This window comes from Astyanax mexicanus, chromosome 25, assembly GCF_023375975.1.
Source record: "Astyanax mexicanus isolate ESR-SI-001 chromosome 25, AstMex3_surface, whole genome shotgun sequence".
Classification (NCBI taxonomy): Eukaryota; Metazoa; Chordata; class Actinopteri; order Characiformes; family Acestrorhamphidae; genus Astyanax; species Astyanax mexicanus.
This window is the reverse complement of record NC_064432.1, coordinates 13,284,201-13,345,148: the sequence shown is the minus strand read 5'-3', so window position 1 is coordinate 13,345,148 and position 60,948 is coordinate 13,284,201. Positions and strand designations below refer to the sequence as shown.

Sequence of the window (60,948 nt, the reverse complement as noted above, 5' to 3'; positions counted from 1 at the left end):
TGAGTAATGAGTAATGAGTTGCTATGAGTAGTGCTATGTGCTAATAGACGTGATAAAGATAAATATGATGAGACGTTTTTGTTGTTGGGGATAAGACGGTTGGAATGCAGAAACAATAGAGCTGCTAACAATGCCTTCTACCTGAAGCAAGGAACAAAGGACAAAACGACAAGACAGAGACTGACTAACAGTAATGATGTCCCGGTACAGGGCGGGGAAATATGCAAAGAATATGCATTCTTCATCACTTCATCACTTCATCAGGGCGTATAAATAAACCCACACACTCACACATCCCTCCACACAGCAGAGTCGTGGGACTATTACACTAACCTGGTCTGAGACACCATGAACTGACAGCATCATAAATCATCATAAATCATCATACACCAGATCTCCATACAGACTCTTCACAGTAAACCACACAGAGAAATACGGTAAGTTTAATATTTCTATTTTACAGTAGACAAAACTACTACTTCTAATCAAGTAGATTTTGCCCGCAGGTGAAAGTGGGTGACATTATAAAATGAGCAATTTAAGACTTTATGATTAAATTATAAATTCCCTACATTAATTAAATTTTTTTATTTCTAAATTTTTTGCACTTTTCTAATAAGTATAAATTCAAAAATAGTATCAAACAGATTTTAAACTGAATGTTTATATATGTTTTTGATTTAACACTGGTAAATATGTTTTTTACATGAATAACACACATTACGCCTAATCAGATATTTTTCTACTCTTAAGGAATGCCATCCTGCTTAAGTGTCTCTTAGATCAGTACATGCTCATTCACAGAATGTAAATGATATTTAGATATGTAATTTACCTTCAAATCACTTTGATGTGACATAAGTTAAAATTGCCAAATAAAATTACTATTATATGTATGCAACATACAACAAAATAAACAAATATCTCACAGGTTTACATTACAGTTCTGACAGTAAAATAATTATATAAATATAATATATGTATAACAAATTTGGCAGTCAATTGTGAACACAGGCACATGCCCAAACATTTTCCACTGTAACAATGTGGAAATTTTCCACTGTAAATCCCATAAATGGTATTTATTCCAGTGAGAGGAAGAGTGTGTAAAGAGTGCTGTTTTACAAATATAATAATGCCGTGTGGCGCAACAGGTTTAAAACATCAGGCTTATATGTTCCAATCACTGGTCATTAATACAATTTATTGCAGATGTCACAATTTGTCCGTCTTTGACATTTTTGTTAAGTTTTTATATATTGATGAAAAGTATAATAAAATTAATTCTAGTTCTTGTTTTCAAGTATTATTTTTTATTTAGTTCTAGTTTCCTTTTCATCATGAAAAATAGGTTGTCAATGAGTACTTTTCTATATAGTTTTCGTTAACACTGCAACATTAAATATCTACTATTTCAATACAAAGAATTCTATTGCAGTGAAAAAAATCATATGAAATGGTAAAAACAAAAACTAATGCTTACAAAGAGCTATATCATTTAACACTTTTAGCTACTGCTCAACCAAAATTATGGGCAGTTTGTATTCTCGTCAAATAGAAGCTAACAGTGCTAGGAACAGCATGGCAGTTCATTCATGTGTTATTTGTGTGAATAACACATCAGTGTTATATGCTTTACCCAGTAATTCCGAGCTAAGGAACAAATGTTTAGAATTAGTCTATGGAGGAACACCAGCAGCTAAGTACAACTGAGATAGGTAGGTGTGTGTTTAGAACAGTTCTGTTTACACTAGTTAAAAGTAAAAATCCACCCTGTGGTAACTACCCACCTCTGTGTAACTATAGGATTTACATAGGCTCTCCGGTGGATTTGGTGTTTTATAGATACTCTAAGACTAGGTCAGTGGCTGAACTGCACTTAGCAGGGCTTTATTACACATGTTGTTAAGTAACATATGACATTGCGAAGACTTATATTAGTGTAAAAATGTCTTTATTTTAAAACGTTTCTAATTTTTGTTTGTCTCACTGTCTCACAGTGCTGTTAGCCAATCAGAGGCAATATATTTGCATGTACAAATATTTATGACCTACTGGCTGTTTTATTAATTGCTTTAATTTCAACATAAAGAAATAAACACTAAAATAACTGTTGCGCTTGCAGCCCTATAACGTGTATAATAATATTTCTTAGGTGTTATCTGACAAATAAGCAAGATGAAAGAAAAAGCCTTGGCTGGATTATGTATATTACTGGGTAAGTCAAATTCAAATAAACATATTATGTTTACCACCACATTTATTCACTTAAAGTTAAAGAATAAAATGAATTAGAAATGCTTTTAAATGTTCTTCTGTTTTAACAGTCTCAGTAACAGGTATTTACATGCAAACAACCACTGAACAAACTACAGACTTTACAACAGATGCCACCATGGAATCAGGGACAACTGCATCTGTTCAATCAACAACAGCTTTGACAGCTGAGTCCACAGTAGTTTCCAGTGTGGAACCAAGTACAAGTCCAACATTTGAACAAACTACAGACTTGACAACAGATGCCACCATGGAGTCAGGTACAACTGCAGCTGATGAATCAACTACAGCTTTGACAGCTGAGTCTACAGTAGTTTCCAGTGTGGAACCAAGTACAAGTCCAACATTTGAACAAACTATAGACTTTACAACAGATGCCACCACGGAGTCAGGTACAACTGCAGCTGATGAATCAACTAAAGCTTTGACAGCTGAGTCTACAGTAGTTTCCAGTGTGGAACCAAGTACAAGTCCAACATTTGAACAAACTACAGACTTGACAACAGATGCCACCATGGAATCAGGTACAACTGCAGCTGATGAAACAACTACAGCTTTGACAGCTGAGTCTACAGTAGTTTCCAGCATAGAACCAAGTACAAGTCCAACATTTGAACAAACTACAGACTTTACAACAGATGCCACCATGGAGTCAGGTACAACTGCAGCTGATGAATCAACTACAGCTTTGACAGCTGAGTCTACAGTAGTTTCCAGTGTGGAACCAAGTACAAGTCCAACATTTGAACAAACTACAGACTTTACAACAGATGCCACCATGGAGTCAGGTACAACTGCAGCTGATGAATCAACTACAGCTTTGACAGCTGAGTCTACAGTAGTTTCCAGTGTGGAACCAAGTACAAGTCCAACATTTGAACAAACTACAGACTTGACAACAGATGCCACCATGGAATCAGGTACAACTGCAGCTGATGAATCAACTACAGCTTTGACAGCTGAGTCTACTGTAGTTTCCAGCATAGAACCAAGTACAAGTCCAACATTTGAACAAACTACAGACTTGACAACAGATGCCACCATGGAATCAGGTACAACTGCAGCTGATGAATCAACTACAGCTTTGACAGCTGAGTCTACAGTAGTTTCCAGTGTGGAACCAAGTACAAGTCCAACATTTGAACAAACTACAGACTTGACAACAGATGCCACCATGGAATCAGGTACAACTGCAGCTGATGAATCAACTACAGCTTTGACAGCTGAGTCTACAGTAGTTTCCAGCATAGAACCAAGTACAAGTCCAACATTTGAACAAACTACAGACTTTACAACAGATGCCACCATGGAATCAGGTACAACTGCAGCTGATGAATCAACTACAGCTTTGACAGCTGAGTCTACAGTAGTTTCCAGCATAGAACCAAGCACAAGTCCAACATTTGAACAAACTACAGACTTTACAACAGATGCCACCATGGAGTCAGGTACAACTGCAGCTGATGAATCAACTACAGCTTTGACAGCTGAGTCTACAGTAGTTTCCAGTGTGGAACCAAGTACAAGTCCAACATTTGAACAAACTACAGACTTTACAACAGATGCCACCATGGAGTCAGGTACAACTGCAGCTGATGAATCAACTACAGCTTTGACAGCTGAGTCTACAGTAGTTTCCAGTGTGGAACCAAGTACGAGTCCAACATTTGAACAAACTACAGACTTTACAACAGATGCCACCATGGAATCAGGTACAACTGCAGCTGATGAATCAACTACAGCTTTGACAGCTGAGTCTACAGTAGTTTCCAGCATAGAACCAAGTACGAGTCCAACATTTGAACAAACTACAGACTTTACAACAGATGCCACCATGGAATCAGGTACAACTGCAGCTGATGAATCAACTACAGCTTTGACAGCTGAGTCTACAATAGTTTCCAGTGTGGAACTAAGTACAAGTCCAACTTTTGAACAAACTACAGATTTTACAACAGATGTCACCATGGAATCAGGTACAACTGCAGCTGATGAATCAACTACAGCTTTGACAGCTGAGTCTACAGTAGTTTCGAGTGTGGAACCAAATACAAGTCCAACATTTGAACAAACTACAGACTTGACAAAAGATGCCACCATGGAATCAGGTACAACTGCAGCTGATGAATCAACTACAGCTTTGACAGCTGAGTCTACAGTAGTTTCCAGTGTGGAACCAAGTACAAGTCCAACATTTGAACAAACTACAGGCTTGACAACAGATGCCACCATGGAATCAGGTACAACTGCAGCTGATGAGTCAACTACAGCTTTGACAGCTGAGTCTACAGTAGTTTCCAGTGAAGAACCAAGTACAAGTCCAACATTTGAACAAACTACAGTCTCTGCAAAAGAAACTACTTTGGAATCAGGAACAACTTCATCTGATGAATCAACTACAGCTTTGACAGCTGAGTCTACAATAGTTTCCAGTGAGGAACCAAGTACAAGTCCAACATTTGAACAAACTACAGACTTGACAAAAGATGCCACCATGGAATCAGGTACAACTGCAGCTGATGAATCAACTACAGCTTTGACAGCTGAGTCTACATTAGTTTCCAGCGTAGAACCAAGTACAAGTCCAACATTTGAACAAACTACAGATTTTACAACAGATGCCACCATGGATTCAGGTATAACTGCAGCTGATGAATCAACAACAGCTTTGACGGCTGAGTCTACAATAGTTTCCAGCGTAGAACCAAGTACAAGTCCAACATTTGAACAAACTACAGGCTTGACAACAGATGCCACCATGGAATCAGGTACAACTGCAGCTGATGAATCAACTACAGCTTTGACAGCTGAGTCTACATTAGTTTCCAGCGTAGAACCAAGTACAAGTCCAACATTTGAACAAACTACAGATTTTACAACAGATGCCACCATGGATTCAGGTATAACTGCAGCTGATGAATCAACAACAGCTTTGACGGCTGAGTCTACAATAGTTTCCAGCGTAGAACCAAGTACAAGTCCAACATTTGAACAAACTACAGGCTTGACAACAGATGCCACCATGGAATCAGGTACAACTGCAGCTGATGAATCAACTACAGCTTTGACAGCTGAGTCTACAGTAGTTTCCAGTGAAGAACCAAGTACAAGTCCAACATTTGAACAAACTAGAGTCTTTGCAACAGAAACTACTATGGAATCAGGTACAACTTCAACTGATGAAACAACTACAGCTTTGAAAGCTGAGTCTACAATAGTTTCCAGTGTGGAACCAAGTACAAGTCCAACATTTGAACAAACTACAGTCTTTGCAACAGAAACTACTATGGAATCAGGTACAACTTCAACTCATGAATCAACTACAGCTTTGACAGCTGACACTACAACAGTTTCCAGTGTGGAACCAAATACAAGTCCAACATTTAAACAAACTACAGTCTCTGCAACAGAAACTACCATGGAATCAGAAACAACTTCAACTGTTGAATCAACTACAGCTTTGACAACTGACTCTACAGTAGTTTCCAGTGTTCAACCAAGTACAAGTCCAACATTTGAACAAACTACAGTCTCTGCAACAGAAACTACCATGAAATCAGGAGCAACTTCAACTGTTGAATCAACTACAGCTTTGACAACTGAGTCTACAGTAGTTTCCAGTGTGGAAACAAGTACAAGTCCAACATTTAAACAAACTTCAGACTTTACAACAGAAACTACAACAGGTTCTACCATGGAGTCAAGTACCGTTACAAGCATCAAACCATCAACAAAATCACCAACAAGTGTTGCAAAAGTAGCTTCAAATGGCGGATTGGAAACAACTCAACCCAACACCCCTACAGGTGAACAGGAATTCTGGATCATTTGAGTATTTTCATAAACATTCTGTAAACATTGTCAGTTATTTCATGATGAAACTGGTGTGATCTTCCTCTACAGCCTCTACAGAAGCAGCAGTTGTCACAAAGCAAATCAGCTTTACCACCTCTGAAACGTTTAACGCTGACCTATTAGTCTCAACTTCATCTACCTTCATCAACAGAGCAGCAAGTGTGAAATCAGAGGTCTGTCTTATGTTCTTTATTATTAATGTATTCCTACATAAAATATAAAACTGTCACAAAAAATGAGTCTCAAATGTAATATTTAATGTTGTTTTTTATATAGTTTGAACCTGTATTTAAGCAAGCATTCAGTACCTTCATCAGGCTAAATGTCCTTGGTTTTAAGTGAGTATCAAGCATGCAGAAGCTTCTTACCATCATTATACACCTTTTTCTGCTGTTTGTTTACTGTGTGTTAAAATATCCAGCGCAGCAATAGATCATCGATATAGATTACACCCACAGAGATAATAAATATACAGAACGAGTAGTATAATATATATAATATATATTAGAGATGGGATGATAGATCGACACTGTATCGGTATCTATCCGATTCAGGAGTTTAGGGTTAAGCAGTTAAGCACTGTTGTTTGTGGATGACTGGAGAAAGTGTGCTTCACGAACACACAGTAAATGAACTGAGCATGCCCAAAACCGCCGCTGACTGACCCTACTCCGTATTTACAGAGCAGGAAAATAAATGAAACTGTGTCTTCAGTGTGACACAAAAAAAATCACTTAATCTAACTCACACAGTCTCAGTCAGTCACTCACCTCATCCACAGTGTCTGCCTCTTTATAAAAAGCTAAACATCTAACTAGCTAGCTCATCATTGAACAATTTGTCTATAATAGGTTTAAAAATAAAGAAAACTTAAGAAAACTTTAAAAAATTAAATAAAATAAAACTAAAAAAATAACCCTGAAAAACTAAAAAAAACCCAAAAACTTAGAAAAACAGTTCCAGTTAGTATAACATTTAACAACATGGCAAAAAACTATTTAACTATTTGCAACAGAACTAAACTAAAAAGCAACAGAAGTTGTTCATTTGTTAGAGTTCATTTGTAATAATTCTAACATATTTAGGGTGTTTTTTATTAACTTCAATGTTAATCCTTTACAGATTCAAAACATGTATTATGCAAATTAAGCAATTGCGTCATTTAGCGTCATCTAGTGACTTTTAGGACAGCCAATAGCTACTTTCCTTCCTGAGGAGTTGGCAACACTATTCTCTACCCACTCAGTGCTACAGCCCAGCCACGAGCTACAGGCTCGGCTCAGTCAGTCTGGAGAGTTTTTACAGTTTCTGCAGTTCATATGTGTAGGACCAATCACACTCAAAGTGAAAAGAAAAAGGTTTTAACCCCACTAACCAGATAATACAACTCTCTACAGTTCATCTTTTAGCATAGTCAGTGAGTCACGGAACTAGTTAGCTCACAAGCTAACAACAGCAGAGGACTATAGTGTTTTTAAAGCTGGATATGCATAAGTTTCCCCTCCTCACTGCAGTTTCTGTGTGCGCACTCCAGCTCCTCCACTCCGTACCAGTTTATACTGGACGCCCTGTGAAAGCCGCAGCTCTGCTCAGATAAAATGAAAGGCATGTTGCAGCTTGCGCGCTGTTCACCTCAGAATGTTTATAACTACCCAGTTTAGTGAACACGGCTGCCAGGTAATTAGGTAAAGACTATTAAAGGCTATTAGAGGTTATTGAAAGGCTTATTAGGGAAAGAAATCACAGGCTGGTTAGATAAGTGATTCACCTCCTCACTGCGGAGAATACAGAATGCTGTCACAGTTTGTAAAAGAAAAAAAAGTCTTCTTCCGTGTTGTACTGTTTATTAAGATCATTAAAACAGATTTCGCTCATTCCAACTATTTGGAAATTTAGTTAAAAGCTCTGTTTTATTGCTGTAATGTTACTTACCAAAATGTGGAGTTAGTAACAGTAATAACAGTTTAGGAGGGCAGGCAGAGTCAGGCTGGATTTTTTGCCCAATCTAAACTCTAGCTGGAGCGATGGATTACGGTTGTTCTAATTAAAATAACATATTATTAGTTTTATATTAACTTTAAATATGAGATATTTTAAGCAGTAAGCTGACTCCAAAAAACAGTCTGTAAGGCGGCTGATGTTGGGACACATTCCTGCGGTATTGGCATATAAATATAAAAATTCTAGTGTCTTATGAATATTTACACATAACTTATGTCTCTCCTGAAAAGTGTTTTTTTGGTCAGTAACACTCTTCTGTTTATTTACTATCAGCGTAAATTACCAGTGTTTGCTTTAGGCGTGGATGTAATATATATATATATATATATATATATATATATATATATATATATATATATATATATATATATATATATATATATATATATATACTCATTAAGTTACAGGGTGTCACAGTAATTTTAAAAAGAGGAGAATCTATTTGATGTACAACCACATATGTTCTTTAGTTTCCACAGAACACTGCAACAGACATGTGACTCGATACTAGTGCCCTATTCTATTCCTTTACTAAATACATGCATTTATATATACACAAATATAAACACAAACACTTCCTTTGTATTCTAAATAAATCTTGTCTGTGCAGGGCTGGATCAATCATCACTAATCTGAATTTGGAGTTCAGTGCTAGTCTACCCAGTGACAACAACATCGTTGACACTGTGCTCAATGCAAAAACAAGTTTTGCTATTACACAGGCTTCAGGTAAATACAAAACACCACACTGCTACTCAACAAGCAACCTCACTAACGCCTGGCCGACATTACAGCATAAAACAGGCCAAGTTTGAGGTGCATTTGCTCGTCCCAACAACCCCAAAGAATCTCCTGATAATCTTCCCAGATGATCCTGTAGTAGGCAGAGTCTATAATATAATATTGAGCCCTCCTTATCTTTTCACAGAGCCGTTCCAGAGCCAATCCTCTGGTGCGATCTCTTACAGATACAATGCTGATAAATCACTGTGTTAATTCACACCTTCACACCTGCTATTTGAAACGAGTGGGTTTTGAGTGAGCAGTATATATATATATATATATATATATATATATATATATATATATATATATACATACATACTGCACATGACTCCTTCTTTTCCGCTATGCTTTCATTCACATCCTTTTCTTTTTCTTGCCTTTTTTCCTGAGGAGACATTGAGCATCTCTGAGTATCACAACTAGCATAGCAATAGAAACTCCCATCTGCTGTTGTGATGTAACATTTCATAAGAAGATTTTATCTGGGGTGTACAATCTGAAAGTGGACGGGGTTTTATTCAGGGATTTATGTGTGGGCTCTCACATTTTTTAAACATAAATTAAGGCTTTAAATATTCTGTATTGTGGGCCAGGCATAAGGTAGAACCAGAAAACAAACCAGATAAAAAATAGAACAAGTAATTTTCATAATTATGTTCATTTAAACAATTTAAAATAAAGTGTGCATGTTTATCAAAAGACTGTAATGTTTGTTAATTTAATTAATATTTTTCTTCACATTCCAGTGACTACAGCTGCTACAGCAACTCCAACACCAGAAACAACTACAACAACTACGACAACAACTACACCCCCTCCTACAACTACAACCACTTCTACTACTACTACTACTACTACTACTACACCCCCTCCTACAACTACTACTACACCCTCTACTACAACAACGGCTACGACTACACCTACACCAACACGTCCCCCACCAGCTGTTGCTCTAACAATTGTCATTAATCAAGTGTACGAAGTGGCACTGAGTGACACAAACAGCAATCAGTTCAAAGTCCTGGCTACTATAGTGCAAGCAGCAGTGAGTGATAATAAACCCTTACATTCTCCTTTCTCTGCTGTAAAATATCTGAATCTGAACACTGAATTTGACACAATATGCCATCTATAACACAATAATCCTTATTCATCAGTTTCTTCTCACATTTGTTTTCAGTTGCTAAAACACAATATGTTGTAAACTAGGCTGGTTTATTTAAAATACTTTACACAATTCACAAAACCACCCACAAACTGCCAAACTGCACAATATATCCTCATATATCCTGCAGAATAAAGAACAGCAACCAAAACTTCATACAGCATTATCAGAATTATACTTTTACACCAAATACTTTCAAATGCTTTATTTATATTAACAGATTTATATCTAACCAACTGTAACACACTGCTGGATATTATGAAAAGCTCTCATCTTTGATAAGTGTTACCATAATACTAAAATAGTTCAAACTGTAGAAGCTTAGCTCCTGATTGAAGTGGTACCAATCAGTCACTAAGGTGTTCGTGGCCAGGTAACACATATATTGGTCGATTAGCTGATGCTGTGATTTTGAATGTCAGTGTTTTGATAGGGAAACGTGACTTTATATCAGACGTTGTGTATTATGAAAAGAACAGAGTTCAGTGTATATAAAGCAGAAATGTGTTTACAGGGCTGGAGACTTGAGAAGAAGTTATAGAATTATATATATATATTGAGCTACACATCTCATTTCAGTCTGTTAGCAACTGGAAAAAACTGTTAAAACCCCAAAATACACCAGTTTATTATTCTTTGTAATACGTTCAGTTTTCAAGAACAATCTTCTTGTTAGGACTTTTATTGTGAAAACAAATGTTAGAGAATTCTGGGGAAAACGTTGGTAAATAAGGAGCACTAAACATGTTTGTGAAAAGAGCTATAAAATAACTATTAACTGGTAATCTGAGAACCTGTAAAAGTGTAACAGTTGAATAATTGTAATGCAAATCTCTTTTTAGATGGACCTGGTTTACAAAGCCCAGTACGGAGCTCTGTTCATCATGACTAAAGTTAAAGGATTTAGGTAAGAGTCTCGGCTCAGAACTCCAGACTTTCCTTTAAACGTTTACAGCAGAGCACTGCCACACGGTTCGGCCACGGCTCAACTGAAGCTAACTGAGTTATTTCCTTCCAGACCAGGAGCTACTCGCGCAACAGACATAGAAACAGACCTGGAGCTGATATTCAATGAGAACTCCACAAAGCCTCTTCCATCCTCCACCGACGTGGTGAGCACCCTAAAAGAGGCTATATCAAACCCAAGCTCAGGCTTCAACTTGGCGGTGGACCCTGCCAAGATTGTTGTTGTCAGTGAGTAAATTTCCTCCTACTGAAGAGAAAATGTTTTATTATTAATAATGTATCTAAAGTGATTAAATAAACACTACTGTTACATTTCCTTACTCACTATGTTGATTTAACACAGGCAAATGTTCTGTGTAGTTTTTACCTCCGCAAAATTTTAGTTAATGTTAATAATTGTATTTTTTAGACTATAAGGCACAGAAAAAAAATTATTACATTTTCCCAGTATTCGACAGTGTTCCTTATAATCCAGTGCTGCTGTAGGGTAATTTACCACAGCATGACTTAAATAAAACTCGGATGTGAGAAATCCCAGAACATGAAATGATGACCAATGAGTCAGAGCTTAGAATTTAAAATATATTAAAGTTTACTGGAAAAATAGTTTCAGCATTACAGATATATATAAAAGGAACAAAAAATTATAGATATATATTAGAAAAGAGTAAAAGTACATCAACGAGTCAACACAGTGTAATAAAATCTCGATAGATCAACACATTCACAACCCAGAGAGAGAGAGAAAGAGAGAGGAGAGCGAGAGAGAGAGAGAGAAAGAAAGAAAGAGAAAGAAACTAAAGCCAGTCGAGGGCCAGAGAGAACCCCTCAAACTTCATCCAAGCAGTTATACATTTATGCAAATGACATGTGATTGGACAGAACTTATCAATATGATTATGTCAGCAGAGTCCAGTTAACAGTTTGTTGTCCAGTTCCAATGACGTGATCCGCTCCAGCCTGTCTGAGCAACAAGTTCTTATCATGGTGTAGTTCAGCACTGTGTCCTTCATGAAAACAGCAGACAGTCCTTAAGTGTCCTAAAGTCTGTGAGAAGATGAAACAGAGGAAAAGAGTGGCTGGAAAGATCTTCTGGCCTGTGTAAGACTTTACGGCATGTAGAACAGGCATGCGCTGGCTATCTGAGGAGAGGTTCCCAGCACTTCACTCAGAGAGCTTGTTGTCTCCTAGTTCATATGCACTGGTCCCAAAACAGCAGAACAGCAGTGAAGCTTCTCTGCCACTCAGGGTCACGTTCTCCCACAGCTCTCATTGTTGATGAAAACACTCTGACCTTCCTGATTCCTGAAAAAGTAAAAACAACCTCCAAAGCCTTGTCATTGTGACAGTTAAAAAGAGTGCAAAGATCATAAGGTTATTAAGTGAATTATGAAGTGAACAGTAAAAATAATAACTGTATATATAAATGTATAAAACATTTAAGAATAAGTGTGTAAAGGTGGTTATCTCCAATCACACCCTTCACTCCTTATCTATGCACTAAGGCTGGATGCAGCAGCATTAGGCGCTAACCTCACCACTAGCTCTTCAGAGGTGAGCTACACAGGTTAAAACAAGCTACACAGGTTGAACCGGTAGCTGATAGGGTCCTGGGTTACTGGAACACTCAGGGTTCCTCAGTCTAGCCTATCGGGTGGCATTTATATCCCACTAGTCCTGCGGTTAGCGGCTAATGCTAATGCTGCTGCACCCAGTTGTACTGTTGGAGAAACTTCACTGAAAACTCACTCTTAGACAAAAAATTGGAAATTTAAGCTTACTGTAAATAAGCAGAAGTGCTTTACTCACCAAAATGAACAGTTTCCAGGAGAGAAATCTGTGTAGATTAACATCCAGCGCTCGTTTGAATTTAAAAGTGTGCCTTATAGTCGGAATAAACAAGGTAATTCTGTGTGTTGGCATAACAGCATAAGGAACAATAACCTTTCAATTCCCTCATCTTGAAAATTAAACATACATTAACTTATTAACTTTATTCTCCAGGTGCACCGCAGACCATTCCTGTGATTTTCCAAACAAATGGCACATTTGTGTCGGCTCTCTCAGACTCCACCTCAACTTTATTCGGCAACAGGTCATTAGCGATTAAACAGGAGGTAAGTACAACTGTAGTCACTTTTTATGCCCTTTTTATTACTGTTTTATTTACACCTTACATATATTTACATCATTTAAGCACTTATTATTTATTTACTTTTTTCACTTTATTTTTGCAGCTTGAGCCTTTTTTCACTGTTGATTATCCTGCAGCATTTAGTCAGCTGGTAATGACAAATTTCAGGTAATTACTGAGTATTTTGATGTACTAAAAGTGCACTGACAGCATCAAATATTGCTTTAATTTTTAATCACAAAATGAAGTAATTAGTTCATCTGCATGACTCTTACGTTTGTTCATTTAGCAATGGAGGTCTGAGCCTTACACTGATCCAGAACCACATGGACCTGTATTTTGGTGCCTCGGCTACACTTCCCAACAGCACCCAGATCGCAAACACCTTAGTTAGAGCAGCTAAAAACAACACCCTCCCCTTCATGATCTTTACCTCACAGATCACAGTGAATGGAACGGGTAAGTCAAATCTCATTATATGAATATAAAATGCAGCTTTATTACCACAATTAAAGCTTTCAGATAAAATATTACATATTAAAACATACAGCAAGCAACTCTCCATTCTACCTTTACCTGTATCTGAAATGGTCCGATCCCTTTCCACTCCTTTATTCTACCACGCTGCCCTAACGGATAGATGAGTGTGGTGTTTTTAGAGCAGCGGGGTGTTGAGTTTGTGTTTCTGTATGTAATGTAGGGAAATGTGTTTAGAGATCGGATAAACAAAAGTGAACTGAGTTTAAGGCAGAGAATGAGCTCATAGTTTCACTCTTTTTGGGTCTTATGAACAGAAAAAAATGAAACTTAAGTCAATTTGTTTTCTTGCAATACAGTGATATCTTCAGGAGAAATCAGCAGCAAGATCAGCCTGTTCACGGCAGCCTTCATGGTGACCTTATCACTTCTGCTCACACGGTACAGCTAAAAAGACAAAAAAATAATAAAACATTTTGCAATATATATTTTTATTGAAACTTGATGACTTTACTGATGTTCTGTTGTGTGATGAGTTATCTTTCTGAAGAGGTCATGTTTCCTATTCTTAAAAGGTGAATTATTCACAAAACATGGTTGTGAATGATTGTGAACTATTATCTACAAACATATTGTAGATAAAATAGTGTTCTGATGTAAAACCTTTATTTAAAGGAAATGTATTTATTCTGTATTATGATTGTTAAATCATTGGAAAACTGCACTGTATTCAATAATTGATTTTTTTTTTATTGTCTTCCAAAAATATTTTTCTAATTTTCAACACATATTTAAGTATATTTATATTTTAATGTAAGGTTTAATTTTTGTTTAATTTTAGTGAACAATAACAGAAGCTGCACATTCCGGTAGACACAGTCCAAACAAACAACCACAATATTATATCTGCAGTTCATCTGCATTCATACAGATACCACAAGTTGCAGGTACACCACATTCCTTGCCTTGGCTTTAAATACATTGCACTTATCCCAGCCTGTTAATCAGCTACTTATTCAATTACTTAACAATAATGTTACCGACAGCCATCATCTCTATATGAAGATTATTAGACGGATCAAATTTAAAGTAACTGGACCTGTGTGATGTTTCATAAGAGGAGGTAAAAGTTTTATTGGTTTTAAATTTTGTGGAAATTTATACAAGAAATCACAGGTTGTATTTCTGCAGTTTTTATCAGAAATGTGTCACATGTGTAATAATACCAAACAAACATTTTTATTACTATGCATTTTGATTTTCTTCATTAAAAACTTTTGTTATAGATGATGTTTAATACTATTATTGCCAATTCCTACAGTGTATTATTATTAATCGTGTAGACCTCTTTGGGCCAATAATCATGTATAATACTTTTAAAGTTTAAGTGAACAGCAGTAAAAGTAAATAGCACTGTTACAAAAAAAAAACTTTGTTGATACAGAATCACTGGGGAAACATCTCAGAGTTTGTCACAATTATTTTCTGTTATGAAATCAAGCACACATTTAAATCAATGGAGATATAAAAAGTAAAAACAACACATTATGCAGGATATTTAAACAAATATTTACAGAGCCAGGCAACGCAGCTGGTAGGGGCTGTCAACAGCCCGCATTCGATCAACAGACATTCGTGACAGAAAGAACAACATGGTTCTGCTCCGCTCCTGTCGATGTTCAGACCTTCATAACTGAAGACAGGAGTAATGTACAGACCTTACACAAACATCACATCAAACAGCAGCTTCCAACTAATCTAAAACTAGTCATTGACATTCTGATATCAAAAATGTGCCATTAAAAACTACCCAATGTTTAGGAATCAGTGAGCATCACCAGTTAGCCAATATTCCTTATTGCTAATCTGTTTTTTTTTTTTTGGCTTCATAATAAAGTCATGATAAGTAAATCAGGGGTCAAAAAGTCTCATAAATTTACTTATTTCATAACTCAACTTTTAGCAACACAATTACAGAAATGGAATCTACCACAATAAAGACAATAAAGTGACTGGTATGTGATAAATTTAAAAGACATCAACATTGAATTACTTCAATTAATTTAATGTTTATACATTTTAATAAAAATTCTCCTAACTGAACCTGAGCTAAATTACAACAACGTTTTGATGCGTCACTTTTTTCCGTCTTTAGTATTTAGCCTCCCATCTTCAGTCCACATGTAACTAAACTAGTTCACAACAGCCATCATTGCATTTATTTAAAAAATCATATAGGAGGAGTTTAATCACCATCACATCCATATAGTCTCTCCACACTACTCCTCGCAGAGCTACTGCTTTAATCTGACAGACCTTAATTGGCATTTAACCATACAGATGTAGAATTTAAGGTGGAATAACTGTAAAGGTAAGAAATCAAGTACGTGAATTTAACAGAAAATCAATTAAGGGTCTGGTAAACACTAGTTTCATAACAGAGGCAGCACTTAGAAAAAGAAGCTAGAGTTACGTTAGCTGTTCATTCCTCAGCTTGCATATGTGTACCTTAAGAGATGTAACAGTTTACTTCAGGCACCTTTAACTGCTGCACTGTTTAAGGTGGAAAAAAACGTCACAAAAAGCGATGTTAATCAGATTGTGTGAATATAGCGACAGCATTTAAGGTGGAACTGAAACTCAACTTAGCACTTAAAAATAACTAATTTACTCGTTAAAGTGGAATGGGACAGTAAGGAGCTTTTAGAGTGTGTTTGTGTATTTGGGGAAGTTTAAACGAGGACTAGACAAAATAAAACTGAAATAAATCAGTATCTGTTCACTTTTCACTTTTCTGATTCAGAGTTTTGTTGATGATTGTTTACTGTGGATCTGTGGAGCTTTTAAGGTGGTCGAGAGTCGCTGTGCTCCTCTAAATATCTCCAACCTCCAGAAGAACCATCACAGGTTTACCTGTCTGCTGTTCCCACAGTTCACGCTCCTGCAGTCTTTATTCCTCTTTTTATGTCCTGAAGGATAATTTTGCTGCATCTTTTGACTGATTTATCTGCGGGTTCTACATAGGCTGCAGGTAATGTAAAGCAAGTGTGAAAAAAAGATTGTGTTATTCTTGTGTAAAATATCAGTATCTGTTATTCTAAATTTCTAAACTACTTTCCAAGCACCTGGAGGAAACTGGAACTCCCGGAAGGCTCTGATTGGCTTAGGGAAAATGGACGCATGCATCCTATTGGTGAAAGGTTTTGACTCTCGTTTATTTAATGGGCTTCACAAAAATTAACTTTATAGTTGTGTTAAAGTAGTATTTGCTTATTTTTATAATTTAAATATTAAATATTAAATTATTTCCCATAAATAATAAAAAGGGCACTGAAATACATTTTAAATGAAATATTACGTTAATATAACACCAACATATTTTACCATCATAAAAATAATTTAAGCTCACCTGATCAAATGAATGATTTTCATTTAAATTTTCAGTCCCTTTAAGTTGTAAACACTCGCCTGCACTGAAAATAAAGGTTTCCATCAATGTAGTACCAAGTGAAAATTAAGGTTGATTAACTGTTTAATCGAAATTCACTTTCTAAAACAGTGAAGGATCTGCATAATGTTAGATAAATCATAATGTAAGTTAAACACTGTAGCAGCTGATTTAATACACGTTCAGAAAAATGTACAAAATTGTACTTAGACAAGCATTTAAAAATATAATCTTTATTTTTAACTAAATTTATACTAAGTGTAATTCATACTAATAAATGTATTAAAAATATGCTCTATTGTATCATTATAATATATAATATATGAATGTTTGCAAGCATTTGATAAAACTATAATATTATTGCATTTTTAATATGCTAAATAAAATAAGTAGACAAATCTGTATAATTACGAGATAATTAGATATTTCTTATTATGTTTTAATGTTTTTAATGTTTTGAAGTGTATTTTTACATCATGGTATATTTGAAGTATAAAAAGGAAGTCATCAGTGAATCTGCATTTAAAACTAGAAAAGTGCATGTCCTGAAGGAAACGCAGGTTGGTTGCGCAGCTAAAATGGTTCCCACCATTTGCTATGGTCACTGTTACGATGTTGCTAGGTGCTTTCACTTGTGTCTGTGGTAGTTGCTAAGGTGTTGCTAAGCAGTTGCTAAGGTGTTGTTATGCTGTCTGTGGTGGTTGCTAAGTTGTTGCTAGGTGGTTGTTACGGTGTTGCTATGGTATCCGGGCTGGTTGCTATGCTGTTGCTAAGTGGTTTCTTGGCGTTTGCTAAGCTGTTGCTAGGTGGTTGCTAAGGTGTTGCTATGGTATCCATGCTGGTTGCTATGGGGTTGCTTAGCAGTTGCTAGGAGGTTGCTAAGGTGTTTCTAGGTGGTTGCTAAGGCATTGCTATGGAATCCGGACTGGTTGCTATGGTGTTGCTATGTGGCTGCTAGGTGGTTACTAGGTAATGTATTTGCATAAATGAGATTAAAATGTGTTTGCACGTTGCTACGCACGCTAGTTGCTCTGGCCGTGCAGGGTGTCCAAATTTTGACCAATAGCTGCTTTATCCAATAGCTCCTCCATACACCCACAATACTGGTCTGTCTGAAGTTTTCACAAAAACGTAAGACTGATCGGAAAGCTGTATACAAGCACACCATTCCCGATAAGGACGCAGATTTTGTCTTTTGAACGAAGTCAATATCTTGAAAATTGCAGCACTCTCTAGCCAGACAAAAAATAGGTGGAATAATAATAATAACTAGATTGCAGTTCCTACAGAAACTGCGAGTGTGATTGCAGTGCTGGCTGGTATCTGTGGTGGTTGCTATAGTGTTGCTAAGTGGTTGCTATAGTGTGGCTAAGTGATTGCTAAGGTGTTGCAAGGTGGTTGCTAAGGTGTTGCTATGGTATCCGGAGTGGTTGCTAAGGTGTTGCTAAGTGGTTGCTAAGGTGTTGCTATGGTATCTGGGGTGGTTGCTAATGTGTTGCTAGGTGGTTGCTAAGGTGTTGCTAAGTGGTTGCTAAGGTGTTGCTATGGTATCTGGGGTGGTTGCTAATGTGTTGCTAGGTGGTTGCTAAGGTGTTGCTAGGTGGTTGCTAAGGTGTTGCTATGGTATCTGGGGTGGTTGCTAAGGTGTTGGTAGGTGGTTGCTAAGGTGTTGCTAGTTGGATGCTAAGGTGTTGCTAGGTGGTTGCTAAGGTTTTATTATGGTGTCTGGGGTGGTTGCTGAGGTGTTGCTAAGGCGTTGCTAGGTGGTTGCTATGGTATCCGGGGTGGTTGCTAAGGTGTTGCTAGGTGGTTGCTAAGGTGTTGCTAAGGTGTTGCTAGGTGGTTGCTATGGTATACGGGGTGGTTGCTAAGGTGTTGTTAGGTGGTTGCTAAGGTATTGCTAGGTGGTTGCTAAGGTGTTGCTAGGTGGTTGCTAAGGTGTTGCTATGGTATCTGGGGTGGTTGCTAAGGTGTTGCTAGGTGGTTGCTAGGTGATTGCTAAGGTGTTACTAGGTGGTTGCTAAGGTGTTGCTGTGGTATCCGGGGTGGTTTCTAAGGTGTTGCTAGGTGGTTGCTACGGCATTGCTATGGTATCCAGGGTGGTTGCTAAGGTTTTTTTTTTTTTTTTTTTTTTTTTTTGGTAGGTGGTTGCTAAGGTGTTGCTAGTTGGATGCTAAGGTGTTGCTAGGTGGTTGCTAAGGTTTTATTATGGTGTCTGGGGTGGTTGCTGAGGTGTTGCTAAGGCGTTGCTAGGTGGTTGCTATGGTATCCGGGGTGGTTGCTAAGGTGTTGCTAGGTGGTTGCTAAGGTGTTGCTAAGGTGTTGCTAGGTGGTTGCTATGGTATACGGGGTGGTTGCTAAGGTGTTGTTAGGTGGTTGCTAAGGTATTGCTAGGTGGTTGCTAAGGTGTTGCTAGGTGGTTGCTAAGGTGTTGCTATGGTATCTGGGGTGGTTGCTAAGGTGTTGCTAGGTGGTTGCTAGGTGATTGCTAAGGTGTTACTAGGTGGTTGCTAAGGTGTTGCTGTGGTATCCGGGGTGGTTTCTAAGGTGTTGCTAGGTGGTTGCTACGGCATTGCTATGGTATCCAGGGTGGTTGCTAAGGTGTTGCTAAGGCGTTGCTAGGAGGGTGCTTAGGCGTTGCTAGGTGGTTGCTAAGGTGTTGCTATGGTATCCAAGGTGGTTGCTATGGTGTTGCTAGGTGGTTGCTAAGGTGTTGCTATGGTATCTGGGGTGGTTGCTAAGGTGTTCCTAGGTGGTTCCTAGGTGATTGCTAAGGTGTTGCTAGGTGATTGCTAAGGTGTTACTAGGTGGTTACTAAGGTGTTGCTGTGGTATCCGGGGTGGTTTCTAAGGTGTTGCTAGGTGGTTGCTACGGCATTGCTATGGTATCCAGGGTGGTTCCTAAGGTGTTGCTAAGGTGTTGCTATGGTATCTGAGGTGGTTGCTAAGGTGTTGCTAGGTGGTTCCTAGGTGGTTGCTAAGATGTTGCTAGGTGGTTGCTAAGGTAATTGCTATGGTATCTGGGGTGGTTGCTAAGGTGTTGCTAGGTGGTTGCTAAAGTGTTGCTAGGTGGTTGCTAAGGTGTTGCTAGGGTATCCGAGGTGTTTGTAAAAAGGAATTTATTGCCACTTAAATCTAGTTAAAGGAAGCTGTTTACCTTCAGTGTTTGGTGTTTGTGTTTATTTTAACAGAACAGGAATGCAATTATGCTAAAAGACAGAAAAATCTTTTCACCTGAAATGAGTTAATTAATCAGTGTCTCGTTATTCTTTTACATTTCTACAGTTACTGCAGTAATATTTTACCCACAGTATAAAAACTGTTACTAACATACATGTTTACACTGTATTTAAGAGAGTTGACTGCTTAAAAAGAGGAGATTTATATTAAACTGATTCTCTAAACAGATCAAACTGCACCCTCTACTGACCTCTAACTGTACTGTACCCACACTCAATGTTACAATAACTAAACTGATTATTACAGCGCCCTCTACTGTTCTCTAACTGTACTGTACCCTCATTCAGTATCACAATAACTCACCTGATTATTACAGCACCCTCTACTGACCTCTAACTGTACTGTACCCACACTCAATGTTACAATAACTAAACTGATTATTACAGCGCCCTCTACTGTTCTCTAACTGTACTGTACCCACACTCAGTATCACAATAACTAACCTGATTATTACAACTCCCTCTACTGTACTCTAAATGTACTGTACCCTCACTCAGTATCACAATAACTAAACTGATTATCAAAGCTCTCTCTACTGTCCTCTAACTGTACTGTACCCAGACTCAATATCAATATTTAATGTACTAACACAACGAGCCAGAAACACCAAACCTCTATAATTAATTGCACTGCATAATAAACTTTACCAGAATTTTAATAAGATAACAAACCCCTGCACTCAATCATTACTGACCCGCTGCAAAATCCAGAGAGGCTGGGGAGTAAACAGGCTGGATGAGGAGCTCCATCAGCAGTAAATTATATATTTTGGGTTTGCTGGTGTAGCTGGTCTCTCAGTATATCGAGGGTGTGAATTCACGATGTGCAGAGTAGCGTGTAGATCAGCCAAGGGCCCCAGGTGTCCTCAGCCCAATTTGCCCATAATTGGTCCGGCCTGTGCCCATATTGCACCCATAAAAACCCAACATATGCTACCCATTAGGGTCCCACACTGTACCCATCTTAAACCCGTCATTAACCCATGGTCTGCTGCTCAAGGGTCCTGCATGGAGATTGAAGACAAAGTGTGTTGGGTCCGAAATTATTACAGCACCCTCTTCTGTATTCTATCTGAACTGTACCCACTCTCAATATCACAATAACACACCTGATTATTAAAGCACCCTGTGTTATTGTGATATTGAATGTGGGTACAGTACAGTTAGAGGACAGTAGAGGGAGTTGTTTGATCTGTTTAGAGAATCAGTTTAATATAAATCTGCAGTAACAGTAGAAATGTAAAAGAATACTGATACACTGATTAATCAGCTCATTTTAGGTAAAAAAGACTCTACTCCCTTTTAGCATAATCTCATTCACCATTCAGATTTCTTTTCAAATGAACACAAGTGTTTAGAAACAAGTGGAAATAGATATATGTATTTTTTTTACAAGCAAGCGTGGGATTTAGTGATCCTAAAAATAGTAGACAGTCATCAGTCTATACAGTCATACAACAATAAGTTATCTCGAAAAGAGTTTAAAGAGCTTTCCTCCCAGAATTGCTGTACTCTTAATCTCCTGGAAGATTTGGGGCTGAAATAAAAACTTATTGTTAGACAGAGTCCTCTGGTTAAATGCAGAATAAAGATAAAAGGGGCATTAGACCTCTGTGAATCAGTGCCCTCACTTTGATTTATATTGGTGTAAAGTGATTCAATATTTATTGTAACAACAAAGACATCTGCCACATTTAGAAGTCTTTTAGTGCTGCACGAAACATGTGTTGTATTCTGAAAAATGGTGGAAAGTTAGAGACTTTTTCCAGAAACTTTTATAAAATAATCAACATATTTAGACAAACGTTCTATAATAGTCTCAACACCATTAATGATTGGTGGAGCAGTGGGTTTTATAGATCTGTATTTATTTTTAACAGCATATGAAAAGAAGCTTGCATACTCTCGCATTGATCTATCCTTCTTGCTTGGCTGTATCCAGAACAAAATAATAACAACACCAACCTTATGTGCTGGTTTTATTACCAAATCTTTGTGTTTTTTAAAATGCTTTTTCTTTAATTGCTGTTAGTTTTTTTTGGCACTTTGATAATTGCAGTTTAATCTTATGTGTAACTAAACATTATTAATTGTGGGGGAAAATGCAGACTTGGGTCTAAAAGGCGTATCATTTAAAGATGTAGTAGAGGTAAAATCTAGTGCAGTTGTCTTCATTGTGAGCAGATGATGATGATTATGTTAGATAACTATTTGATTTCTGCTTTTTTCAAGCTTTCCAGTGTAGATTCCAAAATATTTTAAACAAGTCCACTTTTGTCTGAAACTCACTCACAGATTAGGTAGGGGTAAAAGATTCTCCAGTTTCAGTAAAGTCAATTCAGTTCAGTTCAATTCAAATTTATTTATATAGCGCTTTTTACAATAAATTTTACAAAGCAGCTTTACAGAGAAAAACAGGTCCACGTCTCTTATGAGCAGCAGCACAGAGATGCCAATTATTGTAGGGACACAAGAACCAAGACAAACAAACAAAAATAACAATACAGAGAGATAATGTGGAGCTATAGTGTAGAAACATTTTCTGAGTTGTGAATGTAGTCGAAGGACACATATAATGAATAATGTGAAGCTAAAGCTAATGTAGAAACAGGTTCTGAGTGTGAGTAGGTGTGATAGGAATATGCTCAGTGTTAATGTTAATCAGAGCTCTAGAACAGAAGGAGCAACATGAAAGTGAAGTATCTGTTATGATGTCCCTGATTAGGTTTTTCTGAATGATCTCTGTGTTCGTAGATAGTGAGAATTTAAAGTACATGTTCTACAGAAATTATTCTGTACACTTGTCTTTATGAATTAGAATAGGCATGACAATCTGAAAATATGAATAAATTATTTGGATTTCATAAGATAAACACAATCAATAGTGTAAGAGTTGGAGATTATTTAGTTAATATGTTGTATCTAAATTGTGCTTACCACTTATAGAACACACGTGCATAAAATCTGAATCATACACAGATGGTTAAAATATACAGTATATTAGCTAAAGAGTTTAAAATTGAGAGACATCCCATTCTAAATCAGGGTTTAATATGATGTTGGTCCACTGTTTGCAAATATAACAGCTTCAACTCTTCTGTAAAGACTTTTCACAAGGTTTAGGAGTGTGAAAATTATATATAAGTTTGAATACACCTCTTTTTATTTTGAATTATTTAGTAAACAAAAAGTGTTACATAAACCAGAATCTGTTTTCTACTTTAGATTCTTCTAAGTATCACATGTATCTTTGAGGACAGATTTGGTATTTTAATCTCAGTATCTTCATGAGGGAGAGTCACCTGGAATAGTTTCCTCAGCGTCTTAAAGGAAGGAGTCCCTTGAGGTGCTGAACAATAGTTGCTACTTTTCCTCCAGCTCATCCCAAATCACCATCTCAGTTCATCAGGTGTCGCTTAATCGTTTCAATGTCTCTAATATTAATCTACAATATAGAAAATTCACTGAGTAAGAAGGTGTGCCCAGACTTTTGGTACAGTATAATAGAAAGAGATAACTGGTAATGAAGGACACGCACAGGACTGGAATTTCTAATGTACCTGGATGCCTTTTCTTTTTGCCGCTTCGGACTGCAAATAACAGTTCATTTTAAATTTAATACCACATTACATGTTTTTTCTGTTATTTATTTGTCCCTGTTTTATATATATATATATATATATATATATATATATATATATATATATATATATGTCTTTTCTGAGATTTTCTTGATATAGCATGCATGGATAATTTGGCACCCAAATTGGGCACTGAGCATGAATTACATCAGAAACATGACATGAGAAACTTTATATCAATTTAAATCAAGGCATCAACGGAGTGATCACAATGTAGTCAGATAAACCTGCATTTAATTACTGATTTCTGTGTTTCTGTTGGTCTGTGTTTGGAAAGTCTTGAGTATTTTTATCTGTATCTATTGAAGAATCTATCTGACACAAAATGAACAATGAAAGTTATTTTTGCTACAATACTCTTGAGCAATCGCAGTCTTTAAAAGATACATTTTTGTTCATTGTTTTGTCTGGACGCTGATGCTGATGGAAACTGTCATCCTTTCAGTCAACCCAATCCAACCCACTCCAAACATCTCAGGCTTTGTTTGATGACTCAGTGACGATCAGAAATCACCATCCCATCACAGAGAAATTTGAGACTATTAGTGATCACGTCACGTCACCTGCTTTATAGATAAGACAGTGATCAGGGTATGTATTGCTCACCGACCAGCAGCGCAGGACTCTCAGACTGGCCCGGTCCTCAGGACTTTATACATTTTTACAGACGTCCAACAGCAGTTTCTACATACTGAAAAAAGCTGCTTTACAGAGGAAACGGTGAGTTTGGCACAAATTACATTTTATTGTTTAGTTTTTCTTTTTTGTTTGTTTCTTAAAATAATTGAACTGCATATATATATATATATATATATATATATATATATATATATATTATATATATATATATATATATATATATATATATATATATATATTATATATATATATATATATATATCTTTGTTTCTTAGTTTTTTTGAACAGTGTCCAACACAATGCTTAAAATTAAAATTAAAAAGTAAAATAATCAGTGCAAATAAAAAAGGATAAACTGCCACCTTAGTCAATGAAAAATATGTAAATGTATTTAAATCTAAACAAAATAAACTAAATGTCATCACCATGAGTAAAAATACATTACAATATGGATTATATAATAATTGTAATGATTATTGACTACAATAAAATTTAATGTAATATCAGGTTTAGATCAGGGGATTGTGGATGAGTAACACTTTTTTTTTTACTGTTTACTACGTAATTCCATATGTGTCCCTTAATTGTTCTCATGTCTTTAATATTAATTTAGAATGGAGAAAATGCACTGAATGAGAAGGTGTGTTTGACTGGTACAGTATAATAGAAAGAGATAACTGGATATGAAGGACACGCACAGGACCGGAATTTCTAGTGTACCAATTATATAATATTTGTAATGATTATTGACTAAAATATCTCAGTGTTTTAGCAACTCAACCATTCAAATTAAACAATTTTTTATTATTTATGCAGTGATATATAATAAAATGCATTTTGATCATTATATTATTTACTAAGTTGATTTATAGACTCATTGTTGGTGTGGTTCATGGAAACAAATCAGTTAACCAGCTTCAATTATTGAATCCTACTTAAAAAATATAATATTTATGTAATAATTAGCATATATACATAATACAGAATGACAAGCGTATATAATGAAGAGAAACTCTCAGGACTAGGATTTCCAGTATATCAGGATCCTTATCTTTATGTCTTGTTTTGCCGCTGCTTTTAACAGTGTGTGACAATTCAGCTGACATAATTCATCAATTCAGCAGTTTCTTCCCACATATTTCTACTTTTTATGATATTTGGATTTTATATGTTTATATGTTTTATGTTTGAATTGCCATAGAATATTGCTCAGTATTATATTTCATCTTATATAATAATTAACTGTTGAGACATATTTTTACTAATGGTAATATCTGTATCTTATACATATGATCATTCTTAATTATCTATTAGCATATAATTATATTTAGATCATAATATCACTTCAAATAACTAAACTACACAATAGTTATTTCTGCTTCAGTCTAAAGAAAAATCTGCGTCTGAGTGTTGATGGTGTTTGAGGTGTTGATGGTGTTTGAGCTGTTGATGGTGGTTAAGGGGTTTGGGTGTTTGAGGGGTTTGGGTGTTTGAGGGTTTGACAATGTTTGATGGGTTTGGGTGTTTGAGGGGTTGATTGTGCTTGAGTGTTCATGTTTGATGGGTTTGGGTGTTTGAGGTGTTGATGTTTAAGGGATTGATGGTGTTTGAAGTGTTGATGGTGTTTAAATGTGTTGCTGATGTTTGAGGTGTTGATTGTGTTTGAGGTGTTGATGGTGTTTAAATGTATTGATTGTGTTTGAAGTGTTGATGGTGTTTAAATGTGTTGCTGATGTTTGAGGTGTTGATTGTGTTTGAGGTGTTGATGGTGTTTAAATGTGTTGATTGTGTTTGAAGTGTTGATAGTGTTTAAATGTGTTGCTGATGTTTGAGGTGTTGATTGTGTTTGAGGTGTTGATGGTGTTTAAATGTATTGATTGTGTTTGAAGTGTTGATGGTGTTTGAGGTGTTTGGGTGAGAAGCATTGGACTCACCACAAGACCAAGATGAGACTGAATCCACATGATGCAGACAGTAGTCTGATCCCAATAATAAAAAATAAAGAACTAAACTAAAATTAGAACACACAAGTAGTTTACTAGTCCAGAATAAGGATTAGAAAAATTAAGTGAACCTCTCTGTTAATGACGTCGCCTACATTATTAATAAGAAGCATACCTTTAAATGCCTCACAAAAGATTCTGTACAGATGCAGGAAGCAATAAAAGGCTCCAAAACATTGCATTAAAGTGTAAAATGATCACCAGTTAGAAACATTTGCTACAAATGGATAAAATGAAGGACTTTTGAAACCAACAATTATATTTATACAAAATAACGGTTAAAAAAAGTACATTTATGAATAGAAAATCAGAATGGAAAATCTATTTTCCATTGACCCTAACCCTTTGAACATGCTGTTGAAGTGGGCTGTGCATGCAAGGCATCCCAGAAATGTTGATGAACTGAAAAACACTGGCACGGTAGAAAATTCCTCCACAATCTCACAAAATACTGACTTACCTTCACAAGAACTGGGTGTGGTGGAAAATATACAGGTTCTAAAATTCTAGCCTGCACTGTGGATGTAGCAATGTAGAAATGCAAGTAATTCACTGATTTTCCTACGAATTGATGTAAATTTTAATTTAAAACATTTGAACTTTAAGGATCTTAAAACCACAAATCATTAAAGTATTTCTCAAGCTATTGTTTTATGAAGACTTTTTCTAAATCATTCTTGTTGAATTCTAATTTGAAAATGTGTAAAGAACTAGAAATAAAATGATATGAAACTAGGGTATTGTTTTCTAAATTGAATCTAGAGACACAAATATTTTGTATGTATTTAATGTCAACCAATTAGGTTTCACATACTGAATTGCACAGTTTTCTGTTATAGATTGTTTTAACTATATGACATTAATCAATAAATATATTATTTATAGGTGTTTAAAAGATGAATGAAAAAGCTTTTACAGTGGCATACATACTCTTGGGTAAGTATTGTATTAAATAATGTTCAATTTTCAGTATATTAAGTAACATATTTTATTAATAATGTATAAATTAATTGGAACAGTTGCAGTGACACAATTAATCTGCATTGTTTACATTTCTTTTTTATCCAAGCAGCCACATTAAGCACCATGACACAGCATGCAACAGTTTCTGCAGAAGAGCCTACAACAGCTGGCACTACAGAATTAAACACTGATGCAGCAACAGTCTCCAGTGTTTCAACTGTTGAACAAACAACAGATATAACAACAGAACAGACCACAGATTCCACCGTCCAATCCAGTTCTCCAACTGTTGAACAAACAACAGATAAAACAGCAGAACTGACTACAGGCTCCCCCACCCAATCCAGCGCTCCAACTGTTGAATCAACAACAGATATAACAGCTGAACAGACAACTTACTCCACCATCCAATCCAGTGCTCCAAATGTTGACTCAACAACAGATATAACAGCAGAACAGACCATAGACTCGACCGTCCAATCCAGTGCTCCAACTGTTGAACCAACAACAGATATAACAGCCGAACAGACCACAGACTCCACCATCCAATCCAGTGCTCCAACTGTTGAAACAACAACAGATATAACATTAGAACAGACTACAGACTCCCCCACCCAATCCAGTGCTCCAACTGTTGAAACAACAACAGATATAACATTAGAACAGACTACAGACTCCCCCACCCAATCCAGTGCTCCAACTGTTGAAACAACAACAGATATAACATTAGAACAGACTACAGACTCCCCCACCCAATCCAGTGCTCCAACTGTTGAACAAACAACAGATATAACATTAGAACAGACTATAGACTCCTCCACCCAATCTAGTGCTCCAAATATTGAATTAACAGATATAACAGCAGAACAGACCACAGACTCCACGGTCCAATCCAGTGCTCCAACAGTTGAATCAACAACAGATATAACAGCAGAACAGACAACAGGTTTCACCACCAAATCCAGTGATCCAACTATTGAATCAACAACAGATATAACAGCAGAACAGACCACAGACTCCACCTTCCAATCCAGTGCTCCAACTATTGAACCAACAACAGATATAACAGCAGAACAGACCACAGACTCCACCTTCCAATCCAGTGCTCCACCTGTTGAACCAACAACAGATATAACAGCAGAACAAACCACAGATTCCACCGGCCAATCCAGTGCTCCAACTATTGAACCAACAACAGATATAACAGCAGAACAGACCACAGACTCCACCTTCCAATCCAGTCCTCCACCTGTTGAACCAACAACAGATATAAGAGCAGAACAGACTACAGACTCCACCACCCAATCCAGTGCTCCAACTATTGAATTAACAGATATAACAGCAGAACAGACCACAGACTCCACCACCCAATCCAGTGCTCCAACTATTGAATTAACTGATATAACAGCAGAACAGACCACAGACTCCACCCTCCAATCTAGTGCTCCAACTATTGAATCAACAGATATAACAGCAGAAAAGACTACAGACTCCAGCCTCCAATCTAGTGCTCCAACTATTGAATCAACAGATATAACAGCAAAACAGACTACAGACTCCACCACCCAATCCAGTGCTCCAACTATTAAATTAACAGATATAACAGCAGAACAGACCACGGACTCCACCCTCCAATCTAGTGCTCCAACTATTGAATTAACAGATATAACAGCAGAACAGACAACAGACCCCACTGTCCAATCCAGTGGTTCAACTGTTGCATTAACAACAGATATAACAGGAGAACAGACTACAGACTCCACCATCCAATCCAGTGCTCCAACTGTTGAACAAACAACAGATATAACATTAGAACAGACTACAGACTCCTCCACCCAATCCAGTGCTCCAACTGTTGAATCAACAACAGATATGACAGCAGAACAGACCACAGACTCCACCACCCAATCCAGTGCTCCAACTATTGAATTAACAGATATAACAGCAGAACAGACCACAGACTCCACAGTCCAAACCAGTGCTCCAACTGTTGAATCAACAACAGATATAACAGCAGAACAGACAACAGATTTCACCACCAAATCCAGTGATTCAACTGTTGAATCAACATCAGATATAACAGCAGAACAGACCACAGACTCCACCTTCCAATCCAGTGCTCCACCTGTTGAACCAACAACAGATATAAGAGCAGAACAGACTACAGACTCCACCACCCAATCCAGTGCTCCAACTATTGAATCAACAGATATAACAGCAGAACAGACTACAGACTCCACCCTCCAATCTAGTGCTCCAACTATTGAATCAACAGATATAACAGCAAAACAGACTACAGACTCCACCACCCAATCCAGTGCTCCAACTATTAAATTAACAGATATAACAGCAGAACAGACCACAGACTCCACCACCCAATCCAGTGCTCCAACTATTGAATTAACTGATATAACAGCAGAACAGACGACAGACTCCACCCTCCAATCTAGTGCTCCAACTATTGAATCAACAGATATAACAGCAGAAAAGACTACAGACTCCACCCTCCAATCTAGTGCTCCAACTATTGAATCAACAGATATAACAGCAAAACAGACTACAGACTCCACCACCCAATCCAGTGCTCCAACTATTGAATTAACAGATATAACAGCAGAACAGACCACAGACTCCACCGGCCAATTCACTGTTTCAACTGTTGAACCAACAACAGATATAACAGCAGAACAGACTACTGACTCCACCTTCCAATCCAGTGCTCCAACTGTTGACTCAACAACAGATATAACAGCAGAACAGACTACAGACTCCACCTTCCAATCCAGTGCTCCAACAGTTGAACCAACAACAGATATAACAGCAGAACAGACTACAGACTCCATCATCCAATCCAGTGCTCCAAGTATTGAATTAACAGATATCACAGCAGAACAGACTACAGACTCCACCTTCCAATCCAGTGCTCCAACAGTTGAACGAACAACAGATATAACAGCAGAACAGACTACTGACTCCACCTTCCAATCCAGTGCTCCAACTGTTGACTCAACAACAGATATAACAGCAGAACAGACTACAGACTCCACCTTCCAATCCAGTGCTCCAACAGTTGAACCAACAACAGATATAACAGCAGAACAGACTACAGACTCCATCATCCAATCCAGTGCTCCAAGTATTGAATTAACAGATATAACAGCAGAACAGACTACAGACTCCACCTTCCAATCCAGTGCTCCAACAGTTGAACGAACAACAGATATAACAGCAGAACAGACTACAGACTACATCATCCAATCCAGTACTCCAACTGTTGAACCAACAACAGATATAACAGCAGAACAGACCACAGACTCCACCACCCAATCTAGTGCTCCAACTATTGAATCAACAGATATAACAGCAGAACAGACTACAGACTCCACCACCCAATCCAGTGCTCCAACTATTGAATCAACAGATATAACAGCAAAACAGACTACAGACTCCACCACCCAATCCAGTGCTCCAACTATTAAATTAACAGATATAACAGCAGAACAGACCACAGACTCCACCACCCAATCCAGTGCTCCAACTATTGAATTAACAGATATAACAGCAGAACAGACAACAGACCCCACTGTCCAATACAGTGGTTCAACTGTTGAGCCAACAACAGATATAACAGCAGAACAGACTACAGACTTCACCATCCAATCCAGTGCGCCGACTTTTGAATTAACAACATATATAACAGCAGAACAGGCTACAGACTCCACCGTCCAATCCAGTGCTCCAACTGTTGAACCAACAACAGATATAACATTAGAACAGACTACAGACTCCCCCACCCAATCCAGTGCTCCAACTGTTGAACAAACAACAGATATAACATTAGAACAGACTATAGACTCCTCCACCCAATCTAGTGCTCCAACTATTGAATTAACAGATATAACAGCAGAACTGACCACAGACTCCACGGTCCAATCCAGTGCTCCAACTGTTGAATCAACAACAGATATAACAGCAGAACAGACAACAGGTTTCACCACCAAATCCAGTGATCCAACTATTGAATCAACAACAGATATAACAGCAGAACAGACCACAGACTCCACCTTCCAATCCAGTGCTCCAACTATTGAACCAACAACAGATATAACAGCAGAACAGACCACAGACTCCACCTTCCAATCCAGTGCTCCACCTGTTGAACCAACAACAGATATAACAGCAGAACAAACCACAGATTCCACCGGCCAATCCAGTGCTCCAACTATTGAACCAACAACAGATATAACAGCAGAACAGACCACAGACTCCACCCTCCAATCCAGTCCTCCACCTGTTGAACCAACAACAGATATAAGAGCAGAACAGACTACAGACTCCACCACCCAATCCAGTGCTCCAACTATTGAATTAACTGATATAACAGCAGAACAGACCACAGACTCCACCCTCCAATCTAGTGCTCCAACTATTGAATCAACAGATATAACAGCAAAACAGACTACAGACTCCACCACCCAATCCAGTGCTCCAACTATTAAATTAACAGATATAACAGCAGAACAGACCACGGACTCCACCCTCCAATCTAGTGCTCCAACTATTGAATTAACAGATATAACAGCAGAACAGACAACAGACCCCACTGTCCAATCCAGTGGTTCAACTGTTGTATTAACAACAGATATAACAGGAGAACAGACTACAGACTCCACCATCCAATCCAGTGCTCCAACTGTTGAACAAACAACAGATATAACATTAGAACAGACTACAGACTCCTCCACCCAATCCAGTGCTCCAACTGTTGAATCAACAACAGATATGACAGCAGAACAGACCACAGACTCCACCACCCAATCCAGTGCTCCAACTATTGAATTAACAGATATAACAGCAGAACAGACCACAGACTCCACGGTCCAAACCAGTGCTCCAACTGTTGAATCAACAACAGATATAACAGCAGAACAGACAAAAGGTTTCACCACCAAATCCAGTGATTCAACTGTTGAATCAACATCAGATATAACAGCAGAACAGACCACAGACTCCACCTTCCAATCCAGTGCTCCACCTGTTGAACCAACAACAGATATAAGAGCAGAACAGACTACAGACTCCACCACCCAATCCAGTGCTCCAACTATTGAATCAACAGATATAACAGCAGAACAGACTACAGACTCCACCCTCCAATCTAGTGCTCCAACTATTGAATCAACAGATATAACAGCAAAACAGACTACAGACTCCACCACCCAATCCAGTGCTCCAACTATTGAATTAACAGATATAACAGCAGAACAGACCACAGACTCCACCGGCCAATTCACTGTTTCAACTATTGAACCAACAACAGATATAACAGCAGAACAGACAACACATTCCACCGTCCAATCCAGTACTCCAACTGTTGAACCAACAACAGATATAACAGCAGAACAGACTACTGACTCCACCTTCCAATCCAGTGCTCCAACTGTTGACTCAACAACAGATATAACAGCAGAACAGACTACAGACTCCACCTTCCAATCCAGTGCTCCAACAGTTGAACCAACAACAGATATAACAGCAGAACAGACTACAGACTCCATCATCCAATCCAGTGCTCCAAGTATTGAATTAACAGATATCACAGCAGAACAGACTACAGACTCCACCTTCCAATCCAGTGCTCCAACAGTTGAACGAACAACAGATATAACAGCAGAACAGACCACGGATTCCACCACCCAATCCAGCAGTGCTCCATCTGTTGAACCAACAACACATATAACAGCAGAACGGACCACAAATTCCATCACCCAATCCAACAGTGCTCCACCTGTTGAATCAACAACAGATATAACAGTAGAACAGACCACAGGCTCCACCATCCAATCCAGCAGTGCTCCAACTGTTGAATCAACAACAGATATAACAGCAGAACAGACTACAGACTCCACCTTCCAATCCAGTGCGCCAACTTTTGAATTAACAACATATATAACAGCAGAACAGACTACAGACTCTACTGTCCAATCCAGTGCTCCAACTGTTGAACCAACAACAGATATAACAGCAGAACAGACTACAGACTCCACTGTCCAATCCAGTGCTCCACCTGTTGAACCAACAACAGATATAACAGCAGAACAGACCACAGACTACATCATCCAATCCAGTACTCCAACTGTTGAACCAACAACAGATATAACAGCAGAACAGATGACAGACTCCACCATCCAATCCAGTGCTCCAACTTTTGAACCAACAACAGATATAACAGAACAGACCACAGACTCCACCTTCCAATCCAGTGCTTCAACTGTTGACTCAACAACAGGTATAACAGCAGAACAGGCTACAGACTCCACCATCCAATCCAGTTCTCCAACTTTTGAACCAACAACAGATATAACAACAGAACAGACCACAGACTCCACACACCAATCCAGTGCTTCAACTGTTGAATCAACAACAGATATAACAGCAGAACAGACCACGGATTCCACCACCCAATCCAGCAGTGCTCCATCTGTTGAACCAACAACACATATAACAGCAGAACGGACCACAAATTCCATCACCCAATCCAACAGTGCTCCACCTGTTGAATCAACAACAGATATAACAGTAGAACAGACCACAGGCTCCACCATCCAATCCAGCAGTGCTCCAACTGTTGAATCAACAACAGATATAACAGCAGAACAGACTACAGACTCCACCTTCCAATCCAGTGCTCCAACTGTTGACTCAACAACAGATATAACAGCAGAACAGACTACAGATTCCACCTTCCAATCCAGTGCTCCAACAGTTGAACCAACAACAGATATAACAGCAGAACAGACTACAGACTCCACCTTCCAATCCAGTGCTCCAACTGTTGACTCAACAACAGATATAACAGCAGAACAGACTACAGACTCCACCTTCCAATCCAGTGCTCCAACAGTTGAACCAACAACAGATATAACAGCAGAACAGACTACAGACTCTGCTGTCCAATCCAGTGCTCCAACTGTTGAACCAACAACAGATATAACAGCAGAACAGACTACAGACTCCACTGTCCAATCCAGTGCTCCACCTGTTGAACCAACAACAGATATAACAGCAGAACAGACCACAGACTACATCATCCAATCCAGTACTCCAACTGTTGAACCAACAACAGATATAACAGCAGAACAGATGACAGACTCCACCCTCCAATCCAGTGCTCCAACAGTTGAACCAACAACAGATATAACAGCAGAACAGACTACAGACTCCACCTTCCAATCCAGTGCGCCAACTTTTGAATTAACAACATATATAACAGCAGAACAGACTACAGACTCTGCTGTCCAATCCAGTGCTCTAACTGTTGAACCAACAACAGATATAACAGCAGAACAGACTACAGACTCCACTGTCCAATCCAGTGCTCCACCTGTTGAACCAACAACAGATATAACAGCAGAACAGACCACAGACTACATCATCCAATCCAGTACTTCAACTGTTGAACCAACAACAGATATAACAGCAGAACAGATGACAGACTCCACCATCCAATCCAGTGCTCCAACTTTTGAACCAACAACAGATATAACAGAACAGACCACAGACTCCACCTTCCAATCCAGTGCTTCAACTGTTGACTCAACAACAGGTATAACAGCAGAACAGGCTACAGACTCCACCATCCAATCCAGTTCTCCAACTTTTGAACCAACAACAGATATAACAACAGAACAGACCACAGACTCCACACACCAATCCAGTGCTTCAACTGTTGAATCAACAACAGATATAACAGCAGAACAGACCACGGATTCCACCAACCAATCCAGCAGTGCTCCATCTGTTGAACCAACAACACATATAACAGCAGAACGGACCACAAATTCCATCACACAATCCAACAGTGCTCCACCTGTTGAATCAACAACAGATATAACAGTAGAACAGACCACAGGCTCCACCATCCAATCCAGCAGTGCTCCAACTGTTGAATCAACAACAGATATAACAGCAGAACAGACTACAGACTCCACCTTCCAATCCAGTGCTCCAACTGTTGACTCAACAACAGATATAACAGCAGAACAGACTACAGATTCCACCTTCCAATCCAGTGCTCCAACAGTTGAACCAACAACAGATATAACAGCAGAACAGACTACAGACTCCATCATCCAATCCAGTGCTCCAAGTATTGAATTAACAGATATAACAGCAGAACAGACCACAGACTCCACCCTCCAATCCAGTGCTCCAACAGTTGAACCAACAACAGATATAACAGCAGAACAGACTACAGACTCCACCTTCCAATCCAGTGCGCCAACTTTTGAATTAACAACATATATAACAGCAGAACAGACTACGGACTCTACTGTCCAATTCAGTGCTCCAACTGTTGAACCAACAACAGATATAACAGCAGAACAGACTACAGACTCCACTGTCCAATCCAGTGCTCCACCTGTTGAACCAACAACAGATATAACAGCAGAACAGACCACAGACTACATCATCCAATCCAGTACTCCAACTGTTGAACCAACAACAGATATAACAGCAGAACAGATGACAGACTCCACCATCCAATCCAGTGCTCCAACTTTTGAACCAACAACAGATATAACAGAACAGACCACAGACTCCACCTTCCAATCCAGTGCTTCAATTGTTGACTCAACAACAGGTATAAGAGCAGAACAGGCTACAGACTCCACCATCCAATCCAGTTCTCCAACTTTTGAACCAACAACAGATATAACAACAGAACAGACCACAGACTCCACACACCAATCCAGTGCTTCAACTGTTGAATCTACAACAGATATAACAGCAGAACAGACCACGGATTCCACCACCCAATCCAGCAGTGCTCCATCTGTTGAACCAACAACACATATAACAGCAGAACGGACCACAAATTCCATCACCCAATCCAACAGTGCTCCACCTGTTGAATCAACAACAGATATAACAGTAGAACAGACCACAGGCTCCACCATCCAATCCAGCAGTGCTCCAACTGTTGAATCAACAACAGATATAACAGCAGAACAGACTACAGACTCCACCGTCCAGTCCAGTGCTCCAACTGTTGAATCAACAACAGATATAACAGTAGAACAGACCACGGATTCCACCACCAAATACAGCAGTGCTCCAACTGTTGAAGCAACAATACATATAACAGCAGAACAGACCATGAATTCCACCACCCAATCCAGCAGTGCTCCAACTGTTGAACGAACAACCGATATAACAGCAGAACAGATCACAGATTCCACCACCAAATACAGCAGTGCTCCAACTGTTGAAGCAACAACACATATAACAGCAGAACAGATCACAGATTCCACCACCAAATATAGCAGTGCTCCAACTGTTGAATCAACAACACATATAACTGCAGAACAAACCATAGACTCCACCGTCCAATCCAGTGCTCCAGCTGTTGAATCAACAACACATATAACAGCAGAACAGACAGTGAACTCAACTATCCAGTCATCTTCTTTTCCAAGAGTTGAATCTACAACTTCTACATTAGAACAAACTATAGACACCACCCTCCAAACAAGTGCAGCTCCAACTGTTGACTCTACTACAGCTGCCGACTCATCGTTAGTTGTTATTCTGGAAGCAACAACGGATTTAAATATGCAGTCTAGTACTGCTCTCTCTGTTAAAACCACTATAGATTTCACTGTTGAATTGATCTCAAGTACTGTTCTAAATAGTGAATCAACCACAGCATCCATGGTAGAACCCATAACAGACACCATTTACCAGTCAAGTGCTGCTGCTCCTACTACTGAAACTACTATCTCTTCCATAACCAAATCAACAACAGACTCCAACCTTCAGTCAAGTACTGCTTCAACTGTACAATCCATGCCAAGTCTAACAAAAGAGCTGCCAACAGAATCAATTGTTCATACAAGTACTGCTTTAGCAGAAGAACCAAAAACAACACTTACAGCAGATTCAAAAACTACAGTTTTCACTGAACTATCATCTTCAGGGATGACTACAGCAGATTCTGCAACAGTTATTACAGGTATTAAACCTGGACCATCAACAGTTAACATTCATGTGCAGTGGGCTGTACACAGCTTTCAGTGTCTTAGGTTGTTTTCACACCAGTACTATTTAGACCAGTTAAAACAGACAGGTTTATTTAGATTTTATCACGATAGAGTCCCCTAATCGATTCTTTGCTTGTAACTAGGGTTGGCACTGGACTTTTTCATGTCCAATAACGATACTGTAACCCTAAGCATGTGCTGATAGCAGTATTAATCAGATAACATCTATCTATCTATCTATCTATCTATCTATCTATCTATCTATCTATCTATCTATCTATCTATCTATCTATCTATCTATCTATCTATTATCTTTTTTTCTCTTAATCTACGTTGTTAATGATGTCTGGATACATTTTTCTGAACATTTGGTTAGTAAAAACACACACTTTCTCAAAACCACTCAAACGCTCAATAGCAAAAACAGTAACACTTACTTATACTAATACATTTACTTGAAACTATTAGTATATATCTCTAACTATTTTGTATGTTGTGTCTTTTTTCTTTCTTTTGTTGTCTCTACAAAATCAGTTAGTAAAGTCAGTTTTACAACAAGTGAGACCTTTATTCCTGACCTGTTAAACTCAGCCTCAGCTGTCTTTATTGATCGAGCACAACGTGTTAAATCACAGGTATGCAATATGTACTAAACTCTTTGAGTGACATTATTCCTACTCTATTATTATTTTTATGTAAAAAATTGAGAATTCATTTGGAATTGCATGTTAAAATAAATGTTGATTTAATTTGTTGATTTACAGTTTGAACCAGTCTTCAAAGCAACATTCACCAGTTTCCACAGTCTAACTGTCATTAATTTTGTGTGAGTATTAAATTACTAATGTCAAATTTCAAATTTTATCTCTAATTTGTATCACTGTTTATTACAATATGCTCTATGTATCTCTTTGCTGATAACTTGTGTTTTTTATTTTATTTGGTCTGTAGCGCTGGATCAATCATCACAAACATGGATTTAGAGTTCAGAGATAATCTTCCCAATGACACTGCAATCATTAACACCATACTTTATGCAAATACAAGTTTTGAGATTACAGGAGCTACAGGTAGGTCAATGCGATTGATGGTATTTGCCTAGTTGGAATTTTGAACTGCTGATTGTTCTAGAGGTCCTGGCTTTACTAGAGCATCAGCATTGGTTTGGTATAAATTGATTGATTGATTGTACAGAACTGTCAAACAGCCAGTATGTTTAATGTTGTGAATAACGCAGAATAGTCAAAAATTCTTAAAAACTAACTGCATAATTTTCTTTGAAGAACATTAGTCTTATATTTTTTATTAAACAGTAAGAACAGCAACAACTGCTACACCAGCAACTACCACAATTGCTACACCAGCAACTACCACAACTTCTACACCAGCAACTACCACAACATCTACACCAGCAACTACCACAACGTTTACACAAGTAACTACCACAACTTCTACACCAGCAACTACCACAACATCTACACCAGCAACTACCACAACGTTTACACAAGTAACTACCACAACTGCTACACCAGCAACTACCACAACTGCTACACCAGCAACTACCACAACTGCTACACCAGCAACTACCACAACGTCTACACCAGCAACTACCACAATTGCTACAACAGCAACTCCCACAACGTCTGCACCAGCAACTACCACAACGTCTGCACCAGCAATTACCACAACTTCTACACCAGCAACTACCACAACTTCTACACCAGCAACTACCACAACTTCTACACCAGCAACTACCACAACTGCTACACCAGCAACTACCACAACTTCTACACCAGCAACCACTGCAACTGCTACACCAGCAACTACCACAAGTGCTACACCAGCAACTACCACAACTGCTACACCAGCAACTACCACAACTGCTACACCAGCAACTACCACAACTTCTACACCAGCAACTACCAAAACTGCTACACCAACAACTACCACAACGTCTACACCAGCAACTACCACAACTACTACACCAGCAACTACCACAACTTCTACACCAGCAACTACCACAACTGCTACACCAACAACTACCACAACTTCTACACCAGCAACTACCACAACTGCTACACCAGCAACTACCACAACTTCTACACCAGCAACTACCAAAACTGCTACACCAGCAACTACCACAACTTCTACACAAGCAACTACCACAATTGCTACAACAGCAACTCCCACAACGTCTGCACCAGCAACTACCACAACGTCTGGACCAGCAATTACCACAACTGCTACACCAGCAACTACCACAACTTCTACACCAGCAACTACCACAACTGCTACACCAGCAACTACCACAACTTCTACACCAGCAACTACCACAACTTCTACACCAGCAACTACCACAACTGCTACACCAGCAACTACCACAACTTCTACACCAGCAACCACTGCAACTGCTACACCAGCAACTACCACAACTGCTACACCAGCAACTACCACAACTGCTACACCAGCAACTACCACAACTTCTACACCAGCAACTACCAAATCTGCTACACCAACAACTACCACAACGTCTACACCAGCAACTACCACAACTACTACACCAGCAACTACCACAACTTCTACACCAGCAACTACCACAACTGCTACACCAGCAACTACCACAACTGCTACACCAGCAACTACCACAACTTCTACACCAGCAACTACCAAAACTGCTACACCAGCAACTACCACAACTACTACTACAACAACTTCTACTCCAACAACTACTACAACCACTTCTACTCCAACAACTACTACAACAACCACTACAAATCCTCCAATAACAACAATTACAACTACAATAGCAATAACGACACCTGCACCAACTCGCCCTCCTCCAGCCATTGGCCTGCAGCTTGTAATCCAGATAGTGTATACTGTGGCCCTGAGTAACCCTGAGAGTAAGGAGTTCCAGGCTCTGGCTGTTACAGTGGCGGCATCAGTGAGTGTCAAACTACAATACAACTAGAATACTTATTAAAACAGACATGAACCTTTCACTTTTTTACCAGGAGAATCTACTACAAAAATCTAAAAAATATTCAGCATATATACACAACATATATGACATACAACATATATAAACTATATACAGCTGATATAAACAGGCTTTAATCATAGCTCATCACTCATCATTTCATTATTCTTTTCAGTTAAAGACTATACAAAATTTCTAACAGTGGTACTCCTGACTGACAATACAAATTTCTTTCTAGTTTGATGTCGTCTACAAAAAGAAATATGGGGGTCTCTTCATCAGGACCGTTGTGCTATCTTTCTCGTGAGTGGTCTTACTTTAATGTATACTTGTGAAATGTTTTCCATTTTTAGTTATAGACCCTTTCTCAAGTAGTGCCCTTCACTCTATTGTAGTGGTCAAACTCTTCTGTTCAAACTCCCATTTTTAGTAAAGACTTCTATCCCTCTCTCAGACCTTCGCCCACCCGTGCTGAGTCAAATGTTGAAGCAGATGTTCAGCTGATATTTAACGAGAATTCCACAAAGCCTGTTCCAGCTACTGCAGACATTGTGGACACTCTGAAAGGGGCAATTTCAAACACAAGCTCAGGATTCAACTTGACAGTGGACCCTGCTAGCATCACAGTCCTCAGTGAGTAGAACTCCTACGCCAAACTATACGCGGTTGTTCTTGTTTCTCCCACTGAAGAGAGAAATGTTTTTCTTGCACTGCGTAGAACTTGGAAATCTCAGGGTCCTGACTTGCACAGCAGGATTTCAGACTAACCGCAGATAGAATGCAGATATGGCCCTCTCCAGTCAAAGGCATGGCTCTGCTGGCAAATCACATGTGAGCCAAAAGCCAACATATTGAAATGTGGCTCATCTGTTCTGGCACAAAGTGAGCCCCTTAAAAATGGAGGATGTGGGCCAACATAATTTTGATATCTGGGACTAAGTGTAGTTTAATAAAACTGATTTGGGATGCAGCTTGGTGGATCATACTTTCTGGGAGCTTTTTATTAGATAAAAACTCTTAAGCGTTGGTGAACCTAGACTGGACCAACTGCAGCAAATCCCCAGCTCCAAATCTGCTCCAATCTTTATGCTCTCTAATAAACTGAAGTCGTTTTTTTTTTGTTTGTTTTTAGAATAGTGGTGCTACTAAGCTAAAATTGTGTAAAACGCATTAAATAATCCTGACCTATTCTACCAAAAATGTGTGTCTTTATTTTTCTAGGTGTACCGCAGATGCTCCCTGTTATATTCCTGACAAATGGTACATTTGTAACAGCTCTTTCAGACTCCACCTCAGACTTATTTACCAACAGGTCAATAATCATCAAAACAAGTGTAAGTAAAACATACGTTCTTAGTAATGTCGAAATTGCTCAATAACATGTTTAAAAATATATCATAGTTATCATTCTCAGAAGGACTGAACATACACTTCAAAATGGGAATATACTTTTTAAGTTACTTAAACATTACTGTTGCTATAAAGATGTTTAAAGATTGGTGGTGGTGGTACTTAGAGCTAAAATTGCACAAAACACATAAAATAAACATGAACTTAGTTTTGAAAGACCTGCTTTAACCAACAATATGTGTTTTATATTTCTAATATATGAATATTAATTTATAAAGTTGTATTTATTGATCTTTAACACAGTATTTCTTTATTTATTCCCCTAGCTTGAACCTTTTTTCACAGCTGACTTCCCTTCAGCGTTCAGCAGCTTGATAATTTCAAATTTCAGGTACATAATTTTGTGTGTGTGTTTGTGTGTGTGTGTGTGTTTTTGTGTGTGTACAAATTAAGCAGATCAGCAGAAAATCAGAACAACAGAACATCAGAATAGCAGATCAGCGAACAGCAAAACAGTAGATCATAAAATCAGCAGAGCTACAGAACCGAATAACAGCAGATCAGAATAACAGCAGAAAAGCAGAGCTACAGAACATCCAAACATCAGTACAGTAAAACAGCAGAACATTAAAACAGCAGATCAACAGAACAGCAAATCCTGTCATGTCATATAAGATTTGATTCAGTCTTTCACTTTCCGTTATTTATTGTCTACACAGTAATGGAGGTCTCAGCATGACAGGTCAAACGAGGATTCTGAATCAGATGGACGTCTTTTTTGGGTCGTCTGCTGCACTTCCCAACAGCACCCAGATCGCACAAACTTTAATTAAAGCAGCTAAAAACAACACCCTCCCCTTTCAGATCTTCACCTCACAGATCACAGTGAATGGCACGGGTAAGTCACTTTTTGCTGGTTAAGGAGAGAATTGCTTCTGTTGAATTCAGCAACATCAAAAGCTTTAGCTTTCAGGGATGTGGCAAAAGTCATCGGACACCATTACCCTTTAAAACAGGCTGGTTGTACTGTAAAATCTCCTCAGCTACACAACTCCACAAACACAGGGTTAACAGAACAGTAACAGCCAGTTAAATGTGCAGTAAAGATATTTCTGAGCATATGTTTCCACAAATCTTATATTTAGACAAAACTAAAATGACAATTTTTATGTTTCATTTTATGCAAAATAATGCAGTATGTAATTAATTAACTTTTTTTCATTTTTGTTGCAACACAGTAATATCATCAGGTGAAATCAGCAGCAAGATCAGCATGTTTACTGCAACCTTCACAGTAACCATGTCACTTCTGGTCACATGGTCCAGCTGATGATAACTATGTTTGGGATTCAGGAAAAGAAACCAGGTTCTTCTGTCTGGATTTTCTCCTCTCTATAGAGTAAAATACCGTCTGCACTCCCTCATAAACTAATCCCTCATAAGACAAAACAATGGACAGCAAACTAAAGCTCTTTTTAAAATTTTTTTGTATTATTTTTTATATATTTTTTTTCCAAGTCACAAGGCCAATTACCCAACTCACTTGTTAGGACTCCCCCTATCACTAGTGATGCTACAACACCAGGAGAGTGAAGACTAACACACGCCTCCTCTGTTACATGTAAAGTCAGACTCCGCCTCTTTTTGAACTGCTGCTACATCAGCTTGTGCTGATCTACATCACCCGAGGAGTGCTGTGGAGAGAGAGCGCCATCTACCCACCTAGAGAGAGCAGGGCCAGTTGTGCTTTCTCAGGGCTGATGGCAAGCTGCATTACCAGGACTTAGTCTGCTGGACCATTCTGGGCCCTCAGTTGCTAAGATTTGTTTGAAATCTGTAGTCTTGTTTTTATTTTGACATTGGTATAATTTGACTTGGTTTGTATCTGCAGCAGAAGAGTAGTAAGGAATATATCAGTTAATACATGTGGGTGTTCGTTGATTGGTCAGATATTTGTCAGGAACACATATTCTTGATATAAATGTCTGATATAAATGTTCTACCCCTACTGTGCATGAGAACAGAGATGTTCAATATCTGCTTGTGTATTTTAATCAAAGTATAAGTATAACCCTTACATATTTATGATTCATTTTTTAGTTAACTTTTAATTTACATACTCAGACTGCAGATGCGTAGATCACACAACAGCTGCATTCCAAAGCCTAATGCTGGATTCAAGATGGACATATTGTATTTACAAGATGAGTGCACATGAACATCACCACAAACTCGTATTTTCCAGTGTTTTTGTTAAGTCCTGACTTTCCGAATTGAAGCCATGTTCACTGAGTTATTGGAATTTTCCCAGTGTGTTCCTATGGTTTGAAACCAAAAGCACTCAAACAGAAGTTAAACTTGTCTGTCTAAAGTCGTTAATGGAAGTGTTAATGGAAAACTGTATGCAACGAAATGCTGTAGCAATCGCACTGTAGGCCTATTTATTTACCTTTATATTAGTATTGATCTATTTCTGAATTAATATTCTCTGTATCTTTATATGTAGCCAAACCAGAATGCACTGAAGTACTATCATAATTGATTTACATATTTATTGAAAAACTGTAATATATATAATTATATACAAACACATTTTCTATGTAGCATGATAAGTATTGATTAAAGCTCTATACTGTTTTGAATAGGTTAAATAAACCATGTAATTCAGTCCTCATATTTTCATCTGTTATGTATAGTTAAAATGAATGTATGTAATGTATGTAAAATGAATGTATAAATGTATGTATCAGTCAAAATGTTTAATCATGTATTATTTCTGGTAGCAGTTGTTGTCTTCATTTATTTGATGATAAGTGCACATAAACTTAGTTAACACATTATTTTTTTTAATAATGCACATACAGAAGAGAATATATGCAGAAAGGTGTGCAATACTTCCACCCCACACAACCTGTATATCCTGTTTTTGCATAGTCGTTCAGAAGCTGAGATAATGTATAATGCAAAATACACAAGGTCTTAGAGGGAGATCCTGAAGCAAGTGCAGAAATGATAACTGATAAATCTCTGGTGATCCAAAACAAAACTGTTACCATTGTAGTTTACAGATCTCCTGGTACAATCGCTGAGCATGTCTGGGACATTCGTGGAAACAAATAAAAAAATAAGTGAAGTGTGCAAGGGTAACCAACAAAAAGTGCTGAATCATGGCATGAATGTTGAACTGCGATATGTAAATATAATATCATTGTGGGTATTTTAACCAACTTCTTTGAGTACTCTAAACGGCTTTGATATTAGACTCTCTCTCTATACGGCTTTGATATTAGACTCTCTCTATACGGCTCTGATATTAGACTCTCTCTCTATACAGCTCTGATATTAGACTCTCTCTCTATACGGCTCTGATATTAGACTCTCTCTCTATACGGCTCTGATATTAGACCCTCTCTCTCTATACGGCTCTGATATTAGACTCTCTCTCTATACGGCTCTGATATTAGACTCTCTCTCTCTATACAGCTCTGATATTAGACTCTCTCTCTATACAGCTCTGATATTAGACTCTCTCTCTATACGGCTCTGATATTAGACTCTCTCTCTCTATACGGCTCTGATATAAGACTCTCTCTCTATACGGCTCTGATATTAGACCCTCTCTCTCTATACGGCTCTGATATTAGACTCTCTCTCTATACGGCTCTGATATTAGACTCTCTCTCTATACGGCTCTGATATTAGACTCTCTCTCTATACGGCTCTGATATTAGACTCTCTCTCTATACGGCTCTGATATTAGACTCTCTCTCTATACGGCTCTGATATTAGACTCTCTCTCTATACGGCTCTGATATTAGACTCTCTCTCTATACGGCTCTGATATTAGACTCTCTCTCTATACGGCTCTGATATTAGACTCTCTCTCTATACGGCTCTGATATTAGACTCTCTCTCTATACGGCTCTGATATTAGACTCTCTCTATATACAGCTCTGATATTAGACTCTCTATACGGCTCTGATATTAGACTCTTTCTCTATACGGCTCTGATATTAGACTCTCTCTATACAGCTCTGATATTAGACTTTCTCTCTCTATACGGCTCTGATATTAGACTTTCTCTCTCTATACGGCTCTGATATTAGACTCCCTCTCTCTATACGGCTCTGATATTAGACTCTCTCTCTCTATACGGCTCTGATATTAGACTCTCTCTATATACGGCTCCGATATTAGACTCTCTCTCTCTATACGGCTCTGATATTAGACTCTCTCTCTATTCGGCTCTGATATTAGACTCTCTCTCTATACGGCTCTGATATTAGACTTTCTCTCTCTATACGGCTCTGATATTAGACTCTCTCTATATACGGCTCCGATATTAGACTCTTTCTCTCTCTATACGGCTCCGATATTAGACTCTCTCTCTATACGGCTCTGATATTAGACTCTCTCTATAAGGCTCTGATATTAGACTCTCTCTCTATACGGCTTTGATATTAGTCACTCTCTCTCTCTATACGTCTCTGTTATTAGACTCTCTCTCTCTATACGGCTCTGATATTAGACTCTCTCTCTCTATACGGCTCTGATATTATACTCTCTCTCTATAAGGCTCTGATATTAGGCTCTCTCTCTATACGGCTCCGATATTAGACTCTTTCTCTCTCTATACGGCTCTGATATTAGACTCCCTCTCTCTATACGGCTCTGATATTAGACTCTCTCTCTCTATACGGCTTTGATATTAGACTCTCTCTCTATACAGCTTTGATATTAGACTCTCTATATAGCCCTGATATTAGAGTCTCTCTATATATGGCTCCGATATTAGACTCTTTCTCTCTCTATACGGCTCTGATATTAGACTCTCTCTCTATACGGCTCTGATATTAGACTCTCTCTCTATATAGCCCTGATATTAGACTCTCTCTATATACGGCTCCGATATTAGACTCTTTCTCTCTCTATACGGCTCTGATATTAGACTCCCTCTCTCTATACGGCTCTGATATTAGACTCTCTCTCTCTATACGGCTTTGATATTAGACTCTCTCTCTATACGGCTTTGATATTAGACTCTCTCTCTATACGGCTCTGATATTAGACTCTTTCTCTCTCTATACGGCTCTGATATTAGACTCCCTCTCTCTATACGGCTCTGATATTAGACTCTCTCTCTCTATACGGCTTTGATATTAGACTCTCTCTCTCTATACGGCTTTGATATTAGACTCTCTCTCTATACGGCTTTGATATTAGACTCAGTTCAGTTCAGTTCAGAGGTGCTTTATTAGCATGAATGTAATTACATACACTATTGCCAAAGCAATTAATAATACAAGTAAACAGACGTTATAAAATAATAAAAATAATAATAAATAAATACTAACAATAATAACAAAAATAAAATACATAAGTAAATCTACAGATTAGAGAGAAAAAAAAACAGTAATATTAAAAAGGTTGAGTTATTAATAAAGAAAAGAAGTAAAAGTAGTAATAAAGCATGTTAAAGTTAGATTAATAGAAGTGAAAGTAATAGTACAGAACGTATTACAGATATAAGTACAGATATTAGTGATTGGTGGACGGTCTCACTGGTTGTCTCTCAGGTTGTGACAGGCTGTAATGTATTGGGCAGCGAGTGTGATCAGCTCTCTGCTCTCTCCCAGTATGTAGGGCAGTTTGTGTGTATTAGTGCAGTGTAGGAACTCGGGGGCGACGCTGCTAAATTTCCTATAATATAAACTCCTGATGGAGTGGTATTTTGGACACTCTGTGAGGAAGTGCAGCTCTGTCTCCACCACTGCCAGCTCACAGTGAGAGCACAGTCTGGCCTCTCTGGGTGTCCAGTTCTGCCTGCGCCGGCCGGTCTCCACGGCCAGGCTGTGCTCACTGAGTCTGTACATGCTCAACATCTTTCTCAGTTTTCTATCTTTAATTTCTGTCAGGTAATCTGCCAGAGTGTATTCTCGGTTCAGAGCCGAATAGCACTGCAGTCTGTGCTGCTGTTTTACTGTCTCAGTCCAGTGTGTGATGTATTTGTGTTTTTGTTGGGTAATAATTTGGTTGGGTTTAATGTTTTGGGCGAGTGTGTAGTGGGGCTGGGTGGTGTGTGTGATGTCAGTGTGTGTTAGGTCACTGAGATTCAGGATCAGCTGGGTTAGGGGACTCCTCTGGATGTTCAGTTCTTGGCAGGTCAGTGCTTTATAGTGGAGTGAGTGGGGGTCACTAGATTTAATGTGCTTCCAGAAGTTTATGGCTCTTTTTTGAATGTTAATTATTAGAGGGTACTGTCCTAATTCTGCTCTGCAGGCCGTGTTCGGGGTCTTCCTCTGCACACTGAGGAGATTCCTGCAGAACTCTGTGTGCAGAGTTTCAACTGGGTGTTTGTCCCAGTTTAAAAATCATTTTGAGTGAGGGGTCCCCAAACCTCACTACCATACAATGCAATGGGTTCTATTATTGATTTAAATATTTTTAGCCAGATTTTAATGGGAATTTCAAATTTAACAGATTTTTTAATGGCAAAAATAGCTCTTCTGGCTTTTTCTTTGAGCTCCTTCACAGCCAAGCCAAAACTTCCAGTACAACTGAATGTTACACCCAAATATGTGTATGTTTTAGTATATTCAATATTTGTGTTATTAATTTTAAAATTAAAATTCCCCTGACTTTTTGTCCCTTTTTGAAACACCATGATTTTGTTTTTTTGGTGGTTTATTTTCAAAGCCCATGTGTGACAAAAGTCCTCCAGTACTTTGAGACTTTGTTGTAGTCCCTCTCTCGTAGGGGACAGTAAAACGAGGTCGTCTGCATAAAGAAGACATTTGACCTCGGTGTCACCCAAAGTAAGACCAGGTATATTACTGGATTGATCCAATTTTTCTGCCAATTCATTAATATATAAATTAAACAGAGTGGGGCTCAGACTACAGCCTTGTCTTACTCCTCGTGACTGTGGAAAGAAGTCTGTTCTGAGATTTTCAATTTTAACTGCACATTTACTTTGTGAGTACATCGATTTAATTACATCATATGTTCTCCCCCCAACACCATTCTCAATAAGTTTATAAAATAATCCGGTATGCCAAATTGAGTCAAAAGCTTTCTGGAAATCCACAAAGCAGGTAAAGATTTTGTGTTTATTTTGAGTTACATGTTTATCAATGAGCGTGTGGAGGGTGAAAATGTGGTCTGATGTTCTGTGGTTGGGTAAAAAGCCAATTTGATTTTTACTCAGAACGTCATGTTCTATTAGAAATTGTGTAATTCTGCTGTTCAGGATGCTGCAGAATATCTTACCTAGATATTAGACTCTCTCTCTATACGGCTCTGATACTAGACTCTCTCTCTATACGGCTCTGATAATACTCTCTCTATACGGCTTTGATATTAGACTCTCTCTCTATACGGCTCTGATATTAGACTCTCTCTCTCTACGGCTCTGATAATACTCTCTCTATACGGCTCTGATATTAGACTCTCTCTCTATACGGCTCTGATATTAGACTCTCTCTCTATACAGCTCTGATATTAGACTCTCTCTCTATACGGCTCTGATATTAGACTCCCTCTCTCTATACGGCTCTGATATTAGGCTCTCTCTCTCTATATAGCCCTGATATTAGGCTCTCTCTCTATACGGCTCCGATATTAGGCTCTCTCTCTCTCTATAGCCCTGATATTAGACTCTCTCTCTGTACGGCTCTGATATTAGGCTCTCTCTCTATATATAGCCCTGATATTCGACTCTCTCGCTATACGGCTCCGATATTAGACTCTTTCTCTCTCTATTCGGCTCTGATATTAGACTCTTTCTCTCTCTATACGGCTCTGATATTAGACTCCCTCTTTCTATACGGCTCTGATATTAGACTCTCTCTCTATACGGCTCCGATATTAGACTCTTTCTCTCTCTATACGGCTCTGATATTAGACTCTCTCGCTATACGGCTCTGATATTAGACTCTCTCTCTATACGGCTCTGATATTAGACTCTCTCTCTATATAGCCCTGATATTAGACTCTCTCTATATACGGCTCCGATATTAGACTCTTTCTCTCTCTATACGGCTCTGATATTAGGCTCTCTCTCTCTATATAGCCCTGATATTAGGCTCTCTCTCTATACGGCTCCGATATTAGACTCTTTCTCTCTCTATATAGCCCTGATATTAGACTCTCTCTCTATACGGCTCTGATATTCGACTCTCTCGCTATACGGCTCCGATATTAGACTCTTTCTCTCTCTATTCGGCTCTGATATTAGACTCTCTCTATACGGCTCTGATATTAGACTCTTTCTCTATACGACTCTGATATTAGACTCTCTCTCTATACGGCTCTGATATTAGACTCTCTCTCTATACGGCTCCGATATTAGACTCTTTCTCTCTCTATACGGCTCTGATATTAGACTCTCTCGCTATACGGCTCTGATATTAGACTCTTTCTCTATACAGCTTTGATATTAGACTCTCTATATAGCCCTGATATTAGAGTCTCTCTATATATGGCTCCGATATTAGACTCTTTCTCTCTCTATACGGCTCTGATATTAGACTCTCTCTCTATACGGCTCTGATATTAGACTCCCTCTCTCTATACGGCTCTGATATTAGACTCTCTCTCTATACGGCTCTGATATTAGACTCCCTCTCTCTATACGGCTTTGATATTAGACTCTCTCTCTCTATACAGCTCTGATATTAGACTCTCTCTCTATACGGCTCTGATATTAGACTCTCTCTCTATACGGCTTTGATATTAGACTCTCTCTCTCTATACAGCTCTGATATTAGACTCTCTCTCTCTATACAGCTCTGATATTAGACTCTCTCTCTATACGGCTCTGATATTAGACTCTCTCTCTATACGGCTTTGATATTAGACTCTCTCTCTCTATACAGCTCTGATATTAGACTCTCTCTCTATACGGCTCTGATATTAGACTCTCTCTCTATACGGCTTTGATATTAGACTCTCTCTCTCTATACAGCTCTGATATTAGACTCTCTCTCTCTATACAGCTCTGATATTAGACTCTCTCTCTATACGGCTCTGATATTAGACTCTCTCTCTATACGGCTCTGATATTAGACTCTCTCTCTATACGGCTTTGATATTAGACTCTCTCTCTCTATACGGCTCTGATATTAGACTCTCTCTCTATACGGCTCTGATATTAGACTCTCTCTCTATACGGCTCTGATATTAGACTCTCTCTCTATACGGCTCTGATATTAGACTCTCTCTCTATACGGCTCTGATATTAGACTCTCTCTCTCTATACGGCTTTGATATTAGACTCTCTCTCTATACTGCTCTATATAGACTAGCATATAACTAGCATAGCAATAGAAACTCCCATCTGCTGTTGTGATGTAACATTTCATAAGAATATTTTATCTGGGGTGTACAATCTGAAAGTGGACGGGGTTTTATTCAGGGATTTATGTGTGGGCTCTCACATTTTTTAAACATAAATTAAGGCTTTAAATATTCTGTATTGTGGGCCAGGCATAAGGTAGAACCAGAAAACAAACCAGATAAAAAATAGAACAAGTAATTTTCATAATTATGTTCATTTAAACAATTTAAAATAAAGTGTGCATGTTTATCAAAAGACTGTAATGTTTGTTAATTTAATTAATATTTTTCTTCACATTCCAGTGACTACAGCTGCTACAGCAACTCCAACACCAGAAACAACTACAACAACTACGACAACAACTACACCCCCTCCTACAACTACAACCACTTCTACTACTACTACTACTACTACTACTACACCCCCTCCTACAACTACTACTACACCCTCTACTACAACAACGGCTACGACTACACCTACACCAACACGTCCCCCACCAGCTGTTGCTCTAACAATTGTCATTAATCAAGCGTACGAAGTGGCACTGAGTGACACAAACAGCAATCAGTTCAAAGTCCTGGCTACTATAGTGCAAGCAGCAGTGAGTGATAATAAACCCTTACATTCTCCTTTCTCTGCTGTAAAATATCTGAATCTGAACACTGAATTTGACACAATATGCCATCTATAACACAATAATCCTTATTCATCAGTTTCTTCTCACATTTGTTTTCAGTTGCTAAAACACAATAATGTTGTAAACTAGGCTGGTTTATTTAAAATACTTTACACAATTCACAAAACCACCCACAAACTGCCAAACTGCACAATATATCCTCATATATCCTGCAGAATAAAGAACAGCAACCAAAACTTCATACAGCATTATCAGAATTATACTTTTACACCAAATACTTTCAAATGCTTTATTTATATTAACAGATTTATATCTAACCAACTGTAACACACTGCTGGATATTATGAAAAGCTCTCATCTTTGATAAGTGTTACCATAATACTAAAATAGTTCAAACTGTAGAAGCTTAGCTCCTGATTGAAGTGGTACCAATCAGTCACTAAGGTGTTTGTGGCCAGGTAACACATATATTGGTCGATTAGCTGATGCTGTGATTTTGAATGTCAGTGTTTTGATAGGGAAACGTGACTTTATATCAGACGTTGTGTATTATGAAAAGAACAGAGTTCAGTGTATATAAAGCAGAAATGTGTTTACAGGGCTGGAGACTTGAGAAGAAGTTATAGAATTATATATATATATTGAGCTACACATCTCATTTCAGTCTGTTAGCAACTGGAAAAAACTGTTAAAACCCCAAAATACACCAGTTTATTATTCTTTGTAATACGTTCAGTTTTCAAGAACAATCTTCTTGTTAGGACTTTTATTGTGAAAACAAATGTTAGAGAATTCTGGGGAAAACGTTGGTAAATAAGGAGCACTAAACATGTTTGTGAAAAGAGCTATAAAATAACTATTAACTGGTAATCTGAGAACCTGTAAAAGTGTAACAGTTGAATAATTGTAATGCAAATCTCTTTTTAGATGGACCTGGTTTACAAAGCCCAGTACGGAGCTCTGTTCATCATGACTAAAGTTAAAGGATTTAGGTAAGAGTCTCGGCTCAGAACTCCAGACTTTCCTTTAAACGTTTACAGCAGAGCACTGCCACACGGTTCGGCCACGGCTCAACTGAAGCTAACTGAGTTATTTCCTTCCAGACCAGGAGCTACTCGCGCAACAGACATAGAAACAGACCTGGAGCTGATATTCAATGAGAACTCCACAAAGCCTCTTCCATCCTCCACCGACGTGGTGAGCACCCTAAAAGAGGCTATATCAAACCCAAGCTCAGGCTTCAACTTGGCGGTGGACCCTGCCAAGATTGTTGTTGTCAGTGAGTAAATTTCCTCCTACTGAAGAGAAAATGTTTTATTATTAATAATGTATCTAAAGTGATTAAATAAACACTACTGTTACATTTCCTTACTCACTATGTTGATTTAACACAGGCAAATGTTCTGTGTAGTTTTTACCTCCGCAAAATTTTAGTTAATGTTAATAATTGTATTTTTTAGACTATAAGGCACAGAAAAAAAATTATTACATTTTCCCAGTATTTGACAGTGTTCCTTATAATCCAGTGCTGCTGTAGGGTAATTTACCACAGCATGACTTAAATAAAACTCGGATGTGAGAAATCCCAGAACATGAAATGATGACCAATGAGTCAGAGCTTAGAATTTAAAATATATTAAAGTTTACTGGAAAAATTGTTTCAGCATTACAGATATATATAAAAGGAACAAAAAATTATAGATATATATTAGAAAAGAGTAAAAGTACATCAACGAGTCAACACAGTGTAATAAAATCTCGATAGATCAACACATTCACAACCCAGAGAGAGAGAGAAAGAGAGAGGAGAGCGAGAGAGAGAGAGAGAAAGAAAGAAAGAGAAAGAAACTAAAGCCAGTCGAGGGCCAGAGAGAACCCCTCAAACTTCATCCAAGCAGTTATACATTTATGCAAATGACATGTGATTGGACAGAACTTATCAATATGATTATGTCAGCAGAGTCCAGTTAACAGTTTGTTGTCCAGTTCCAATGACGTGTTCAGCTCCAGCCTGTCTGAGCAACAAGTTCTTATCATGGTGTAGTTCAGCACTGTGTCCTTCATGAAAACAGCAGACAGTCCTTAAGTGTCCTAAAGTCTGTGAGAAGATGAAACAGAGGAAAAGAGTGGCTGGAAAGATCTTCTGGCCTGTGTAAGACTTTACGGCATGTAGAACAGGCATGCGCTGGCTATCTGAGGAGAGGTTCCCAGCACTTCACTCAGAGAGCTTGTTGTCTCCTAGTTCATATGCACTGGTCCCAAAACAGCAGAACAGCAGTGAAGCTTCTCTGCCACTCAGGGTCACGTTCTCCCACAGCTCTCATTGTTGATGAAAACACTCTGACCTTCCTGATTCCTGAAAAAGTAAAAACAACCTCCAAAGCCTTGTCATTGTGACAGTTAAAAAGAGTGCAAAGATCATAAGGTTATTAAGTGAATTATGAAGTGAACAGTAAAAATAATAACTGTATATATAAATGTATAAAACATTTAAGAATAAGTGTGTAAAGGTGGTTATCTCCAATCACACCCTTCACTCCTTATCTATGCACTAAGGCTGGATGCAGCAGCATTAGGCGCTAACCTCACCACTAGCTCTTCAGAGGTGAGCTACACAGGTTAAAACAAGCTACACAGGTTGAACCGGTAGCTGATAGGGTCCTGGGTTACTGGAACACTCAGGGTTCCTCAGTCTAGCCTATCGGGTGGCATTTATATCCCACTAGTCCTGCGGTTAGCGGCTAATGCTAATGCTGCTGCACCCAGTTGTACTGTTGGAGAAACTTCACTGAAAACTCACTCTTAGACAAAAAATTGGAAATTTAAGCTTACTGTAAATAAGCAGAAGTGCTTTACTCACCAAAATGAACAGTTTCCAGGAGAGAAATCTGTGTAGATTAACATCCAGCGCTCGTTTGAATTTAAAAGTGTGCCTTATAGTCGGAATAAACAAGGTAATTCTGTGTGTTGGCATAACAGCATAAGGAACAATAACCTTTCAATTCCCTCATCTTGAAAATTAAACATACATTAACTTATTAACTTTATTCTCCAGGTGCACCGCAGACCATTCCTGTGATTTTCCAAACAAATGGCACATTTGTGTCGGCTCTCTCAGACTCCACCTCAACTTTATTCGGCAACAGGTCATTAGCGATTAAACAGGAGGTAAGTACAACTGTAGTCACTTTTTATGCCCTTTTTATTACTGTTTTATTTACACCTTACATATATTTACATCATTTAAGCACTTATTATTTATTTACTTTTTTCACTTTATTTTTGCAGCTTGAGCCTTTTTTCACTGTTGATTATCCTGCAGCATTTAGTCAGCTGGTAATGACAAATTTCAGGTAATTACTGAGTATTTTGATGTACTAAAAGTGCACTGACAGCATCAAATATTGCTTTAATTTTTAATCACAAAATGAAGTAATTAGTTCATCTGCATGACTCTTACGTTTGTTCATTTAGCAATGGAGGTCTGAGCCTTACACTGATCCAGAACCACATGGACCTGTATTTTGGTGCCTCGGCTACACTTCCCAACAGCACCCAGATCGCAAACACCTTAGTTAGAGCAGCTAAAAACAACACCCTCCCCTTCATGATCTTTACCTCACAGATCACAGTGAATGGAACGGGTAAGTCAAATCTCATTATATGAATATAAAATGCAGCTTTATTACCACAATTAAAGCTTTCAGATAAAATATTACATATTAAAACATACAGCAAGCAACTCTCCATTCTACCTTTACCTGTATCTGAAATGGTCCAATCCCTTTCCACTCCTTTATTTTACCACGCTGCCCTAACGGATAGATGAGTGTGGTGTTTTTAGAGCAGCGGGGTGTTGAGTTTGTGTTTCTGTATGTAATGTAGGGAAATGTGTTTAGAGATCGGATAAACAAAAGTGAACTGAGTTTAAGGCAGAGAATGAGCTCATAGTTTCACTCTTTTTGGGTCTTATGGACAGAAAAAAATGAAACTTAAGTCAATTTGTTTTCTTGCAATACAGTGATATCTTCAGGAGAAATCAGCAGCAAGATCAGCCTGTTCACGGCAGCCTTCATGGTGACCTTATCACTTCTGCTCACACGGTACAGCTAAAAAGACAAAAAAATAATAAAACATTTTGCAATATATATTTTTATTGAAACTTGATGACTTTACTGATGTTCTGTTGTGTGATGAGTTATCTTTCTGAAGAGGTCATGTTTCCTATTCTTAAAAGGTGAATTATTCACAAAACATGGTTGTGAATGATTGTGAACTATTATCTACAAACATATTGTAGATAAAATAGTGTTCTGATGTAAAACCTTTATTTAAAGGAAATGTATTTATTCTGTATTATGATTGTTAAATCATTGGAAAACTGCACTGTATTCGATAATTGATTTTTTTTTTATTGTCTTCCAAAAATATTTTTCTAATTTTCAACACATATTTAAGTATATTTATATTTTAATGTAAGGTTTAATTTTTGTTTAATTTTAGTGAACAATAACAGAAGCTGCACATTCCGGTAGACACAGTCCAAACAAACAACCACAATATTATATCTGCAGTTCATCTGCATTCATACAGATACCACAAGTTACAGGTACACCACATTCCACTGTCTCACATTATCATGAAAGGAGCCACACTGCACCGCAGGTCTGCTGTAGATACAAATTCCTTATTTATTCAGTCTGGTTTATGCTGGAGACGTACGGATAGTCGAGGCAGGTGTTACCCTGTGCCCTCATCAGCGCTACCCGCTCAGTCTGCAAAAAGGAGGAAACGCTGGATTCCACAGATTGTGATCACTTTCGTACGTGAACAGGCTCTGCTGCTTCAGGCAAAAATGTGTTGCTAATCTAGGACAGAAGTCTTCAAATCTGGACCAAGAATGCTTGTTATGGACAGTCAATTCCTCAATTAGCTGTTCCCTTCTGTTCATAATCCAGCAGCTAAAACTAAATAAATAAATAAAAAACGTGAACGTTCACATGTGTAATAGTGTATGTGAATTCTAACATATAATAAACTGTTTCTCCAGCAGCCCTTGTCTGGTATGTGATTATGGCTAATATTATGTGTATGGTCTGGACTAGGTATGCAACGGTACAGTGTTGCCATGGTTCGGTTCATATCGCGGTTCTTAAGCCACGATATCGGTTCGGTTTCGATATATCAATATTAAAGCTTAGATTCTCTGCCCGAACCCTGCTATTTTTATTTTATATAAAGCTCTGGTGTGGTAATCACAATATCGCCAAGTAACCAAGTATTATAACGAATTAACAAAAACTGAAAGTAAAAAAAACATTTTCATTAACTGAAACTACTGAAATAGGTAATTAAAAGAAAAAAACGTAACTAACTGGAACTGTATTGAGAGTTTATAAAACTAACTAAAACAAACTGAAATTACTGTTAGAATACCCTTAGTTTTTGTGTTTGTTATTCATAAGCGCTGTTTCCACTCCAGCATTTTTTCTGTTCGCGAAGCGGAGCCGAATTCTGCAGGGAGTCGCATTCGGCACAACATTAATTAACTGATTAATTTTTTTATCGATTGACACCACTAATATATATATATAAAGCTATATATACGTATCTTACCCCTGAGGAGTTTGCTAATCTTCTGTATTTAAGTGTTTTGAAATCAGTGACAAACTCAAACAGCCATAAGAGAAAGTTAGGGCATATAATAAAACAAACAATAAAATAATAAAATGAACAAAGACACTGTGGTAATGTCGTTTTACAATATGATCATATTACATGTGTATCAACGGATCTGTTGCTAGATAAAATAACCTGCTTTGTAACTGGAATAGCTCTGTATTCAGCTATCAAACATCTTCATCTTCATAGTTTACAGATATATCTCACCCTTATGACCATTGGCAGGTTGCCCAATCAAAAATGAAATAAGGAAGTTGTTTTTTGATACTGTGAGATTACAGAAAAATATATTTTCAAAACAAAAACATGCTGTTGCTTAGAGACATATGATATTTCATCATTTACAAATGAAACCAGGTCATTCTGTGCAGCTCTGCAATGATGAACTAACTGAAATTGCACCTTTTGCATAAATTATAAACAGCTTCTTTTCCCAGAACATCAGACTACAAAACAGCCAGTAGCAGTGTACCAGTACACTTTAGAAAAGGAATTACACTTAACAGCTAGAGTATATACTCTTCTTGTTTGTCTATACTGTGTTTTTTCCTGCATACTAAAAAGAATATGCAACTAGTTTTTTCATTCACCTGTACACCTGTACCTGATTTGATCTGATTTAATCTGAATTGGATTTTTTAGTTTAGATGTGCACATATGTGCTACACTGTAGAGCAGATAAGCTGAGTCACACAAGACTCTGTCCTGTAGAATGGATTAAATGCGTTTTACTCATTTGTGCTTACAGATTAATTCCAGATTACACCCCGCCCCCTTTTCTCTCTACTCTACTCACTGCTGACTGCAACTACACACAGCGTTAGACCTACAGGGGCCTTGGCTTTAAATACATTGCACTTATCCCAGCCTGTTAATCAGCTACTTATTCAATTACTTAACAATAATGTTACCGACAGCCATCATCTCTATATGAAGATTATTAGACGGATCAAATTTAAAGTAACTGGACCTGTGTGATGTTTCATAAGAGGAGGTAAAAGTTTTATTGGTTTTAAATTTTGTGGAAATTTATACAAGAAATCACGGGTTGTATTTCTGCAGTTTTTATCAGAAATGTGTCACATGTGTAATAATACCAAACAAACATTTTTATTACTATGCATTTTGATTTTCTTCATTAAAAACTTTTGTTATAGATGATGTTTAATACTATTATTGCCAATTCCTACAGTGTATTATTATTAATCGTGTAGACCTCTTTGGGCCAATAATCATGTATAATACTTTTAAAGTTTAAGTGAACAGCAGTAAAAGTAAATAGCACTGTTACAAAAAAAAAACTTTGTTGATACAGAATCACTGGGGAAACATCTCAGAGTTTGTCACAATTATTTTCTGTTATGAAATCAAGCACACATTTAAATCAATGGAGATATAAAAAGTAAAAACAACACATTATGCAGGATATTTAAACAAATATTTACAGAGCCAGGCAACGCAGCTGGTAGGGGCTGTCAACAGAAGAAAAGTTCAATAGTGAAAGTTCTATTGTGTTTCAGTATTATTGATGGACTGCACTGTAACCTACATCTCTTTCCTGCTGAAAAAATCCAGATAAACCGCAGATTCTGCTGATAACTGGCTTCAGATTCTAGATGGTCATGGTGACTAAAAAGCTGCTCATCCAGGTAATGCTGGTATACAACCTGGTTGAGCAGCATAGCTCTCGAGCAGCACAGTGTTTAAGTTTAGGAGTTTAGCTGACCTTTTTACATTTACAGCATTTAATTCATGATTTTATTCAGTGTGATCAAGCCAGCTGACCAGTTAAAACCTGTCATACTGATGGACTTGCATGGTAAACAGCTGCTTCTCAAATTAAACTTACTTCAACCCTGCCATATTGCCTGATAAATTAATCCCTTAATATTCCAGCATTTTTGTCAAATTCCTGTCTGATATTACAGCTATATCTTGAGGAGTTCTCTTTAAGAATTACTTATAAAGGTTTCATGCTTAATAAGAAACATTGCTAAAATCTTAACTGTAATTGTAATAGTGCAAAATATTGAAGTAAATCTGCAACTGTCAAAATATAACGAATAAATATCATGAAATTGGCACTTTTGTAAACTTTTAACATTTTAAAATCAATATTTCCTAAATACAAATTAATCATTTCATGTCCTCCAAACTTTTCATTTTGTTACAACTGTCTAGTTTTTATGTCTATTTTCAATCATGCAGAATTTTGGGTTGATTCCTGACCTTAATTCTCTATTATTAAGAGTACAGTGTGAACATGCAGCTGTCCTGTACAAGAATCTCTCCAAAAGTTCTCAAAGTTTTAGAATATAAATAACTAATTTTACTGCAGAGATAAAAGGTTTTGTATCACCTACACCTGTAGCCCGTATACAGGCCATGGTCTGTTAAGGGGTTAAACACTGTGCTGAATGTTATTCTGCTGAATAACCTTACAATCCCCAGACCTGAATCCAGTTCAGGACCTCTGGGACATCAGAACACAGTGGGGTCCTGCCTCAGACTGGGTGGTTCAGATCTATGACCATTATGCACAGCCTGTTCACCGTCCTGAAGTTGTTTTTTGCCCCAGAAGACACGTCTCACGTAATATTAAGCCCCAGTCTTACTGGACTGTGTGCCTCGTCCACAAGTGACCACAACCCAACAGTCACCCCCAAGTTCACAGGTCTTTCACATTGGTCTTGCAGACAGGTGGGCAGTCAGTAACTCGGAGGAAGGCAGAGAGATGGAATTAGTTTTGACTGGATTTATGTAAAAACAGAGAATATAAAATATTATCAGAGTGTGGCTAATAACTTCAGCAGATCTGAATAAAACAGCCTAACTAAAGGTAGAGAGCCAGAAGGTAACATAGACATGGAGGCTCCCTGAAACACTGGCATCCACCCACTCCACCGTCCACAAACCTGAGTATATAATTTGATTAATAAAATAATAAAAATAATTAAAATGTATAAATTATAATTAATATAAAATATAAACTAAAAAATATATAATAATTTAAAACAATCACAGGCTTTCTGCGCAGAATAATAAAAGTTTTAGTTTCAGTTAGTTTCAGTTTCAAATCATGAAAACAGCTCATCAAAACCTCAACCTATCCTTTATATTTAACAATATTTGATGAACTTTCAGGTCCTTACTAATTTTTATTGAACTAAACTGAGTTTATATTATTTGTAGCCTCACACTGAATTCAGCTCCGCGCTGCGAAAGAGAGAGAGAGAGAGAGAGAGAGAGAGAGAGAGAGAGAGGCGCAGCGCATTTTGCCTGATTTCTTTTGATTAATTATCATTACATTTGTTGGCTTTAGTGGG

At 37.9% G+C, this 60,948-nt stretch overlaps 3 protein-coding genes across 29 annotated transcripts; all 3 read left to right on the top strand.

Annotated features, from left to right (window-relative positions):
• The first annotated feature begins 309 nt into the window (after positions 1-309).
• Positions 310-14,946, top strand: LOC111197087 (mucin-22). 27 transcript variants are annotated; one of them, XM_049472519.1, is made up of 15 exons: positions 310-437; positions 2,156-2,218; positions 2,328-2,669; positions 2,934-3,197; positions 5,310-6,083; positions 6,181-6,305; positions 6,409-6,470; positions 8,744-8,862; positions 9,666-9,964; positions 10,927-10,991; positions 11,103-11,278; positions 13,055-13,167; positions 13,288-13,352; positions 13,474-13,643; positions 14,021-14,946. In XM_049472519.1, the coding sequence occupies exons 2-15, from the start codon at positions 2,179-2,181 to the stop codon at positions 14,110-14,112; spliced, it is 2,706 nt and encodes a 901-aa protein (XP_049328476.1). In that variant the 5' UTR covers positions 310-437; positions 2,156-2,178; the 3' UTR covers positions 14,113-14,946. The 27 variants fall into 27 exon arrangements, with proteins under 27 accessions (XP_049328476.1, XP_049328470.1, XP_049328465.1 ...); XM_049472513.1 differs by having other exon boundaries at positions 4,386-6,083; XM_049472508.1 differs by having other exon boundaries at positions 3,990-6,083.
• A 23,777-nt stretch (positions 14,947-38,723) lies between these two features.
• On the top strand, positions 38,724-40,919 carry LOC111197088 (GATA zinc finger domain-containing protein 14-like). Its single transcript, XM_049472077.1, has 3 exons — positions 38,724-38,737; positions 38,950-40,580; positions 40,855-40,919. Exons 1-2 carry the CDS (start codon positions 38,724-38,726, stop codon positions 40,529-40,531), a joined length of 1,596 nt encoding a protein of 531 aa, XP_049328034.1. The 3' UTR covers positions 40,532-40,580; positions 40,855-40,919.
• LOC125787626 (uncharacterized) lies at positions 40,880-44,582 on the top strand. Its single transcript, XM_049472076.1, has 6 exons — positions 40,880-40,902; positions 41,071-41,249; positions 41,838-41,950; positions 42,293-42,357; positions 42,686-42,864; positions 43,205-44,582. The coding sequence occupies exons 1-6, from the start codon at positions 40,880-40,882 to the stop codon at positions 43,294-43,296; spliced, it is 651 nt and encodes a 216-aa protein (XP_049328033.1). The 3' UTR covers positions 43,297-44,582.
• Positions 44,583-60,948: the final 16,366 nt, after the last annotated feature.

Coding starts and splice junctions, on each gene's coding strand:
- LOC111197087 (XM_049472494.1), top strand. CDS start 2,179: ATGAAAGAAAAAGCCTTGGCTGGATTATGTATATTACTGG. Junction 2,670..2,933: donor AGATGCCACCACGGAGTCAG/GTACAACTGCAG, acceptor CCATGGAGTCAG/GTACAACTGCAGCTGATGAA. Junction 13,353..13,473: donor CTGGTAATGACAAATTTCAG/GTAATTACTGAG, acceptor TTGTTCATTTAG/CAATGGAGGTCTGAGCCTTA.
- LOC125787626 (XM_049472076.1), top strand. CDS start 40,880: ATGGGGGTCTCTTCATCAGGACC. Junction 40,903..41,070: donor GGGGTCTCTTCATCAGGACC/GTTGTGCTATCT, acceptor TCCCTCTCTCAG/ACCTTCGCCCACCCGTGCTG. Junction 42,358..42,685: donor TTGATAATTTCAAATTTCAG/GTACATAATTTT, acceptor TTGTCTACACAG/TAATGGAGGTCTCAGCATGA.